We start from the raw sequence: 72,089 nt of genomic DNA, 5'->3' as shown, positions 1-72,089 counted from the left end.
GCCACGGAAGGTTTCAACATTTGGGAGTATTTGTGTCCCCCTGTCCACAGATTTCATGGGCACGCAACATAAATCCGCTCCTCGCCAACCTTCACATTGAGACAGTTATCTGGTATTTCCTACCTCTCTCATTATATATACGGTCTGTAATTTTTAAAATGGCCTCTCTCCCCAGGGTTCTTTACCATCTTCAGAATTTCCCTTACCATAAACCGCGAGCATGGTTTGCGCACATTAATGCCACACATAATATGTTTTTATGGGGGGAGGGGCAATTCGAGTGGCACTTCAGACCTGTGTACAATCCACCTATTGTGGAGGCATCGCTGCTGCAGACGTATACTCCTACTACGTGGCGGCTCATCTGTTAATCATTAACAACTGGTCGTATAATTCACCTAAGGACCCGGCATTCACATTAGAACATACAGCCATGGGGAGGACTCCCCTCCTGCAGTTACTCTACTCTGCACAGAGTCTCAACTTTTTACCACATGCCAGTCGAACAATGATCAGGTTGTAGTGGTATATGGTTTGGCGAATGGGATGGCACATACGGCTGACGCATGCTAAGCCCCTAGGGCACAGTAATTATTTACATCAGGTGGTAGCACTGCAAGGGTTCCGCCAATGGGACTTGATTGGTATTTCCACTTTGGGGGACATTATGCGGGGCACTGTCCTTAAATCATTTCAGCGACTGCAGGAGGAGTTCCATAAAACCCAGTCCTATAGGAACCTTCAACTATGTCATGCCTTGACCCCCTCTCCTGTAAACATAACCGACCTACCTGAATTCCTTCCGCTAGAAGGCCGCCTTCTTATGGGTGATCTAGGTGCACACAAATTAAGACAGATATACCAGACACTGACGACGCACTCCAACACAAACCTGCATAAAATGAAGAAGGCGTGGCAGAATGACATTCCAGACCTGAGGGTCGACGACTGAGCGGAGGCGATATCTATTCCCCGAGGTACAGCGTATATTACACTCAGCTTTGTCTTTGGAAGATGGGAGTTGTGGCACTCCCCCAGTGCTTACGATGTGACAGGGAGGAGGGGACATTTCTCCATACAGTATGGAGCTTGTTGTAATTTAGCAGCGATTAGGTTAAGCGTTAGCAGAAGACATCTTGTATTTAGAGACTATCTAGTCCGTTTCTTGGAATCCATTTTGCATTTCTGTCAGCCATTTTGTTTGCCATGTGCTCGCCATGTGCTCTGTCCTACCTTCCTGTCAACTGCTCTTGAAATCTGCCTAGAGACGAGATATATTCCTCCCCAACTTGTAACTGTCAGGATGTGTCCACCAGAATTAGCTAACTGTCAGCCCCTCCCACTTGTTGCCAGCACACTCTCTGTATGAAATTATATGTATTTAAAACCAGAATTCTGCACTTGTACCGCCTTCATTTGAGCCCCGGTGTGGGTATAAAAGGACCAAGCTCCTTCCATTCAGTGTGCTACTTCATACATTACCGAAGGGTGCTGTGTGATTGTAGTTCCACCTCATGAGGTTTAATAAACTCTGTCTTTTCTATTCCAGTTTCTGTGCCAACTTGTTCCTATTGGTCTGAGGACTCTGTGCAGAGAAGGACAAATACCTTGCACTGGTAGGCCTTGCTGAGGCTCACCACCATAAATTGGCGCTTCCAACGTGGGGCTCATCGGCGACTCGGATGCCCAAAGGACTCGTCGAGACAAAGGATTGGAATCTCGCTTTTGGACGCGGTCGCTGCCTGGGGAGACCCGAGTCTTGGCTCCCACGGCGATTTCCCTTTCTTTCTGATCTGACCATCCAGGTGGCGCCGGTCCTCGACTGAGTTCTCTCCTGTTGATTTGCCATACAGTGACCATTTGGTCGATTTAAGAATTTGGCAGTTGAAACCTGGACACCATTTGATTGGTAAGAGACGTTCTGCGGCACTTGCAGTTGGTTTTGATGCCTTTGATTGGTAATGTAGTATGGTAACACTTACTGCGGCTTTTTGTTTGTATGATTGGCCAATATTAGAATGTGTTTGACAATTATATATTTATTGCAATTCATATAGACAGTTAATGAGGAGATTTTTCTCTATTTGAATTTGTTTGAACGGTGCAACGTACGAAGAGTACTTTAAGCGCTACTTTGATCATAATACTGCATATTCTGCACTATTTTTGGCATGCCTGTTTCCAGCACACTTCGTAGGATGTTTTGCTTTTGTAGTGGTACCAATTGGAGACTTGACGAAGCACAACCGCCCCCCCCCCCCCCCGGAGGGGACGCGTAATAGGGACATGTATGTTAAGTATGGTATTTCTTCCATAATGTACAGCACGTTATGTAATAAATACACTTGTAAAGATCCTGAGTTTGTTGGCCTATGCATGGGTCATTTGATTTGCAAAAGATTCAGTACGTGGAGCAACGGATGTTTAAGCGAAAGGCTAGGCAAGATATGTTTGACTGTGTACGAATGTGGGAGAAAGGAGTGCGTGAGCGAATGAAGCGTGAGCAAGCCTTGATTGAAAAAGAACAACGTAAGAGCATTCATGTGAAAGCATTGGAAATGAAAAATAGGGAAATTAAAGAAATTAAAGAGAGGGAAGATAGGGAGCGTCATTTACAGGTAAATGGCCAATACGCTGTTTGTAGACCTCTTTATCCTATTCTTAATAAACCCCAAGATGATTCTCTCTTATTAGATCGTTGTCCACCTCCGTATACTCTTCCTACTGCTCCTTATGAGTCAGATGAGGACTCTCCTACAGACCAGGACAAAGCTCGAGAAACTCGTTCAATGTTATCTGCTGGGCGTGCATCTGACATTAGTTCTGCTGCGCATAAAGCTGTTCGTAGTACTGCCACTGCTTCTGAACTTTTAGATAGTATAAAAGGTTGGCAGGAAAGGGAGCAAATATATTTTACCAATACATTTGCCGCAGAGGTTATTGAACAATTTAGGAAACATTCAGTAGAAATGGAGCCCGATGATGTAGCAGCTGATTGTAAACAATTACGTGACGGTCTTTTTGTCTTCTCCCAGGTGCCTGACATGATCAGACGCTTGGTTAAAGTGCGTATTGACGCAGCCCGTTTGCGAGAGGAGAAAAAGGCAGCAGATGCAGCTGCACAAACATCCCACGTCAGTATGGAACGAACTTCTACTCTTGAAACAGATAAGAATGTTGTAATTAATGTGAAACCCATGCAGGAAGCCACGCCTTTATATGTTCCTCCTAAGGGAACGGGTACAAATGATGATAAGACTTTTGTAGATGCTAAAGGGTATTTTATTGATAATTGGGTTTACACTCCTTGGAATAGAACAGATGTTATGGCCCTTAAAAATGCATTGCCTTATCCGCGAAAGAATCCAGCAGCCTTTTATGAGGAAGTTGAGGGTGCAATTAATTCTTGTACTATGACTTTGCCTGATATTGATTTGTTTTTTGGATTAATATTACCGCCTGATATGTGGAGAATTGTGCGTAAAGTTGATGACCGCGCGACATTTGGAGCATTATGGAAAGATTTAGAGCAGTTAGATGAAGACAGAGAACCTGCACAGAAACCGTGTCAGTTAATTTTAGACCTTCCGGCAGCTATATTAGTTAAATTAAAGACGATTATTCCCCCTAAAAAGATAGATTGGACTGTATTAGTGTCGTGTAAGCAAAAGGCAGATGAATCGGTTTCAGATTTCTTCACACGCTTTGCAGAGGCATTCCACGATTTTAGTGGCCAGTCATTGACAGATGACACGGGTAGGCATCTGTTTGTCGATAAATATGTTGCAAACCTTTTGCCAGGAATAGCTAGTCGCCTAAAGGCCAGTGAGGGTTCATGGACTACCTCTTCTCCGGTTTCTCTCTTAACCATGGCTCAGTATTATGAGCAACAAGAATTAGAGGCTAAAGGTAATGAGGATAAAAAGTCTAAAGAGTTGAAAACAAATATTATGTTAGCTCAAGCTTATGGCCCACCTTCTAGAGGTAATGATAGAGGCTGATGTGGATCTTATGGTTCGTCTTTTCCTTCTTATACTCGTTCGAATTTATCTCTTGACCAGTGTGTGTACTGAAAGAAATTTGGACATTGGCTTTCTGATTGTCCAGTACTGCATGCTCAGCAGTGTCCACGTGGTCGGGGACAAACGAGAAATCGCTAAGGATATTCAGGGCCTAGAGGAAGCAAGAATGATCGCGCTAGGTTTGATGCAAATACACGTGGGCAGGATGGGTTTAACACTTTTGATAGAATGAATCAATATCAAATGTCCGACTATGTGCCGTCTGATTTTCAAGATTCTGCTTATGCATAGGATTGCCTAGGATGGGGTAAGGAATCAGTTGTAATGTAAATGTAATGTAAATTGATACTTGTATAGCGCACTACTCAACCGCAAGGGTCTCAAGGCGCTTGTACGAATACCGCTGTGGAACCCATCCTGGCTTTCCCTGTGAGGTGTCCACTCCTGAGCACCCCCAAGGTGGAGGCCAGGCATCCTTAGCAATGTGGGGGCCGTTGTGGAGATTAAGCAAGCTATTGCCCAGAGTTGCAGAGTGGGACTCCACGATTGGAATAGGCACTGAGACGAGAATTATCAGGTCCATGGAATTTTGAGCCCAAGACCCGCCGAAGCGGGGAATTGAACCCTGGTCCCGGGCTAGACCTCTGCATCAGGGTCTGAACAATGGCCATGTCTGAACTGGGGTGGTGTGGAGTGCAAAAAAATGATGGATTTAGGCCCAGATCTCTGTACTGGGGTGAATGTGTGACATTGTTCTGCATTCTGTCCATCAACTGTTGTTTTCCATTTGTCACCCCGAGTGGGATGGGTATGCTCAGACGTGAGTCCCATGTTCTCCACACCACTTGAGTCAAGCTATCCTGGCTGAAGACGGTTGATAGCCAGAAACTGGTCCTAGGATGCTTGATTCCGGTCCAGGAAAGACATGGCTTGGCAGTTCGGGCTGGACTGTTCCCATGAGACACAGGGTCAAGGCTGATTTGCATATGGCCATGTCTGAACTGGGGTGGTGTGGAGTGCAAAAAAACGATGCATTTAGGCCCAGATGTCTGTACTGGGGTGAATGTATGACATTGTTCTGCTTTCTGTCCATCAACTGTTGTTTTGCATTTGTCACCCCAAGTGGGATGTGTATGCTCAGACGTGAGTTCCATGCTCTCCAAACCACTGGGGTTAAGCTATCCTGGCTGAAGACGGCTGATAGCCAGAAACCAGTCCTAGGATGCTTGATTCCGGTCCAGGAAAGACATGGCTTGGCAGTTCAGGCTGGACTGTTCCCATGAGGCACAGGGTCAAGGCTGATTTGCATATGGCCATGGCTGAACTGGGGTGGTGTGGAGTGCAAAAAACCAATGGATTTAGGCCCGGATCTCTGTACTGGGGTCAATGTATGACATTGTTCTGCATTCTGTCCATCAACTGTTGTTTTGCATTTGTCAACCTGAGTGGGATGGGTATGCTCAGACGTGAGTCCCATGTTCTCCACACCACTTGAGTCAAGCTATTCTGGCTGAAGACGGTTGATAGACAGAAACCGGTCCTAGGATGCTTGATTCTGGTCCAGGAAAGACATGGCTTGGCAGTTCGGGCTGGACTGTTCCCGTGAGGCACAGGGTCAAGGCTGATTTGATATGGCCATTTCTGAACTGGGGTGGTGTGGAGTGCAAAAAAATGATGGATTTAGGCCCTGATCTCTGTACTGGGGTGAAGGTATGACATTGTTCTGCATTCTGTCCATCAACTGTTGTTCTGCATTTGTCACCCCGAGTGGGATGTGTATGCTCAGACGTGAGTCCCATGCTCTCCACACCACTGGGGTTAAGCTATCCTGGCTGAAGACGGCTGATAGCCAGAAACCGGTCCTAGGATGCTTGATTCCGGTCCAGGAAAGACATGGCTTGGCAGTTCAGGCTGGACTGTTCCCATGAGGCACAGGGTCAAGGCTGATTTGCATATGGCCATGGCTGAACTGGGGTGGTGTGGAGTGCAAAAAACCAATGGATTTAGGCCCGGATCTCTGTGCTGGGGTCAATGTATGACATTGTTCTGCATTCTGTCCATCAATTGTTGTTTTGCATTTGTCACCCCGAGTGGGATGGGTATGCTCAGACGTGAGTCCCATGTTCTCCACACCACTTGAGTCAAGCTATCCTGGCTGAAGACGGTTGATAGACAGAAACCGGTCCTAGGATGCTTGATTCCGGTCCAGGAAAGACATGGCTTGGCAGTTCGGGCTGGACTGTTCCCATGAGGCACAGGGTCAAGGCTGATTTGATATGGCCATTTCTGAACTGGGGTGGTGTGGAGTGCAACAAATATTATGGATTTAGGCCCTGATCTCTGTACTGGGGTGAAGGTACGACATTGTTCTGCATTCTGTCCATCAACTGTTGTTCTACATTTGTCACCCCGAGTGGGATGTGTATGCTCAGACGTGAGTCCCATGCTCTCCACACCACTGGGGTTACGCTATCCTGGCTGAAGACGGCTGATAGCCAGAAACCGGTCCTAGGATGCTTGATTCCAGTCCAGGAAAGACATGGCTTGGCAGTTCGGGCTGGACTGTTCCCATGAGTCACAGGGTCAAGGCTGATTTGCATATGGCCATGTCTGAACTGGGGTGGTGTGGAGTGCAAAAAACCGATGGATTTAGGCCCAGATCTCTGTACCTGGGGTGAATGTATGACATTGTTCAGCATTCTGTACATCAACTGTTGTTTTGCATTTGTCACCCCAAGTGGGATGGGTATGCTCAGACGTGAGTCCCATGCTCTCTACACCACTGGACTCAAGCTATCCTGGCTGAAGAGGGCTGATAGCCAAAAACCGGTCCTAGGATGCTTTATTCCGGTCCAGGAAAGACATGGCTTGGCAGTTCGGGCTGGACTGTTCCCATGAGGCACAATGTCAAGGCTGATTTGCATATTGCCATGTCTGAACTGGGGTGGTGTGGAGTGCAAAAAACGATGGATTTAGGCCCAGATCTCTGTACTGGGGTGTATGTGTGACATTGTTCTGCATTCTGTCCATCAACTGTTGTTTTGCATTTGTCACCCCGAGTGGTATGGGTATGCTCAGACGTGAGTCCCATGCTCTCCACACCACTGGAGTCAAGCTATCCTGGCTGAAGACGGCTGATAGCCAGAAACCGGTCCTAGGGTGCTTGATTCCGGTCCAGGAAAGACATGGCTTATCAGTTCGGGCTGGACTGTTCCCATGAGGCACAGGGTCAAGGCTGATTTGCATATGGCCATGTCTGAACTTGGGTGGTGTGGAGTGTAAAAAAACGATGGATTTAGGCCCAGATCTCTGTACTGGGGTGAATGTATGACATTGTTCTGCATTCTGTCCATCATCTGTTGTTTTGCATTTGTCATCCCTAGTGGGATGGGTATGCTCATACGTGAGCCCCATGCTCTCCACACCACTGGAGTCAAGCTATTCTGGCTGAAGATGGCTGATAGCCAGAAACCGGTCCTAGGATTCTTGATTACGGTCCAGGAAAGACATGGCTTGGCAGTTCAGGCTGGACTGTTCCCATGAGGCACAGGGTCAAGGCTGATTTGCATATGGCCATGGCTGAACTGGGGTGGTGTGGAGTGCAAAAAACCGATGGATTTAGGCCCAGATCTCTGTACTGGGGTGAATGTATGACATTGTTCTGCATTCTGTCCATTAACTGTTGTTTTTCAATTGTCACCCCGAGTGGGATGGGTATGCTCAGACGTAAGTCCCATGCTCTCCACACCACTTGAGTCAAGCTATCCTGGCTGAAGATGGCTGATAGCCAGAAACCGGTCCTAGGATGCTTGATTCTGGTCCAGGAAAGACATGGCTTGGCAGTTCGGGCTGGACTGTTCCCATGAGGCACAGGGTCAAGGCTGTTTTGCATATGGCCATGTCTGAACTGGGGCGGTGTGGAGTGCAAAAACATGATGGATTAAGGCCCAGAGATCTGTACTGGGGTGAATGTATGACATTGTTCTGCATTCTGTCCATCAACTGTTGTTTTGCATTTGTCACCCCGAGTGGCATGGGTATGCTCAGACGTGAGTCCCATGTTTTCCACACCACTTGAGGTAAGCTATCCTGGCTGAAGACGATTGATAGCCAGAAACCGGTCCTAGGATGCTTGATTCCAGTCCAGGAAAGACATGGCTTTGCAGTTCGGGCTGGACTGTTCCCATGAGGCACAGGGTCAAGGCTGATTTTCATATGGCCATGTCTGAACTGGGGTGGTGTGGAGTGCAAAAAAACGATGGATTTAGGCCCAGATCTCTGTACTGGGGAGAATGTATGACATTGTTCTGCATTCTGTCCATCAACTGTTGGTTTGCATTTGTCATCCCGAGTGGGATGGGTATGCTCAGACGTGAGTCCCATGCTCTCCACACCACTGGAGTCAAGCTATCCTAGCTGAAGACGGCTGATAGCCGGAAACCGGTCCTAGGATGCATGATTCCCGTCCAGGAAAGACATGGCTTGGCAGTTCGGGCAGGACTGTTCCCATGAGGCATAGGGTCAAGGCTGATTTGCATATGGCCATGGCTGAACTGGGGTGGTGTGGAGTGCAAAAAAACAAATGGACTTAGGCCCGGATCTCTGTGCTGGGGTCAATGTATGACATTGTTCTGCATTCTGTCCATCAATTGTTGTTTTGCATTTGTCACCCCGAGTGGGATGGGTATGCTCAGACGTGAGTCCCATGTTCTCCACGCCACTTGAGTCAAGCTATCCTGGCTGAAGACGGTTCATAGACAGAAACCGGTCCTAGGATGCTTGATTCCGGTCCAGGAAAGACATGGCTTGGCAGTTCGGGCTGGACTGTTCCCATGAGGCACAGGGTCAAGGCTGATTTGATATGGCCATTTCTGAACTGGGGTGGTGTGGAGTGCAACAAATATTATGGATTTAGGCCCTGATCTCTGTACTGGGGTGAAGGTATGACATTGTTCTGCATTCTGTCCATCAACTGTTGTTCTACATTTGTCACCCCGAGTGGGATGTGTATGCTCAGACGTGAGTCCCATGCTCTCCACACCACTGGGGTTACGCTATCCTGGCTGAAGACGGCTGATAGCCAGAAACCGGTCCTAGGATGCTTGATTCCAGTCCAGGAAAGACATGGCTTGGCAGTTCGGGCTGGACTGTTCCCATGAGTCACAGGGTCAAGGCTGATTTGCATATGGCCATGTCTGAACTGGGGTGGTGTGGAGTGCAAAAAACCGATGGATTTAGGCCCAGATCTCTGTACCTGGGGTGAATGTATGACATTGTTCAGCATTCTGTACATCAACTGTTGTTTTGCATTTGTCACCCCAAGTGGGATGGGTATGCTCAGACGTGAGTCCCATGCTCTCTACACCACTGGACTCAAGCTATCCTGGCTGAAGAGGGCTGATAGCCAAAAACCGGTCCTAGGATGCTTTATTCCGGTCCAGGAAAGACATGGCTTGACAGTTCGGGCTGGACTGTTCCCATGAGGCACAATGTCAAGGCTGATTTGCATATTGCCATGTCTGAACTGGGGTGGTGTGGAGTGCAAAAAACGATGGATTTAGGCCCAGATCTCTGTACTGGGGTGTATGTGTGACATTGTTCTGCATTCTGTCCATCAACTGTTGTTTTGCATTTGTCACCCCGAGTGGTATGGGTATGCTCAGACGTGAGTCCCATGCTCTCCACACCACTGGAGTCAAGCTATTCTGGCTGAAGACGGCTGATAGCCAGAAACCAGTCCTAGGGTGCTTGATTCCGGTCCAGGAAAGACATGGCTTGGCAGTTCGGGCTGGACTGTTCCCATGAGGCACAGGGTCAAGGCTGATTTGCATATGGCCATGTCTGAACTTGGGTGGTGTGGAGTGTAAAAAAACGATGGATTTAGGCCCAGATCTCTGTACTGGGGTGAATGTATGACATTGTTTTGCATTCTGTCCATCATCTGTTGTTTTGCATTTGTCATCCCTAGTGGGATGGGTATGCTCAGACGTGAGCCCCATGCTCTCCACACCACTGGAGTCAAGCTATTCTGGCTGAAGATGGCTGATAGCCAGAAACCGGTCCTAGGATTCTTGATTACGGTCCAGGAAAGACATGGCTTGGCAGTTCAGGCTGGACTGTTCCCATGAGGCACAGGGTCAAGGCTGATTTGCATATGGCCATGGCTGAACTGGGGTGGTGTGGAGTGCAAAAAACCGATGGATTTAGGCCCAGATCTCTGTACTGGGGTGAATGTATGACATTGTTCTGCATTCTGTCCATTAACTGTTGTTTTTCAATTGTCACCCCGAGTGGGATGGGTATGCTCAGACGTAAGTCCCATGCTCTCCACACCACTTGAGTCAAGCTATCCTGGCTGAAGATGGCTGATAGCCAGAAACCGGTCCTAGGATGCTTGATTCTGGTCCAGGAATGACATGGCTTGGCAGTTCGGGCTGGACTGTTCCCATGAGGCACAGGGTCAAGGCTGTTTTGCATATGGCCATGTCTGAACTGGGGCGGTGTGGAGTGCAAAAACATGATGGATTAAGGCCCAGAGATCTGTACTGGGGTGAATGTATGACATTGTTCTGCATTCTGTCCATCAACTGTTGTTTTGCATTTGTCACCCCGAGTGGCATGGGTATGCTCAGACGTGAGTCCCATGTTTTCCACACTACTTGAGTTAAGCTATCCTGGCTGAAGACGATTGATAGCCAGAAACCGGTCCTAGGATGCTTGATTCCAGTCCAGGAAAGACATGGCTTTGCAGTTCGGGCTGGACTGTTCCCATGAGGCACAGGGTCAAGGCTGATTTTCATATGGCCATGTCTGAACTGGGGTGGTGTGGAGTGCAAAAAAACGATGGATTTAGGCCCAGATCTCTGTACTGGGGAGAATGTATGACATTGTTCTGCATTCTGTCCATCAACTGTTGGTTTGCATTTGTCATCCCGAGTGGGATGGGTATGCTCAGACGTGAGTCCCATGCTCTCCACACCACTGGAGTCAAGCTATCCTAGCTGAAGACGGCTGATAGCCGGAAACCGGTCCTAGGATGCATGATTCCCGTCCAGGAAAGACATGGCTTGGCAGTTCGGGCAGGACTGTTCCCATGAGGCACAGGGTCAAGGCTGATTTGCATATGGCCATGTCTGAACTGGGGTGGTGTGGAGTGCAAAAAAACGATGGATTGAGGCCCAGATCTCTGTATTGGGGTGAATGTATGACATTGTTCTGCATTATGTCCATCAAATGTTGTTTTGCATTTGTCACCCCGAGTGGGATGGGTATGCTCAGACGTGAGTCCCATGCTTTCCACACCACTGGAGTCAAGCTATCCTGGCTGAAGACGGCTGATAGCCAGAAACCGGTCCTAGGATGCTTGATTCCGGTCCAGGAAAGACATGGCTTGGCAGTTCGGACTGGACTGTTCCCATGAGGCACAGGGTCAAGGCTGATTTGCATATGGCCATGTCTGAACTGGGGTGGTGTGGAGTGCAAAAAAAACGATGGATTTAGGCCCAGATCTCTGTACTGGGGTGAATGTATGACATTGTTCTGCATTCTGTCCATCAACTGTTTTTTTGCATTTGTCACCCCGAGTGGGATGGGTATGCTCAGAGATGAGTCCCATGCTCTCCACACCACTGGAGTCAAGCTATCCTGGCTAAAGACGGCTGATAGCCAGAAGCCGGTCCTAGGATGCTTGATTCCGGTCCAGGAAAGACATGGCTTGGCAGTTCGGGCAGGACTGTTCCCATGAGGCACAGGGTCAAGGCTGATTTGCATATGGCCATGTCTAAACTGGGGTGGTGTGGAGTGCAAAAAAAGATGCATGTAGGCCCAGATCTCTGTACTGGGGTGAATGTATGACATTGTTCTGCTTTCTGTCCATCAACTGTTGTTTTGCATTTGTCACCCCGAGTGGGATGTGTATGCTCAGACGTGAGTCCCATGCTCTCCACACCACTGGGGTTAAGCTATCCTGGCTGAAGACGGCTGATAGCCAGAAACCGGTCCTAGGATGCTTGATGCCGGTCCAGGAAAGACATGGCTTGGCAGTTTGGGCTGGACTATTCCCATGAGGCACAGGGTCAAGGCTGATTTGCATATGGCCATGTCTGAACTGGGGTGGTGTGGAGTGCAAAAAAACGATGGATTTAGGCCCAGATCTCTGTACCTGGGGTGTATGTGTGACATTGTTCTGCATTCTGTCCATCAACTGTTGTTTTGCATTTGTCACCCCGAGTGGTATGGGTATGCTCAGACGTGAGTCCCATGCTCTCCACACCACTGGAGTCAAGCTATCCTGGCTGAAGACGGCTGATAGCCAGAAACCGGTCCTAGGGTGCTTGATTCCGGTCCAGGAAAGACATGGCTTGGCAGTTCGGGCTGGACTGTTCCCATGAGGCACAATGTCAAGGCTGATTTGCATATTGCCATGTCTGAACTGGGGTGGTGTGGAGTGCAAAAAACGATGGATTTAGGCCCAGATCTCTGTACTGGGGTGTATGTGTGACATTGTTCTGCATTCTGTCCATCAACTGTTGTTTTGCATTTGTCACCCCGAGTGGTATGGGTATGCTCAGACGTGAGTCCCATGCTCTCCACACCACTGGAGTCAAGCTATCCTGGCTGAAGACGGCTGATAGCCAGAAACCGGTCCTAGGGTGCTTGATTCCGGTCCAGGAAAGACATGGCTTGGCAGTTCGGGCTGGACTGTTCCCATGAGGCACAGGGTCAAGGCTGATTTGCATATGGCCATGTCTGAACTTGGGTGGTGTGGAGTGTAAAAAAACGATGGATTTAGGACCAGATCTCTGTACTGGGGTGAATGTATGACATTGTTCTGCATTCTGTCCATCATCTGTTGTTTTGCATTTGTCATCCCTAGTGGGATGGGTATGCTCAGACGTGAGCCCCATGCTCTCCACACCACTGGAGTCAAGCTATTCTGGCTGAAGATGGCTGATAGCCAGAAACCGGTCCTAGGATTCTTGATTACGGTCCAGGAAAGACATGGCTTGGCAGTTCAGGCTGGACTGTTCCCATGAGGCACAGGGTCAAGGCTGATTTGCATATGGCCATGGCTGAACTGGGGTGGTGTGGAGTGCAAAAAACCGATGGATTTAGGCCCAGATCTCTGTACTGGGGTGAATGTATGACATTGTTCTGCATTCTGTCCATTAACTGTTGTTTTTCAATTGTCACCCCGAGTGGGATGGGTATGCTCAGACGTAAGTCCTATGCTCTCCACACCACTTGAGTCAAGCTATCCTGGCTGAAGATGGCTGATAGCCAGAAACCGGTCCTAGGATGCTTGATTCTGGTCCAGGAAAGACATGGCTTGGCAGTTCGGGCTGGACTGTTCCCATGAGGCACAGGGTCAAGGCTGTTTTGCATATGGCCATGTCTGAACTGGGGTGGTGTGGAGTGCAAAAACATGATGGATTAAGGCCCAGAGATCTGTACTGGGGTGAATGTATGACATTGTTCTGCATTCTGTCCATCAACTGTTGTTTTGCATTTGTCACCCCGAGTGGCATGGGTATGCTCAGACGTGAGTCCCATGTTTTCCACACCACTTGAGTTAAGCTATCCTGGCTGAAGACGATTGATAGCCAGAAACCGGTCCTAGGATGCTTGATTCCAGTCCAGGAAAGACATGGCTTTGCAGTTCGGGCTGGACTGTTCCCATGAGGCACAGGGACAAGGCTGATTTTCATATGGCCATGTCTGAACTGGGGTGGTGTGGAGTGCAAAAAAACGATGGATTTAGGCCCAGATCTCTGTACTGGGGAGAATGTATGACATTGTTCTGCATTCTGTCCATCAACTGTTGGTTTGCATTTGTCATCCCGAGTGGGATGGGTATGCTCAGACGTGAGTCCCATGCTCTCCACACCACTGGAGTCAAGCTATCCTAGCTGAAGACGGCTGATAGCCGGAAACGAGTCCTAGGATGCATGATTCCCGTCCAGGAAAGACATGGCTTGGCAGTTCGGGCAGGACTGTTCCCATGAGGCACAGGGTCAAGGCTGATTTGCATATGGCCATGTCTGAACTGGGGTGGTGTGGAGTGCAAAAAAACGATGGATTGAGGGCCAGATCTCTGTATTGGGGTGAATGTATGACATTGTTCTGCATTCTGTCCATCAAATGTTGTTTTGCATTTGTCACCCCGAGTGGGATGTGTATGCTCAGACGTGAGTCCCATGCTCTCCACACCACTGGGGTTAAGCTATCCTGGCTGAAGACGGCTGATAGCCAGAAACCGGTCCTAGGATGCTTGATTCCGGTCCAGGAAAGACATGGCTTGGCAGTTTGGGCTGGACTGTTCCCATGAGGCACAGGGTCAAGGCTGATTTGCATATGGCCATGTCTGAACTGGGGTGGTGTGGAGTGCAAAAAAACGATGGATTTAGGCCCAGATCTCTGTACCTGGGGTGAATGTATGACATTGTTCTGCATTCTGTCCATCAACTGTTGTTTTGCATTTGTCACCCCGAGTGGGATGGGTATGCTCAGAAGTGAGTCCCATGCTCTCTACACCACTGGACTCAAGCTATCCTGGCTGAAGAGGGCTGATAGCCAAAAACCGGTCCTAGGATGCTTTATTCCGGTCCAGGAAAGACATGGCTTGGCAGTTCGGGCTGGACTGTTCCCATGAGGCACAGGGTCAAGGCTGATTTGCATATTGCCATGTCTGAACTGGGGTGGTATGGAGTGCAAAAAACAATGGATTTAGGCCCAGATCTCTGTACTGGGGTGTATGTGTGACATTGTTCTGCATTCTGTCCATCAACTGTTGTTTTGCATTTGTCACCCCGAGTGGTATGGGTATGCTCAGACGTGAGTCACATGCTCTCCACACCACTGGAGTCAAGCTATCCTGGCTGAAGACGGCTGATAGCCAGAAACCGGTCCTAGGGTGCTTGATTCCGGTCCAGGAAAGACATGGCTTGGCAGTTCGGGCTGGACTGTTCCCATGAGGCTCAGGGTCAAGGCTGATTTGCATATGGCCATGTCTGAACTTGGGTGGTGTGGAGTGTAAAAAACGATGGATTTAGGCCCATATCTCTGTACTGGGGTGAATGTATGACATTGTTCTGCATTCTGTCCATCATCTGTTGTTTTGAATTTGTCATCCCTAGTGGGATGGGTATGCTCAGACGTGAGCCCCATGCTCTCCACACCACTGGAGTCAAGCTATTCTGGCTGAAGACGGCTGATAGCCTGAAACCGGTTTTAGGATTCTTGATTCCGGTCCAGGAAAGACATGGCTTGGCAGTTCAGGCTGGACTGTTCCCATGAGGCACAGGGTCAAGGCTGATTTGCATATGGCCATGGCTGAACTGGGGTGGTGTGGAGTACAAAAAAACCGATGGATTTAGGCCCAGATCTCTGTACTGGGGTGAATGTATGACATTGTTCTGCATTCTGTCCATTAACTGTTGTTTTTCAATTGTCACCCCGAGTGGGATGGGAAATACTCAGACGTGAGTCCCATGCTCTCCACACCACTGGAGTCAAGCTATCCTGGCTGAAGACGGCTGACAGCCAGAAACCGGTCCTAGGATGCTTGATTCCAGTCCAGGAAAGACATGGCTTTGCAGTTCGGGCTGGACTGTTCCCATGAGGCACAGGGTCAAGGCTGATTTTCATACGGCCATGTCTGAACTGGGGTGGTGTGGAGTGCAAAAAAACGATGGATTGAGGCCCAGATCTCTGTATTGGGGTGAATGTATGACATTGTTCTGCATTCTGTCCATCAAATGTTGTTTTGCATTTGTCACCCCGAGTGGGATGTGTATGCTCAGACGTGAGTCCCATGCTCTCCACACCACTGGGGTTAAGCTATCCTGGCTGAAGACGGCTGATAGCCAGAAACCGGTCCTAGGATGCTTGATTCCGGTCCAGGAAAGACATGGCTTGGCAGTTTGGGCTGGACTGTTCCCATGAGGCACAGGGTCAAGGCTGATTTGCATATGGCCATGTCTGAACTGGGGTGGTGTGGAGTGCAAAAAAACGATGGATTTAGGCCCAGATCTCTGTACCTGGGGTGAATGTATGACATTGTTCTGCATTCTGTCCATCAACTGTTGTTTTGCATTTGTCACCCCGAGTGGGATGGGTATGCTCAGAAGTGAGTCCCATGCTCTCTACACCACTGGACTCAAGCTATCCTGGCTGAAGAGGGCTGATAGCCAAAAACCGGTCCTAGGATGCTTTATTCCGGTCCAGGAAAGACATGGCTTGGCAGTTCGGGCTGGACTGTTCCCATGAGGCACAGGGTCAAGGCTGATTTGCATATTGCCATGTCTGAACTGGGGTGGTATGGAGTGCAAAAAACAATGGATTTAGGCCCAGATCTCTGTACTGGGGTGTATGTGTGACATTGTTCTGCATTCTGTCCATCAACTGTTGTTTTGCATTTGTCACCCCGAGTGGTATGGGTATGCTCAGACGTGAGTCACATGCTCTCCACACCACTGGAGTCAAGCTATCCTGGCTGAAGACGGCTGATAGCCAGAAACCGGTCCTAGGGTGCTTGATTCCGGTCCAGGAAAGACATGGCTTGGCAGTTCGGGCTGGACTGTTCCCATGAGGCTCAGGGTCAAGGCTGATTTGCATATGGCCATGTCTGAACTTGGGTGGTGTGGAGTGTAAAAAACGATGGATTTAGGCCCATATCTCTGTACTGGGGTGAATGTATGACATTGTTCTGCATTCTGTCCATCATCTGTTGTTTTGAATTTGTCATCCCTAGTGGGATGGGTATGCTCAGACGTGAGCCCCATGCTCTCCACACCACTGGAGTCAAGCTATTCTGGCTGAAGACGGCTGATAGCCTGAAACCGGTTTTAGGATTCTTGATTCCGGTCCAGGAAAGACATGGCTTGGCAGTTCAGGCTGGACTGTTCCCATGAGGCACAGGGTCAAGGCTGATTTGCATATGGCCATGGCTGAACTGGGGTGGTGTGGAGTACAAAAAAACCGATGGATTTAGGCCCAGATCTCTGTACTGGGGTGAATGTATGACATTGTTCTGCATTCTGTCCATTAACTGTTGTTTTTCAATTGTCACCCCGAGTGGGATGGGAAATACTCAGACGTGAGTCCCATGCTCTCCACACCACTGGAGTCAAGCTATCCTGGCTGAAGACGGCTGACAGCCAGAAACCGGTCCTAGGATGCTTGATTCCAGTCCAGGAAAGACATGGCTTTGCAGTTCGGGCTGGACTGTTCCCATGAGGCACAGGGTCAAGGCTGATTTTCATACGGCCATGTCTGAACTGGGGTGGTGTGGAGTGCAAAAAAACGATGGAATTAGGCCCAGATCTCTGTACTGGGGTGAATGTATGACATTGTTCTGCATTCTGTCCATCAACTGTTGGTTTGCATTTGTCACCCCGAGTGGGATGAGTATGCTCAGACGTGAGTCCCATGGTCTCCACACCACTGGAGTACAGCTATCCTGGCTGAAGACGGCTGATATCCAGAAACCGGTCCTAGGATGCTTGATTCCGGTCCAGGAAAGACATGGCTTGGCAGTTCGGGCTTGACTGTACCCATGAGGTACAGGGTCAAGGCTGATTTGCATATCGCCATGTCTGTACTGGGGTGGTGTGGAGTGCAAAGAAACGATGGATTCATGCCCAGATATCTGTACTGGGGTGAATGTATGACATTGTTCTGCATTCTGTCCATCAACTGTTGTTTTGCATTTGTCACCCCGAGTGGGATGGATATGCTCAGACGTGAGTCCCATGCTCTCCACACCACTGGAGTCAAGCTATCCTGGCTGAAGACGGCTGATAGCCGGAAACCGGTCCTAGGATGCATGATTCCCGTCCAGGAAAGACATGGCTTGGCAGTTGGGCAGGACTGTTCCCATGAGGCACGGGGTCAAGGCTGATTTGCATATGGCCATGTCTGAACTGGGGTGGTGTGGAGTGCAAAAAAACGATGGATTGAGGCCCAGATCTCTGTACTGGGGTGAATGTATGACATTGTTCTGCATTCTGTCCATCAAATGTTGTTTTGCATTTGTCACCCCGAGTGAGATGTGTATGCTCAGACGTGAGTCCCATGCTTTCCACACCACTGGAGTCAAGCTATCCTGGCTGAAGACGGCTGATAGCCAGAAGCCAGTCCTAGGATGCTTGATTCCGGTCCAGGAAAGACATGGCTTGGCAGTTCGGGCTGGACTGTTCCCATGAGGCACAGGGTCAAGGCAGATTTTTATATGGCCATGTCTGAACTGGGGTGGTGTGGAGTGCAAAAAAACAATGGATTTAGGCCCAGATCACTGTACTGGGGTGAAGGTATGACATTGTTCTGCATTCTGTCCATCAAAGGTTGTTTTGCATTTGTCACCCCGAGTGGGATGGGTATGCTCAGACGTGAGTCTCATGCTTTCCACACCACTGGAGTCAAGCTAATCTGGCTGAAGACAGCTGATAGCCAGAAACCGGTCCTAGGATGCTTGATTCCGGTCCAGGAAAGACATGGCTTGGCAGTTCGGGCTGGACTGTTCCCATGAGGCACAGGGTCAAGGCTGATTTGCATATGGCCATGTCTGAACTGGGGTGGTGTGGAGTGCAAAAAACCGATGGATTTAGGCCCAGATCTCTGTACTGGGGTGAATGTATGATATTGTTCTGCATTCTGTCCATCAACTGTTGTTTTGCATTTGGCACCCCGAGTGGGATGGGTATGCTCAGACGTGAGTCCCATGCTCTACACACCACTGGAGTCAAGCTATCCTGGCTGAAGATGGATGATAGCCAGAAACCGGTCCTAGGATGCTTGATTCCGGTCCAGGAAAGATATGGCTTGGCAGTTCGGGCTAGATTGTTACCATGAGGCACAGGGTCAAGGCGGATTTGCACATGGCCATGTCTGAACTTGGGTGGTGTGGATTGCAAAAAAACAATAGATTTAGGCCCAGATCTCTGTACTGGGGTGAAGGTATGACATTGTTCTGCATTCTGTCAATCAACTTTTGTTTTTTGCATTTGTCACCCCGAGTGGGATGGGTATGCTCAGAGATGAGTCCCATGCTCTCCACACCACTGGAGTCAAGCTATCCTGGCTAAAGACGACTGATAGCCAGAAGCCGGTCCTAGGATGCTTGATTCCGGTCCAGGAAAGACATGACTTGGCAGTTCGGGCTGGACTGTTCCCATGAGGCACAGGGTCAAGGTTGATTTGCATATGGCCATGTCTAAACTGGGGTGGTGTGGAGTGCAAAAAAACGATGGATTTAGGCCCAGATCTCTGTACTGGGGTGAATGTATGACATTGTTCTGCATTCTGTCCATCAACTGTTGGTTTGCATTTGTCACCCCGAGTGGGATGGGTATGCTCAGACGTGAGTCCCATGCTCTCCACACCACTGGAGTCAAGCTATCCTGGCTGAAGACGGCTGATAGCCAGAAACCGGTCCTAATATGCTTGTTTCCGGTCCAGGAAAGACATGGCTTGGCAGTTCGGGCTTGACTGTACCCATGAGGCACAGGGTAAAGGCTGATTTGCATATGGCCATGTCTGAACTGGGGTGGTGTGGAGTGCAAAAAAACGATGGATTCATGCCCAGATCTCTGTACTGGGGTGAATGTATGACATTGTTCTGCATTCTGTCCATCAACTGTTGTTTTGCATTTGTCACCTCGAGTGGGATGGATATGCTCAGACGTGAGTCCCATGCTCTCCACACCACTGGAGTCAAGCTATCCTGGCTGAAGACGGCTGATAGCCGGAAACCGGTCCTAGGATGCATGATTCCCGTCCAGGAAAGACATGGCTTGGCAGTTGGGCAGGACTGTTCCCATGAGGCACGGGGTCAAGGCTGATTTGCATATGGCCATGTCTGAACTGGGGTGGTGTGGAGTGCAAAAAAACGATGGATTGAGGCCCAGATCTCTGTACTGGGGTGAATGTATGACATTGTTCTGCATTCTGTCCATCAAATGTTGTTTTGCATTTGTCACCCCGAGTGAGATGGGTATGCTCAGACGTGAGTCCCATGCTTTCCACACCACTGGAGTCAAGCTATCCTGGCTGAAGACGGCTGATAGCCAGAAGCCAGTCCTAGGATGCTTGATTCCGGTCCAGGAAAGACATGGCTTGGCAGTTCGGGCTGGACTGTTCCCATGAGGCACAGGGTCAAGGCAGATTTTTATATGGCCATGTCTGAACTGGGGTGGTGTGGAGTGCAAAAAAACAATGGATTTAGGCCCAGATCACTGTACTGGGGTGAAGGTATGACATTGTTCTGCATTCTGTCCATCAAAGGTTGTTTTGCATTTGTCACCCCGAGTGGGATGGGTATGCTCAGACGTGAGTCCCATGCTTTCCACACAACTGGAGTCAAGCTATCCTGGCTGAAGACGGCTGATAGCCAGAAACCGGTCCTAGGATGCTTGATTCCGGTCCAGGAAAGACATGGCTTGGCAGTTCGGGCTGGACTGTTCCCATGAGGCACAGGGTCAAGACTGATTTGCATATGGCCATGTCTGAACTGGGGTGGTGTGAAGTGCAAAAAACCGATGGATTTAGGCCCAGATCTCTGTACTGGGGTGAATGTATGATATTGTTCTGCATTCTGTCCATCAACTGTTGTTTTGCATTTGGCACCCCGAGTGGGATGGGTATGCTCAGACGTGAGTCCCATGCTCTACACACCACTGGAGTCAAGCTATCCTGGCTGAAGATGGATGATAGCCAGAAACCGGTCCTAGGATGCTTGATTCCGGTCCAGGAAAGATATGGCTTGGCAGTTCGGGCTAGATTGTTACCATGAGGCACAGGGTCAAGGCTGATTTGCACATGGCCATGTCTGAACTTGGGTGGTGTGGATTGCAAAAAAACAATAGATTTAGGCCCAGATCTCTGTACTGGGGTGAAGGTATGACATTGTTCTGCATTGTGTCAATCAACTTTTGTTTTTTGCATTTGTCACCCCGAGTGGGATGGGTATGCTCAGAGATGAGTCCCATGCTCTCCACACCACTGGAGTCAAGCTATCCTGGCTAAAGACGACTGATAGCCAGAAGCCGGTCCTAGGATGCTTGATTCCGGTCCAGGAAAGACATGACTTGGCAGTTCGGGCTGGACTGTTCCCATGAGGCACAGGGTCAAGGTTGATTTGCATATGGCCATGTCTAAACTGGGGTGGTGTGGAGTGCAAAAAAACGATGGATTTAGGCCCAGATCTCTGTACTGGGGTGAATGTATGACATTGTTCTGCATTCTGTCCATCAACTGTTGGTTTGCATTTGTCACCCCGAGTGGGATGGGTATGCTCAGACGTGAGTCCCATGCTCTCCACACCACTGGAGTCAAGCTATCCTGGCTGAAGACGGCTGATAGCCAGAAACCGGTCCTAATATGCTTGTTTCCGGTCCAGGAAAGACATGGCTTGGCAGTTCGGGCTTGACTGTACCCATGAGGCACAGGGTAAAGGCTGATTTGCATATGGCCATGTCTGAACTGGGGTGGTGTGGAGTGCAAAAAAACGATGGATTCATGCCCAGATCTCTGTACTGGGGTGAATGTATGACATTGTTCTGCATTCTGTCCATTAACTGTTGTTTTGCATTTGTCACCCCGAGTGGGATGGGCATGCTCAGACGTGAGTCCCATGCTCTCCACACCACTGGAGTCAAGCTATCCTGGCTGAAGACGGCTGATAGCCGGAAACCGGTCCTAGGATGCATGATTCCCATCCAGGAAAGACATGGCTTGGCAGTTCGGGCAGGACTGTTCCCATGAGGCACAGGGTCAAGGCTGATTTGCATATGGCCATGTCTGAACTGGGGTGGTGTGGAGTGCAAAAAAACTATGGATTTAGGCCCATATCTCTGTACTGGGGTGAATGTATGACATTGTTCTGCGTTCTGTCCATCAAATTTTGTTTTGCATTTGTCACCCCGAGTGGGATGGGTATGCTCAGACGTGAGTCCCATGCTCTCCACACCACTGGAGTCAAGCTATCCTGGCTGAAGACGGCTGATAGTCAGAAACCGGTCCTAGGATGCTTGATTCCGGTCCAGGAAAGACATGGCTTGGCAGTTCGGGCTGGACTGTTCCCATGAGGCACAGGGTAAAGGCTGATTTGCATATGGCCATGTCTGAACTAGGGTGGTGTGGAGTGCAAAAAAACGATGGATTTAGGCCCAGATCTCTGTACTGGGGTGAATGTATGACATTTTTCTGCATTCTGTCCATCAACTGTAGTTTTGCATTTGTCACCCCGACTGGGATGGGTATGCTCAGACGTGAGTCCCATGCTCTCCACACCACTGGAGTCAAGCTATCCTGGCTGAAGACGGCTGATAGCCAAAAACCGGTCCTAGGATGCTTGATTCCAGTCCAGGAAAGACATGACTTGGCAGTTGGGCTGGATTGTTCCCATGAGGCACAGGGTCAAGGCTGATTTGAATATGGCCATGTCTGAACTGCTGTGGTGTGGAGTGCAAAAAAACGATGGATTTAGGCCCAGATCTCTGTACTGGGGTGAATGTATGACATTGTTCTGCATTCTGTCCATTAAGTGTTGTTTTTCAATTGTCACCCAAAGTGGGATGGGTATGCTCAGACGTGAGTCCTATGCTCTCCACACCACTTGAGTCAAGCTATCCTGGCTGAAGATGGCTGATAGCCAGAAACCGGTCCTAGGATGCTTGATTCTGGTCCAGGAAAGACATGGCTTGGCAGTTCGGGCTGGACTGTTCCCATGAGGCACAGGGTCAAGGCTGTTTTGCATATGGCCATGTCTGAACTGGGGTGTTGTGGAGTGCAAAAACATGATGGATTAAGGCCCAGAGATCTGTACTGGGGTGAATGTATGACATTGTTCTGCATTCTGTCCATCAACTGTTGTTTTGCATTTGTCACCCCGAGTGGGATGGGTATGCTCAGACGTGAGTCCCATGTTTTCCACACCACTTGAGTTAAGCTATCCTGGCTGAAGACGATTGATAGCCAGAAACCGGTCCTAGGATGCTTGATTCCAGTCCAGGAAAGACATGGCTTTGCAGTTCGGGCTGGACTGTTCCCATGAGGCACAGGGTCAAGGCTGATTTTCATATGGCCATGTCTGAACTGGGGTGGTGTGGAGTGCAAAAAAACGATGGATTTAGGCCCAGATCTCTGTACTGGGGAGAATGTATGACATTGTTCTGCATTCTGTCCATCAACTGTTGGTTTGCATTTGTCATCCCGAGTGGGATGGGTATGCTCAGACGTGAGTCCCATGCTCTCCACACCACTGGAGTCAAGCTATCCTAGCTGAAGACGGCTGATAGCCGGAAACCGGTCCTAGGATGCATGATTCCCGTCCAGGAAAGACATGGCTTGGCAGTTCGGGCAGGACTGTTCCCATGAGGCACAGGGTCAAGGCTGATTTGCATATGGCCATGTCTGAACTAGGGTGGTGTGGAGTGCAAAAAAACGATGGATTGAGGCCCAGATCTCTGTACTGGGGTGAATGTATGACATTGTTCTGCATTCTGTCCATCAAATGTTGTTTTGCATTTGTCACCCCGAGTGGGATGGGTACGCTCAGACGTGAGTCCCATGTTCTCCACACCACTTGAGTCAAGCTATCCTGGCTGAAGACGATTGATAGCCAGAAACCGGTCCTAGGATGCTTTATTCCGGTCCAGGAAAGACATGGCTTGGCAGTTCGGGCTGGACTGTTCCCATGAGGCACAGGGTCAAGGCAGATTTTCATATGGCCATGTCTGAACTGGGGTGGTGTGGAGTGCAAAAAAACAATGGATTTAGGCCCAGATCACTGTACTGGGGTGAAGGTATGACATTGTTCTGCATTCTGTCCATCAAATGTTGTTTTGCATTTGTCACCCCGAGTGGGATGGGTATGCTCAGACGTGAGTCCCATGCTTTCCACACCACTGGAGTCAAGCTATCCTGGCTGAAGACGGCTGATAGCCAGAAACCGGTCCTAGGATGCTTGATTCCGGTCCAGGAAAGACATGGCTTGGCAGTTCGGGCTGGACTGTTCCCATGAGGCACAGGGTCAAGGCTGATTTGCATATGGCCATGTCTGAACTGGTGTGGTGTGGAGTGCAAAAAAACGATGGATTTAGGCCCAGATCTCTGTACTGGGGTGAATGTATGACATTGTTCTGCATTCTGTCCATCAACTGTTTTTTTGCATTTGTCACCCGAGTGGGATGGGTATGCTCAGAGATGAGTCCCATGCTCTCCACACCACTGGAGTTAAGCTATCCTGGCTAAAGACGGCTGATAGCCAGAAGCCGGTCCTAGGATGCTTGAGTCCGGTCCAGGAAAGACATTGCTTGGCAGTTCGGGCTGGACTGTTCCCATGAGGCACAGGGTCAAGGCTGATTTGCATATGGCCATGTCTAAACTGGGGTGGTGTGGAGTGCAAAAAAAGATGCATGTAGGCCCAGATCTATATACTGGGGTTAATGTATGACATTGTTCTGCTTTCTGTCCATCAACTGTTGTTTTGCATTTGTCACCCCGAGTGGGATGTGTATGCTCAGACGTGAGTCCCATGCTCTCCACACCACTGGGGTTAAGCTATCCTGGCTGAAGACGGCTGATAGCCAGAAACCGGTCCTAGGATGCTTGATTCCGGTCCAGGAAAGACATGGCTTGGCAGTTTGGGCTGGACTGTTCCCATGAGGCACAGGGTCAAGGCTGATTTGCATATGGCCATGTCTGAACTGGGGTGGTGTGGAGTGCAAAAAAACGATGGATTTAGGCCCAGATCTCTGTACCTGGGGTGAATGTATGACATTGTTCTGCATTCTGTCCATCAACTGTTGTTTTGCATTTGTCACCCCGAGTGGGATGGGTATGCTCAGAAGTGAGTCCCATGCTCTCTACACCACTGGACTCAAGCTATCCTGGCTGAAGAGGGCTGATAGCCAAAAACCGGTCCTAGGATGCTTTATTCCGGTCCAGGAAAGACATGGCTTGGTAGTTCGGGCTGGACTGTTCCCATGAGGCACAGGGTCAAGGCTGATTTGCATATTGCCATGTCTGAACTGGGGTGGTATGGAGTGCAAAAAACAATGGATTTAGGCCCAGATCTCTGTACTGGGGTGTATGTGTGACATTGTTCTGCATTCTGTCCATCAACTGTTGTTTTGCATTTGTCACCCCGAGTGGTATGGGTATGCTCAGACGTGAGTCACATGCTCTCCACACCACTGGAGTCAAGCTATCCTGGCTGAAGACGGCTGATAGCCAGAAACCGGTCCTAGGGTGCTTGATTCCGGTCCAGGAAAGACATGGCTTGGCAGTTCGGGCTGGACTGTTCCCATGAGGCACAGGGTCAAGGCTGATTTGCATATGGCCATGTCTGAACTTTGATGGTGTGGAGTGTAAAAAACGATGGATTTAGGCCCAGATCTCTGTACTGGGGTGAATGTATGACATTGTTCTGCATTCTGTCCATCATCTGTTGTTTTGAATTTGTCACCCCGAGTGGGATGGGCATACTCAGACGTGAGTCCCATGCTCTCCACACCACTGGAGTCAAGCTATCCTGGCTGAAGACGGCTGATAGCCAGAAACCGGTCCTAGGATGCTTGATTCCAGTCCAGGAAAGACATGGCTTTGCAGTTCGGGCTGGACTGTTCCCATGAGGCACAGGATCAAGGCTGATTTTCATACGGCCATGTCTGAACTGGGGTGGTGTGGAGTGCAAAAAAACGATGGATTTAGGCCCAGATCTCTGTACTGGGGTGAATGTATGACATTGTTCTGCATTCTGTCCATCAACTGTTGGTTTGCATTTGTCACCCCGAGTGGGATGGGTATGCTCAGACGTGAGTCCCATGGTCTCCACACCACTGGAGTACAGCTATCCTGGCTGAAGACGGCTGATAGCCAGAAACCGGTCCTAGGATGCTTGATTCCGGTCCAGGAAAGACATGGCTTGGCAGTTCGGGCTTGACTGTACCCATGAGGTACAGGGTCAAGGCTGATTTGCATATGGCCATGTCTGTACTGGGGTGGTGTGGAGTGCAAAGAAACGATGGATTCATGCCCAGATATCTGTTCTGGGGTGAATGTATGACATTGTTCTGCATTCTGTCCATCAACTGTTGTTTTGCATTTGTCACCCCGAGTGGGATGGATATGCTCAGACGTGAGTCCCATGCTCTCCACACCACTGGAGTCAAGCTATCCTGGCTGAAGACGGCTGATAGCCGGAAACCGATCCTAGGAGGCATGATTCCCGTCCAGGAAAGACATGGCTTGGCAGTTGGGCAGGACTGTTCCCATGAGGCACGGGGTCAAGGCTGATTTGCATATGGCCATGTCTGAACTGGGGTGGTGCGGAGTGCAAAAAAACGATGGATTGAGGCCCAGGTCTCTGTACAGGGGTGAATGTATGACATTGTTCTGCATTCTGTCCATCAAATGTTGTTTTGCATTTGTCACCCCGAGTGGGATGGGTATGCTCAGACGTGAGTCCCATGCTTTCCACACCACTGGAGTCAAGCTATCCTGGCTGAAGACGGCTGATAGCCAGAAACCAGTCCTAGGATGCTTGATTCCGGTCCAGGAAAGACATGGCTTGGCAGTTCGTCCTGGACTGTTCCCATGAGGCACAGGGTCAAGGCAGATTTTCATATGGCCATGTCTGAACTGGGGTGGTATGGAGTGCAAAAAAACAATGGATGTAGGCCCAGAACACTGTACTGGGGTGAAGGTATGACATTGTTCTGCATTCTGTCCAACAAAGGTTGTTTTGCATTTGTCACCCCGAGTGGGATGGGTATGCTCAGACTTGAGTCCCATGCTTTCCACACCACTGGAGTCAAGCTATCCTGGCTGAAGACGGCTGATAGCCAGAAACCGGTCCTAGGATGCTTGATTCCGGTCCAGGAAAGACATGGCTTGGCAGTTCGGGCTGGACTGTTCCCATGAGGCACAGGGTCAAGTCTGATTTGCATATGGCCATGTCTGAACTGGGGTGGTGTGGAGTGCAAAAAACCGATGGATTTAGGCCCAGATCTCTGTACTGGGGTGAAGGTATGACATTGTTCTGCATTCTGTCCATCAACGGTTGTTTTGCATTTGGCACCCCGAGTGGGATGGGTATGCTCAGACGTGAGTCCCATGCTCTCCACACCACTGGAGTCAAGCTATCCTGGCTGAAGATGGATGATAGCCAGAAACCGGTCCTAGGATGCTTGATTCCGGTCCAGGAAAGATATGGCTTGGCAGTTCGGGCTAGATTGTTACCATGAGGCACAGGGTCAAGGCTGATTTGCACATGGCCATGTCTGAACTTGGGTGGTGTGGATTGCAAAAAAACAATAGATTTAGGCCCAGATCTCTGTACTGGGGTGAAGGTATGACATTGTTCTGCATTCTGTCAATCAACTTTTGTTTTACATTTGTCACCCCGAGTGGGATGGGTATGCTCAGAGATGAGTCCCATGCTCTCCACACCACTGGAGTCAAGCTATCCTGGCTAAAGACGACTGATAGCCAGAAGCCGGTCCTAGGATGCTTGATTCCGGTCCAGGAAAGACATGACTTGGCAGTTGGGGCTGGACTGTTCCCATGAGGCACAGGGTCAAGGTTGATTTGCATATGGCCATGTCTAAACTGGGGTGGTGTGGAGTGCAAAAAAACGATGGATTTAGGCCCAGATCTCTGTACTGGGGTGAATGTATGACATTGTTCTGCATTCTGTCCATCAACTGTTGGTTTGCATTTGTCACCCCGAGTGGGATGGGTATGCTCAGACGTGAGTCCCATGCTCTCCACACCACTGGAGTCAAGCTATCCTGGCTGAAGACGGCTGATAGCCAGAAACCGGTCCTTATATGCTTGATTCCGGTCCAGGAAAGACATGGCTTGGCAGTTCGGGCTTGACTGTACCCATGAGGCACAGGGTCAAGGCTGATTTGCATATGGCCATGTCTGAACTGGGGTGGTGTGGAGTGCAAAAAAACGATGGATTCATGGACAGATCTCTGTACTGGGGTGAATGTATGACATTGTTCTGCATTCTGTCCATCAACTGTTGTTTTGCATTTGTCACCCCGAGTGGGATGGGCATGCTCAGACGTGAGTCCCATGCTCTCCACACCACTGGAGCCAAGCTATCCTGGCTGAAGACGGCTGATAGCCGGAAACCGGTCCTAGGATGCATGATTCCCATCCAGGAAAGACATGGCTTGGCAGTTCGGGCAGGACTGTTCCCATGAGGCACAGGGTCAAGACTGATTTGCATATGGCCATGTCTGAACTGGGGTGGTGTGGAGTGCAAAAAAATGATGGATTTAGGCCCATATCTCTGTACTGGGGTGAATGTATGACATTGTTCTGCGTTCTGTCCATCAAATTTTGTTTTGCATTTGTCACCCCGAGTGGGATGGGTATGCTCAGACATGTGTCCCATGCTCTCCACACCACTGGAGTCAAGCTATCCTGGCTGAAGACAGCTGACAGCCAGAAACCGGTCCTAGGATGCTTGATTCCGGTCCAGGAAAGACATGGCTTGGCAGTTCGGGCTGGACTGTTCCCATGAGGCACAGGGTCAAGGCTGATTTGCATATGGCCATGTCTGAACTAGGGTGGTGTGGAGTGCAAAAAAACGATGGATTTAGGCCCAGATCTCTGTACTGGGGTGAATGTATGACATTGTTCTGCATTCTGTCCATCAACTGTAGTTTTGCATTTGTCACCCCGAGTGGGATGGGTATGCTCAGACGTGAGTTCCATGCTCTCCACACCACTGGAGTAAAAAAATTCTGGCTGAAAACGGCTGAAAGCCAGAAACCGGTCCTAGGATGCTTGATTCCGGTCCATGAAATACATGGCTTGGCAGTTCAGGCTGGACTGTTCCCATGAGACAGGGTCAAGGCTGATTTGCATTGGCCATGTCTGAACTGGGGTGGTGTGGAGTGCAAAAAAACGATGTATTTAGGCCCAGATCTCTGTACTGGGGTGAATGTATGACATTGTTCTGCATTCTGTCCATCAACTGTTGTTTTGCATTTGTCACCCCGAGTGGGATGGGTATGCTCAGACGTGAGTCCCATGCTCTCCACTCCACTGGAGTCAAGCTATCCTGGCAGAAGACGGCTGATAGCCAAAAACCGGTCCTAGGATGCTTGATTCCAGTCCAGGAAAGACATGACTTGGCAGTTGGGCTGGATTGTTCCCATGAGGCACAGGGTCAAGGCTGATTTGAATATGGCCATGTCTGAACTGGGGTGGTGTGGAGTGCAAAAAAATGATGGATTTAGGCCCATATCTCTGTACTGGGGTGAATGTATGACATTGTTCTGCGTTCTGTCCATCAAATTTTGTTTTGCATTTGTCACCCCGAGTGGGATGGGTATGCTCAGACGTGAGTCCCATGCTCTCCACACCACTGGAGTCAAGCTATCCTGGCTGAAGACGGCTGATAGCCAGAAACCGGTCCTAGGATGCTTGATTCCGGTCCAGGAAAGACATGGCTTGGCAGTTCGGGCTGGACTGTTCCCATGAGGCACAGGGTCAAGGCTGATTTGCATACGGCTATGTCTGAACTAGGGTGGTGTGGAGTGCAAAAAAACGATGGATTTAGGCCCAGATCTCTGTACTGGGGTGAATGTATGACATTGTTCTGCATTCTGTCCATCAACTGTAGTTTTGCATTTGTCACCCCGAGTGGGATGGGTATGCTCAGACGTGAGTTCCATGCTCTCCACACCACTGGAGTAAAAAAATTCTGGCTGAAGACGGCTGAAAGCTAGAAAACGGTCCTAGGATGCTTGATTCCGGTCCATGAAATACATGGCTTGGCAGTTCAGGCTGGACTGTTCCCATGAGGCACAGGGTCAAGGCTGATTTGCATATGGCCATGTCTGAACTGGGGTGGTGTGGAGTGCAAAAAAACGATGGATTTAGGCCCAGATCTCTGTACTGGGGTGAATGTATGACATTGTTCTGCATTCTGTCCATCAAAGTTGTTCTGCATTTGTCACCCGAGTGGGATGGGTATGCTCAGACGTGAGTCCCATGCTCTCCACACCACTGGAGTCAAGCTATCCTGGCTGAAGACGGCTGATAGCCAGAAACCGGTCCTAGGATGCTTGATTCCGGTCCAGGAAAGACATGGCTTGGCAGTTCGGGCTGGACTGTTCCCATGAGGCACAGGGTCAAGGCTGATTTGCATATGGCCATGTCTGAACTGGGGTGGTGTGGAGTGCAAAAAAACGATGGATTTAGGCCCAGATCTCTGTACTGGGGTGAATGTATGACATTGTTCTGCATTCTGTCCATCAACTGTTGTTTTGCATTTGTCACCCCGAGTGGGATGGGGATGCTCAGACGTGAGTCCCATGCTCTCCACACCACTGGAGCCAAGCTATCCTGGCTGAAGATGGATGATAGCCAGAAACTGGTCCTAGGATGCTTGATTCCGGTGCAGGAAAGACATGGCTTGGCAGTTCGGGCTAGACTGTTGCCATGAGGCACAGGGTCAAGGCTGATTTGCACATGGCCATGTCTGAACTTGGGTGGTGTGGAGTGTAAAAAAACAATGGATTTAGGCCCAGATCTCTGTACTGGGTTGAATGTATGACATTGTTCTGCATTCTGTCCATCATCTGTTGTTTTGCATTTGTCACCCCTAGTGAGATGGGTATGCTCAGACGTGAGTCCCATGCTCTCCACACCACTGGAGTCAAGCTATCCTGGCTGAAGACGGCTGATAGCAAGAAACCGGTCCTAGGATGCTTGATTCCGGTCCAGGAAAGACATGGCTTGGCAGTTCGGGCTGGACTGTTCCCATGAGGCACAGGGTCAAGGCTGATTTGCATATGGCCATGTCTGAACTGGGGTGGTGTGGAGTGAATAAAAAAGATGGATTTAGGCCCAGATCTCTGTACTGGGGAGAATGTATGACATTGTTCTGCATTCTGTCCATCATCTGTTGTTTTGCATTTGTCACCCCTAGTGAGATGGGTATGCTCAGACGTGAGTCTCATGCTCTCCACACCACTGGAGTCAAGCTATCCTGGCTGAAGACGGCTGATAACAAGAAACCGGTCCTAGGATGCTTGATTCCGGTCCAGGAAAGACATGGCTTGGCAGTTCGGGCTAGACTGTTGCCATGAGGCACAGGGTCAAGGCTGATTTGCACATGGCCATGTCTGAACTTGGGTGGTGTGGAGTGTAAAAAAACAATGGATTTAGGCCCAGATCTCTGTACTGGGTTGAATGTATGACATTGTTCTGCATTCTGTCCATCATCTGTTGTTTTGCATTTGTCACCCCTAGTGAGATGGGTATGCTCAGACGTGAGTCCCATGCTCTCCACACCACTGGAGTCAAGCTATCCTGGCTGAATATGGCTGATAGCCAGAAACTGGTCCTAGGATGCTTGATTCTGGTCCAGGAAAGACATGGCTTGGCAGTTCGGGCTGGACTGTTCCCCTGAGGCACAGGGTCAAGACTGATTTGCATATGGCCATGTCTGAACTGGGGTGGTGTGGAGTGCAAAAAAAATGCATTTAGGCCCAGATCTCTGTACTGGGGTGAATGTATGACATTGTTCTGCATTCTGTCCAGCAACTGTTGTTTTGCATTTGTCACCCCGAGTGGGATGGGTATGCTCAGACGTGAGTCCCATGCACTCCACACCACTGGAGTCAAGCTATCCTGGCTGAAGACGGCTGATAGCCAGAAACCGGTCCTAGGATGCTTGATTCCGGTCCAGGAAAGACATGGCTTGGCAGTTCGGGCTGGACTGTTCCCATGAGACACAGGGTCAAGGCTGATTTGCATATGGCCATGTCTGAACTGGGGTGGTGTGGAGTGCAAAAAAACGATGGATTAAGGCCCAGATATCTGTACTGGGGTGAATGTATGACATTGTTCTGCATTCTGTGCATCAACTGTTGTTTTGCATTTGTCACCCCGAGTGGGATGGGTATGCTCAGACGTGAGTCCCATGCTCTCCACACCACTGGAGTCAAGCTATCCTGGCTGAAGACGGCTGATAGCCAGAAACCGGTCCTAGGATGCTTGATTCCCGTCCAGGAAAGACATGGCTTGGCAGTTCGGACTGGACTGTTTCCATGAGGCACAGGGTCAAGGCTGATTTGCATATGGCCATGTCTGAACTGGGGTGGTGTGGAGTGCAAGAAAACGATGTATTTAGGCCCAGATCTCTGTACTGGGGTGAATGTTTGACATTGTTCTGCATTCTGTCCATCAACTGTTGTTTTGCATAAAACACATAGACTACATTTCTGTGATTCCCATGATGGGCAACCCAACCAGTATTCTGCCTCCTTTCTGAACTTTCTGTTATTGCATCCAGATGTGTTACACTCACCCATACCTAAACCAGTCAGGAATTTTGACTTTGTTAATGGTTGCTATGTTTCAGTCAAATGAATAAAGCAATGATTTTCTTGTAAATGATTTATATTGAAAATGTTCTAATTACGAAATTGTGAGACTGGGAGTTAGACATCACCTGTGCCTGTAGAAGGGGAACTGGGCTTCAGATTGTATCAATCACTATTCCATTTCTGCATATCTTACATCTCTGTCTCTCCATCACCCTCTTTTTACTCTCTCTGAAATGCACTTTCTCACATCTCCTTCACTTCACCACCACCCAAACATACAACACACCCACTCACCTGTACACCCATAATTTTATTTTACTTTCGTCTTGTCAATATTTTGATAATTGTGTACCTCCTTCACACAATTTGCACAGAATCACAATTGCAACTGGCAAAAGTGACCATTGATCTGTGCACTCTGAGAGTAGCCAAGGATTGAACGACCATGTAGTCCGAACACCTTTTTCATCCAATTAAAGGTACTGCTAGAAGCTTGCAATACCTTCAGCCTCAACTCTTGAGTGCCCAATCGTTATCCATTGTAATCATCTGGAGATGACTCAGTTCGAAGTATGCGCTACAGAAGAAATGCGATGGGCAAACCCTTTAAACTTTGAGGCTTGCTAGAGCCAGATGCCTAGCTCTGGCTCAGCTTGCAGTCTTCATGGACCATCAAGCCCAACATGATCCGAGACCAACCAACATTGTGAAACACAAACATGGTGGTATTATCTATTGGCATCTCTGACCTATAGGCAATTCTATACTGCTGATGTTTCTTAGAGTTTCAACAAAACGTTGGCTTTTACAGGCTGTTTAACCAACATTGTGTTAAAAATCTAAAGGCACCAACAGTGAGGGAGAGGGAGACGTTAAAGTAACTATGGTTGATGCCACAACACACTTCCATTTTTCCAAGGTGTTGGAAAGTGGATAATTAGTAGGGATAAGTTGGTACTTACCACTAGTAATAAGACCACAATCACAATAAAAGGTTCAGTTAGGTAAATTAATCCTTTTCTCAACACTTGGTAGCTGGCAATGAGCAGGCAGTCTCAACTTAGGAGACAGGTGTGTAAAGCAATTAAAAACACCAATACATTAAGTAAGTAGACACGAAATAGAATAAAAATCCAACACCAATTTGTAATAATAGTTTATGTTTTTATGAACAAATAGACACCAACATGATAAAAATCCAATGTAGAGAACCGGAGATATGAATTTTTTTGAAGAATAAACATTTTCTAGTGTTTAAAAACCTGTAGCACCAAAGTGGGACATCTGTTTGCATAAGACCAGGACAAAACTAAACTTTGAGGCAGACTGGGATGAAGCACTGGAAGAATACACTAAGTGCGAGGCCTTGGTCAAAATGTTATCTTCACTATTAGTCCTTTTTGTGAAGCTTTTTCTCTCGATGTCAAGAGCGGCTCAGACCCCCATGAAATCCTGGAAGTCTTGAGCTCAGGAACTTTCGGCGGGATAAACCTGAAATCCAGGCCAGGTCGCGGTTGAAGGTTGCCAGCTTGACTCTCGACATCAAGCCAGTCACCTTATGGAGCTTTTTACCAAAAAGTTCCCAAACTTTACCAAACTTCTGGATGTTCTTCCAGAAGGTCTCCTTCAGGGGTGAAAGTGTCCACAGCACCAGTCCATGGTTGCTAGAATCTCTGAGATGGTCCTTGGGATGTTGGGACTATGATTCCCTACAATGCACCTAGCCAAATCCTTAGAAGTTTCCTGGACGCACTCCAGAATGGGGACTTCTTGGTGGAGATGAAGCAGGTAGGCTCTGTTAGCCTGTGGCTTGCAGGGAGTCCGCTCCCTAAACCTCATTGAAGCAAGGCAAACTCCTTAGAGCTGTAGACCTAGAATGTGCAGCAGGTGCAGTTTATCGGAGTTAGACTGTTGAGGTGCAGATCAGTTTTCCAGCAGGGCCGTGCTTGTTCTCCTTGTAGTTTCAGGCAGAAGCTCTGAGTTGTTTGGCAACTCTTCCATATTTATGCTGTGTTCCTGGGTGTCAAGCAGGGGGAGCACCCTGACCAGTGAGATGCAGTGTGCCACCCATGTATATGACCACTTCCTCCAAAGTGTGACATATTCTTGTCTCAGAAAGCACTATTCTGTCAAAATCCAAAATAGAGAAATTTTCACATTCGAGGTTAGATTAGGCTAAGCCAACGCCCTGGGAGTGGTTAACATTCCCTAACATTCCCCTTCCAACCCTCTCTATAATCTAATTGCAGGGGCTCCTGTGGGGCTGGTGTTACAGGATGTGGGGGGGGGAGCCTGTGCTGTCCACACATATCATTCTGCATTGAAGACCAGTTTGGCCACCCCTCCCTCATCCAGTCTTTTGCTTCTTCAGCTGCAGTTTCCCAGCCTCAGGAAATCCATTGTCCCTCTAGCAGACCACTTCACACCTCACGAAGACACATTGGCTCGGTCTGGCAGAAGCTAGCCAATCAGGAGAGGGCATCTGGAAGGCTGGATTTGGGTTTACAGAAAAGAAAGTTTAATAACTTATTTTCTGTGATAGTAATTATAAATCTTACAATGCCAAGTTGTTTATTTATTAGAACTATCAGTTTAAGTTCTTGAATGATATTTGACCTCTCTCTTGTCAATATTTATGCTTAAATAACATATTCCAATGTTAGCCCATTGAGCTAGATATTATACAATAGGGAAAACAAAATGTGGCAGTTTTTCCCTCACCAAGACTTTTTTATAATGTCTCTGCTTATAGTTACATGCCACCATGTCCCTTGGGGACCTAGGAGAGAAGTTAGGGGTGACGTATGTAAAACAAAAAGGTAGATTACTACTTTGGAAGTACCGTTTATTCCAGAGTCAAATTTGAATATAATTTAATTTTAAAGACAGTCTGCAAAGCAGTGCTGCCTTTAAAAAGAGAGTTGGTCAACACAGCAGTGGACACACTAGTTCGGGAAATACACTGGGCCTCTAAATCTCCCTGCCCTATTAGATACTAGGGACTTATAGATAGTTATAGAAGTAGTCCCCTTGCCTTACTATATTCTAGGGGCTTACAGGGGTCTGTCATTGCCAAATTGAACTATACCTAACCACCATATATCTTTAAAGCAGAGCACTGGCCCTGGGTCTGGTAAGCAGAGCCAGGGTACAATCAGTCAGTTACTCCAGTGTCACACAAAAAAAACATGGGGATGATCAGGCCCACAAGGATGACTTTCTCACAAAATGTTGATAACATTGGCATCTGTTTTTTTCATAATTAACTTGTAATAACTGAGTGGTAACTGAATCAGTGATATGATATGAAATGATTTCTTTATTATATAGCAAAACATAAGGGCCCAGATTTATGAAGCCTTCGTGTTGCCCATGAGTAGCGCAATGTAACGCAAGGACAAGGCAAAGGCTTCAGCAATATTTTCGAAGAAACACAAGGGAAAACTTGCCCCACCTTGTGTCAGTTTGTAAAAAAGTGTAATGCATTGCAACTATGTACACTGTGTTACATTACATTTCAACTTGAGAGGTGTTACATGGGTGGAGCATGGCCACTCTCATGAATCAATCCCTCGTTTTTAGCGCATTTCCAGATTTACTACAGCTAGTAAACATGGGAATAAGCCAAAATGCTATGCCATCCCCACACATAGAAAGAGGAAAATGCCTCACAGGATTGTTTTTATGCAAGGAGTTGTCCCTTCTTGTACAAAACAATCCTGCCTGTAATGCAGACACCCTTGCACTGTGGTGCAAGGGTGCCTGTGTTGGAGCTAGGCAGGAAACAATGCACCAGCGAATAGAGAGAGCAGAAAGGCTCCATATCGTTGTAAATATGGAAAATATCTGCTCTCTGCATTTCACATAACACAGCACACTAACTTTGCTTCCTGCCTGTGTTGCATGAAAGATGACTAAATATGCCCCAAGGTATTTTCTGCATGAACTTTAACTTTTAGGATTGGGTGAATAAAAAACGGGCAACATTTGGTGGATAAAAAAGGCTGCATCTCTCTGCAACAGATATGTTAACATAATGAGCTTTTAATTCATCTGGTAATTACCTAGAAAGCAGAGAACAACAGTGTATGTGCCCCGCGGTTACCACAGAATGCAATTCATATTTTTTAGCTATAAAATTCTGAGAACTTTTTTGCGTTCACAAGATGCTACTTACAGGGCTGGTTGTGGTGTAGCTAGGGTGCTAAAATACATGGAGCTCGGGGTGCTGTGCTTTCATTGTTGGGAAGGGGGTATGGAAGAGGTATACAGACCACAGAGATCCCCCTGCTGTGTGCTTTTTAGGTTGGGCCTAGGAAGCAAGCATGCGATGTTTGGAAGTCCTGCTGTAATCACTGAATGGAGGGTAAGCATGCCTGCTGCTTGGGATTGGTTCACTCCTGCATTGCTCTTCTGTCCTGGCTCCTTAGTGGTTAGTGGTCCCATACATTATTTCCGGTTTAGGCCGAGGCATCACTGATTAACTACAATTTACTTAAGCTGTATGTGTTTATCAGTTCCTTTAAGGACTACTTATTTTATCTTCTGGTTATGATTAGCCACAGCTGACGCTTCATGGGCCGCTGCGCATAACTTTTACATACACAGGCACTGCACTTTATGTTTAGCATGGTGTCCATTTTCATAATTACAATAGGGGTGCAGCACGTTATGTTTAGCTTGGCGCTCGCTTTCATAATTACAACACGGGTGCCACGCTTCATTTTTAGCTCGGCACCCTATTTCATAATTACAACACCAGCGCCGTGCTTTATGTTTAGCTCAGTGCCCACCTTCATATTTACAACATGGGCACAGCGCTTATATTTAGCACAGCGCATTCTTTTATATCAACAATGTCATTAGCTCTTGTCTTTCACAATAACAGTTTCAAAAGTCCTTTGCTATCCCACCATGTGCTACTGACCATCTCTTGCGCCACAGTTGTCACTGTCTTGCTGGTTCCTGCCTTTGCCCTCTCCAAGGAAGCATTAGAAGACATAGGAAAAATATTAAGTAAATAACCAGCCTATATTGGCATAAGAAGTAAGCAATATTCATGTAGCCCAAAAATTGATCATATAAATCCATGGTATAGGGGTTATACCTTCCCTTGAATACATACTTCTACAAGTGGACATTTCTCTGCTCTTAGCTTAGCTCTGTGTGCTAACAACCTGTCTCCAATACAGGTCTGGGGTAGGTGACAGCTACATGTTGTGCATTCCCTCTTGACAGCCACAAACACCAGAAGGGTTAGTGTGATTGAGAACTCATCTGCATTCATCTGCATTCTGATAGCTCTTCCTGGGCAGGAAGATGAAGGGGGAGCTGACACTTATACCTGAATAGGCAGTGTCCTGTGTCCCACTCAAAGGGCTGATTACCCTCCACAGATACTGCAAGAGAACAGAATTGGGGTGTGAAGAGGTTATGCCCCTCACGGGCACTGGGGTGGATGCGTCCTCCTCAGCGAGATTAATTCAACACAAAAGGATCCACCTCAAAGAGGCTCAAAGGGAAGTGTACCCAAGCTTGGTAGGGCATACCCAGTGTTTGCTTAAATACCCCTCACACACCAAAAGGGCCCTTGGTGTCATGCTTCATCATAGTGGTCTTCTCGCCGAGATGAAGGAGGGCACCTGCACACTTCAAGGGCCTGCTTTTAAATCATACCCACTTCAAAGGCTCATTTAAGAACAAATACTGGAGATCTGACCCTACCAAGACAGTACACTACTGGACCTGTTAAGAACTCTGCCAGGATTAAAGACTACTGTGCTACTTTGCCTGACTGCTGCTCTGTGGGAACTGCTTTCTTCTTTGCTGAGCTGCCCTGCTGCCTGCTGACACTTGCCCTGTTGAGGACAAGGACTAGACCCATCTCACTTTAACCCAGAGTGACTCCAAGGGTTTGCTGGCTTGCCTTCTGTTTCTGAAGTCTCAGGGCATCAAAGATTTCCTACAACTCTGCCGCTGCTTTTGGACTCTGTCATCTGTGAGTCCTACCCTGCCTGAAGTGCCAATCGAGTTCTGGGCCTCAGAAGAGGGTTGTGCAGCTGTTTTGTTTAAAAATCGACACAGTGATGACTGTGCACCAATCGGAACCAGCACAGTGCCCTTTGATGCTTAACAAGTGACTATCCGATGACATCCATGCACGGTTCGACTATTATGCGGGACCCAGCTGCATGGTTTGATGTTGACTCAGTACCTGAATCGTAAGGGGTTCGACGCTAAGGCAGGACCAGCCTGGGAGGCTCAATGATAACGAATCGGCACGGCCTTGCGAATTGGAATTGACGCATCAATTCTTCGACACTGATGCTTGCTCCATCCAAGGGACTTTTTCAGCAGGCCCCATGTGTATCTTGTAGCCGGCCTGCCCTCCAACGTGGTCAGCCTGAACTTTGGATGCACCCTGGTCTAGGGCAACCTCAAGTAACCTTTAAGTGCTATTGACTTCTAAGTACTACTTTTAGATCTATTCTACCTCTGGTTCTACTATTCCCTATGTTTCTAAACCTGTGTGGGGTACTTTTGTGGTATTTTCATTGTGTTGCTGGCTGTGCTTGTTGCACATATACTCACATATTGCCTCTTTAGATAAGCCTGTCTGCTTGTGCCAAGCTACCAGCAGGTGAGCACAGGATATCTTTTAGTCTGTATCTAGCTTACCATGGCTAGGACTGTGGTCCCGACTTGGACAAGGTGCACATCCTCTTCATACTAGAGATCCAGGGCCTAATTTGCAAGGCCACTGTGCCACCAGTGCATCACTTTCCTGATGCACCGGCAGCGCAGTGTGCCAGCCTATATTTACAAGGCCCTGTAAATTACCCTGCGTGACATTTCATGGCCTTGTAAATATGGGCTCTTTTCAAGTATTACTCTGCGTGAAAGGGGCGTCCCATAGGTGTTGCTCTGGGTGTTCCAACATCGAAGGAACTTGACACATTTCCAGATTTACAAACTTTTGTAAAGCTGGGAATGTGTCAGAATCCTACGCCTCCCGAGGGGAGGCATAGGAGTGACACAACAAGGACAAATGCTTGTATTTCTCCTCATTTTCTCCTCTTTCTAGGCATGCTGCATTCTGCAGCCCACATAGAAAGAGGAAATTGCCACCAGTGATTATTTTGTGTAGGAAGGCGCCCCTTCCATTCCAGCACAAAAAAATCAGCCCTGCCACCAGATACCCTTGCAACGTGACTCAAGGGGGCCAGCCCTGGCGAATGGAAGCCAATTGTGCACCAACGCACGGTAAAGCACATGGATGTCTAATGCTACTGTCATTTTGACTAGCAAGACCGGGGCAGTGCTCGTGCACTAGAGGCTAGGTTTTTGTGACTTCAAGCTGCAGGAATCACCAAGTGCGCCGTCCAGTGGCACCTTCAGGGGGCACTGGCTGAAGAAGTTTCACTATCAACTCGAATGGGAATTCTTCGTAAAGAGACACTAAATACCTTGAGGTGTGGCAGGCATTTCTATAGCTATCCAACAAGATGACATTGGGGTTTGGAGTCTAGTGAGTGATGCATGGCTTCTAGTGCCACATCCAGGAATACGTTCTGATTTGCTTCAACCAAAGAATGCCAGTAGAGTTTTGTTTCTGAGAGCTCTCATATCAACAGTTAACATTTCACAATGCAAAAGACGGCATCAAATATTCTTTACTTACTTTCAAAATTGTTAGAAACACATTATTCTGTTTCTATTTAAATTAATAAATATACATTTGTGAAGGCCAGTGAGAGAAACAACATTCACTCCAGAACAGCTTTCCCTAATTCAGAACACCCATACTGGTGCCAATCATGCCCTAGTTGCAACTATGGGCCACATTTATCAAAGACTTGCGTTGCAATTGCATCACGCAACCAACGTAAGTCCTTAAGTCAGATTTACTATGCCGCCCAGAGCTGCCGTACGTGGCTCTGCATGGCATAGTGTGAGGAAATGCCTATTTTCTATGTTCACCCCCACAATGTTGGACTGATCCTGCTAGTTTTTCAACTCTGAGAGTTTACTGAGGCCTGTTAACCAGGCCTCAGTGCTAGTGTTTTAATCCTATGCCAAGTTATGTTGAATTGGATACACCCAATTGTCAATTACTGACTGTAGCATTCTCCCCAGCCTGGGTACCCGCTAATGACTACGCCGCACATGGAACTTAGTATAACACATCTTTATTCTTCTGCCTATAACTGCAAACTCAAAATTCTAAACCAGCAGTCACTTCACTACACTATAACACTTATATCACAGTTCTATTGGAGTCTGTCAGAAGCCAAAAAAGTTCTGTCACACAACACTACATCTCTCTCTCTGTTAAATAGATTTTTTACAAATGTACACAAGCATAACTCCTCCATTAGCCTTTGTGGTGTTCTGATCACACGTCCCGATAATATCTTAAAAAATAGGGGACAGGCAGTCTAAGTGCCCATGATCTACATTGGCAATGTAGGAACAACAGCAATCAGGGGGTTTTTACTTGTCCTTTCAGAACCTGTCTCTACATTGACATCAGGGTCTAACAGGTGATGAGTCACATGTCGGAAATGCGAGGAATCTCACGTAATCCACTGCCCAGTATGTTAGACAATGACTATCAGCCAGATTCATGAAAGAAAAATTGGCTCGCAAAGGGCCAGTTTCTCGGAAGCTGGCCCTTTGCGAGCGCAATTTTTGCATTTGGGATTCATCATCCCAAATGCAAAAATCGCTATTTGCGAAATCGCATATTTGCGAGGAATTGCATTTAAGGAATCTCTATTTGAGATTACTTAAATGCAATTAATTAACCAATTTTAAATTGCGAATTCGCAATTTTTGGCAGCTATTTACCACGAAGTCTGACTTCGTGGTAAATAGCGAAAAATAGAAAAAAGCACTTTAGTGCATTTTCCTCAATTGCATGTTACACACACACATGTCCTTTGGACATGTGTGTGCGCAACACCTGTGTAAATTTGCATTTCAGGGGTGCTACAGGGTGTCCTTTGGACACCCCTGGCACCCTTAAATTCGCATCCTTACTTGTGATTAGCAAATTGCTAATCGCAAATAAGGAATAACTCCCCATTCATTCCTATGGGCCTTTAGGGCCTTTAGGCCCATAGGAATGAATGGGGAGTTATTCCTTATTTGCGATTAGCAATTTGCTAATCGCAAATAAGGAAGATGTAGGAATCGCAATATTTTTTGCAATTCCTACATGAATCTCGTTTTGCAAGTCCTTAATAGCGATTCCTTATGAATCGCTATTAGAGACTCGCAAAACGGGTCTTTGATGAATCTAGCTGATAGTGTTCTTTACTGGTCACAACATGTAAGGGCTCAGCATCTAAGGGAGCATCAGAGTTCCTTTTTCCTGGTTGATGGACACGCACTCGATCCCCTCCAGTGAAAATAATGTATTTTGCATGTCACAACTTATCTGCATAGGCCTTCATTTTTATTTTACAACACGACCCACCATCTTACACGGTTTTCTTCCTCAGTACTTGATCTTCTATTGGTCCATTGAGGTAACTTGGTCATCATGGCTCTCCCAAACATCAAGGTTGCAAGGCTTTCACCTGTGGTCGAATGAGTGGTCGAACGGTAACCTCAAAGAGTAGAATTCAAGACAGTTTTAATGTCGAGCTTTTCCAATACAGCACACTGAAAAGCTTTCTTAGGAGCACTCATGAAACATTCGACATGGCCATTGTCCTGGGGCCAAAGAAGTGTGCTCTGAATTCTCAACTGTTGAAAAGTTGTCCATTGTCAGATTTTAAGATCGTAGGAATACCCCATGTCGCAAAGATGCCATCTAATCTCTCGATAACTTTTTCTTGAGAGATTATCAATGGAAAATGGGAGTATTCACCAACAATCACCATCAAGTGTTGTCCATTGTCAAGAGGAGCTTAGAAGTCAAATGCAATTATTTTCCTTGCATACTTTGGTTACTCTGACATGTTTATGGTGTTTTGAGTGGTTTTCAATAAATGGCAATTTCCTAGATGGCAGGCCTTCAATTATCTTTCAACTCTCTCATTGAGATGGGGAAACCAGACATGGTCTCAGAGGACTCATTTTGTGGCAACAATTCCACAATGTCATTCATGAGGCACTTCAATTATCTGTTGTTGCAGACTCTCCAGATAATAATTCTCGAACCTCCTAGAATAATGCCTTCTTGAGTAACAGATAATTAATCTTTGACATTTTTTGAATTCTGGTATTCACTGTCACTGGTAAGAGGTCGAGTGTGCTGGTTCCAAGACTGATGTGCAATAATATCTTTCAATTTTAACATGTCACTATCTTGACTTGTGACAGTGACATGGCTGCTGGTGTATGAGATTTCACAATTACATTTATGTAGGCTTCAGCTGTCTTAGAGGGGGTAACATGGCACTGTAGAGGAACTCAAGAGAAGTTGTCAGCAGGATTTTGATCTTTCCCTGGACGGTGCACAATTGTGTAGTTGTATTCTCGTAATCGTAGACCCCAACGTTCAATGCGAGGAGGCATCTTGGCCTTTGGATTGCCATAGATGGTCAACAAGGCTTGATGACCATTCACAAGCATGAAAGGCTTTCCATATAAGAATACTTGGAAATGTCCACAAGCCCACACCACTGCTAGACTTTCTTTCTCAGGTTGTGAATAAGCAAATTCAGTTTGGAACAAACCCCTGCTTGTATATGCCACAATATTCCTCCAAGCATTTGGGTGTCTGCTGTGCTGTGGAAGGATTGTGCCTAACACGACTGGGTTAGCATCAACAACAACCCTTGTATAAAGCTTTGGATCAAAGTATGCCATTTCAATGGAATTCTCAATAGCTTGTTTGATCTTCTCGAAGCTTTGCTTTTATTCATATGACCAATTAAAGGAAACACTCTTTTTCACCGAGTCTCTCAACAAAGCACTAATTGCAGCAAATTCTCATATGTATCTAGTGCAGTAGTTAGCCATGCCAAGGAATGAATGTAACATGGAAACATCTTGTGGGGGATTGGCAGCTGGCATTGCTTGCAGTTTAGCTGGATCAGGTGTCATGTCCCCATCAGAAAAGTTATGGGTAAAGAATTTTAACTTTGTCTTGTGGAACTAACATTTGTTGCCATTCAGAGTCAAACCTGCATCTGTGAGTAAACGACACACTTGCATGAGAGCTTTATCATACTCCTTCTGTGCAGCACCAAAAACCAATATGTCCTCACTATAATTAAACGAATTCATGACAGGCTCTATGATTTTGAATGACATTTTGAAAGAGCTCTGCAGCTGATGACTCACCGAAACTTAGTCTTTTTTATTGGAACAGACCAATATGTGTAGAAAAGGTTGTAATGTACCTACAACTCTCCTCGAGTTCCAACTGATGATATCCTTTATTCAAACAAGGCAAAAGAATACCTCCTTACCATTCAATTGGGATGTCATGTTGGTTATGTGCTGACCTGGATGTTGTTCTCCTTTAATTGCCTTATTTGGTTGACGCATGTCAACGCATATGAGTACAGCTCCTTCATTGTCTTTGTTGGGCACAACCAAGGAGCTTGAAGGATATCCTCTTGTTGACGAGGAGCCAGTGCAGGTTTCTCAAGAAGGGGGTGATGTGGCCGTGTCGTGGTACGTCGAGGATCAGTCGTGCTGAGAAGTTTTGGATGCGTTGTAGTCGTTTGAGGAGCTTGGTCGTAGCTCCCGCATAGAGGGCGTTTTCGTAGTCTAGTCTGCTGCTGACGAGGGCCTGGGTGACTGTCTTTCTTGTATCTGTCGGGATCCATCGGTAGATCTTGCAGAGTATGCAGAGGGTGTTGAAGCAGGAGGGGGAGACTGTGTTGACTTGCTTGGTCATTGAGAGCGTTTAGTCGAGGATGATTCTCAGGTTGCGTGCCTGGTCAGTGGGTGTCGGGGCTGCCTCCAGTGCCGTCGGCTACCAGGAGTCGTCCCAGGCTGAAGGGTTGGAGCCGAGTGTTGGACTTGGCCCTTTTGGCAGGTTCACCCCTCAACTTTTTGCCTTTTAATATGACATGATGTTAGTTGATTTGTGTCCTCTGCGCACTTTAGCCTATGGCCCAGTGTAAAGTGTGTGTGCTCACTGACTGCGTGTGGTGAGATTGGCCTGCCCTCCTTGGGGGATATGTGTGACAATGGTAGTTCTTGATGTGAGAGGAGTGCAGGGGCGAGTTTGGTATGTGCAAACTCGTGAGATTAAATGCTGCGCGACGGTGTGCGCAGATTTAATGTGTCTAGTGTAGAAGTGCCACTTTTAGAAGTTGGCATTTCTGTGTGTAGTGAATGTGAATTGACTGTCTGACTTGTGAGTGACAGGGGCTGGCTGGTGTGCTAGGCTCCAGGAGCCAGGAGCCAGGATGGGTCTGCCCGGTGGTGAATAGGGAGATCTGCATGTAGATGGGAGGGAGGAGCTGCTCCTGGGACCAGAATAGGGCTGGGCCTTCTCTCCACAATGCTGGCTCCACCCCTGTGGTGCATCTGATATCCCTGGCCTGTCCTGTGAATAGAGGAGAGGAGCTGAGCAAAACAAAGTGCTCAAGTGCTCCTGAACCAGTTGTAACTGGTTCCCTCCTAGCCCTGTGCCACAAAGGGAGTTTTCTGTATAAATAGGGGGCTGTGACCCCATGAAAATGTTTTTGGTTTTAACTTGAAACTACCAGGGGCGTGCTTCTGCTGGGACCCAGGGGAAGGCTTTCCTCCCTGGGCCCTGCCCTGCCCCTGGATTCCTGGAGGACTTTTCTTTTCTGGGAGCTGTGATGCTCCATCTTGATGCCTCCAGGACCTTGTGGACCTTTTTGCTTGTCCTTTTACTTTGCCAGAACGTTATGCTACCTCCTGCGCCCTGGGAACGCTTTGATCTAAGCCCCCCGCAGAGGAGGAGAACCTGGAACCCCTCTCATAGGGATTCCCCCGTGATGCCTGCGTAGCGGGTGCCCACCCGCGTCATGGCCGCCTACTTTAGTTATTTAATTGCAGGTCCCCACCCTGCATTATGGCTGCCATACTTGTCCTTTATTTAAATTGCTCGGGTGCCTACCCCGCTCATTGCTCCTAATTACCGGTGCCCACATTTTGCAACATTTATCGTGGGTGCCTACCCCGCTTTCCATTTTGAGTTCAGAGGGAGCCTACCCCTCATTTGCCTTGAGACAAAACGGAATCAAGGCCGCGCCCCGAGCCGTACATCGAATTCCTTCCGGGCCGTTGCCCAGCGCGACCCGGAAGGCAGGCAAGTCTGTGACTTCGTGGATGGGGCTTCCAGGATGGAAGGGAAGCCCCACGAGAGAGGAGTCAGGCGCCAATAGTGATGCGGGGCTCCGAAGAGCAAGGGAGAGCCCCGCTGTGGCGGCTGCCGAACAGGAGAAGCCCGGGGTCCCATGAGGGCGCCCGGGTGAGAGTGGAGTCCCGAGAGAGAGCCCAGTGAGTAGGGCTGATCTCTAGCGGGAAACCGAGTGCGTGCACAAAGCCCCTGTGGGGGATTGGGGGGGCATTTCTCAGCCCTCAGCCTTGCAGGACAGAGTGCCTGAGCAGTCCCGCCGTTGCAGGCCGCTCCAATGATGGGCTATTGGTTTAAAGGGCCCCAGTGCTGGTCCCGAGGGCCAGAGGGGCCCTTGTTCTTTCCCCTGAGGGCCCCAGTGCTAGTGGGCCTGTGTATTTTAAGAGCCCCGTGGTCCGTGGTCTTTCCCTTATGATTGGCCTCATTAACCCAGAGCCTCCGTGGTTCCAACACAGGGTATATTTGTTTTCAGAGCCAGATGGCTCCCACATGTGCAGTATTCATTTACAGAAGCCCCGTGTGGCTCCAGCATTTGCCAAAGTTCTTTTTAGAGCCTAGATGGCTCCAACCTTTGGCAACATTTATTTTAAATGGCTACTGAGAGCCCAGTCTGCATTTGTAACTTTTACAGCTGCTCAGCAAGTAGTGGGCAGCTGCACCGTTTAGGGGCAATTCTTCAGAGAGTCCCTGAGAAGGACAGAAGTGGCACAGAGGTGCCAGGCCTTCCACAGCCAAGCAGCACTTAGTGCCAGCTGCATCATTTAGGCCCCCAGGTTATGGTTCACAGCTGCCCAACAAGTAGTGGGCAGCTAGAACGTTTAGGTTTGCGCAGATGGCGCACCCTTGACTTTCACTGCCTAGGCAGCAGCCCTGACTTTGGGACATAGGGCATTTGAGAACCCTATCTGAGATGGCCAGTTGGCCAGGGGGGATTGTTACATTTATAGGGCGCCATGCCCCACTGTGATTTATGTGCTAATGCTTTTGGGTCATAGGAAATGTATTGTGTATAGTATGTTTTGCGCACCCTGTTTGATACCTGTAGAATTGGTTTATGGCTATGAGGTTGTTTTACCTATTTTGGTTTGTGTTAAGGAGGTTATACTTCCCTGTGTGATTTACGCCCCTAATGTGAGTCATACTTAGGTGGTTAGGGTCTAATGTATTTAGACTTGTGGGATACAGTGCATGATGTAGTTTGTGTCCCAGACTGATGCAAAGTACAGTGATTACCAGTGTTTTCTGAGTGTACGTTCTATGACCTATTTTACTTGTACGTGTTATGATCTAGTCTACTTTTACCAAGTTCACTCTGTGATGGTGCTGACAGTAGTCCATGTGGCCCTGTCGGGTGTACATAATCCCTTGTAAATATTGCCCCGTGCCAGTTGGCACAGTGTATATAATGTGATTATTATTCTAATGTGTTTTGAGAATACAAAGGCTATTTTTGATATAACCTTGTGTGGAGTTCCTTTTGTAGTGTGCCTGGGATGTTGTTGATGGTGGGTGCATGTGCAAATGCTTTACACATTGCCTTCGGGATAAGCCTGACTGCTCGTGCCATGCTACCAAGGGGGTGAGCAGGGGCTATCTGTGGAGTGTAACTCCCTTGCCCTAACTAGAGTGGTGGTCTCTGTCTGGCTTTGGCACAAGCCTCAGCCAACCAGAAATCCCATTTCTAACACCAAGGATGAGGACCTCCATCTTGTCCGAGTTCAACTTTAGATGGCTGATCTTCATCCAGTCGGCGACGGCCTTCATTCCTTCGTGGAGGTTGGCTTTGGCGGTGATGAGGTCATTGGTGAGGGAGAGGATCAGTTGAGTGTCATCGGCGTAGGAGAATAATGTTGAGGTCGTGCTGTCGGGTGACGTGTGTGAGCGGGACCATGTAAATGTTGAAAAGTGTCAGGCTGAGAGAGGATCCCTGGAGTACGCGGCAGATGATCTCGGAAGCTTTGGAACGTAATGGGGGAGGCGGACGCTCTGGCTTCTGCCGGAGAGGAAGGCGGTGGTCCATTCCAGAGCCTTGTCTAGGATTCTTGCGGAGTGGAGGGTGCACGTAGAGTGCAGTGGCAGACTGTGTCAAAGGCGGCGGAGAGGTCTAGGAGGATGAGTGCTGCGGTCTCACCGTTGTCCAGCAGGGTTGTGATGTCGTCGGTGGCAGCAATGAGGGCAGTCTTGATGCTGTGGTTGCTGTGGAACCCTGACAGGGAATAGCCCAGGATTCTGTTTTCTTCAAGGTATTGGGTTAGCTGTCTGTTGAGGATTTTCTCAATGACCTTGGCCGGGAAGGAGAGCAGAGAGATGGGCCGGAAGTTCTTGAGGTCTCTTGGATCTGCCTTAGGTTTTTGAGTAGGGCATTGATCTCTGCGTGTTTCCTGCTCTCTGGGAAGGTTGCAGTCTCGAGAGAGAGATTGATGACTTTGTGCAGGTGGGGTGCGATGGAGCTGCTTTCTTTGTTGAAGACGTTGTGCAGGAATGGGTCTGACGGAGAGCCGGAGAGGATTGTGCTCATGGTCTTGATGGTATCATCGACGCTCACGCTGGCCCAGGCTAGCAGGGGGTCATGGTCGATGGTGTGCGGAGAGTCTGTTGTGTTGCTGTCTATTGGGGCTGTCTGGGTGTTGAAGCTGTCGTGGATGTCTTTTATCTTGGAGAAGTGTGGCTCAATGGTTAGAGCGGCAGACCCTGATGCAGAGGTCTAGCCCGGGACCAGGGTTCAATTGCTCTGCCTCGGCGGGTCTTGGGCTCAAAAATTCCACGGACCTGATAATTCTCGCCTCGGTGCCTATTCCAATCATGGAGTCCCACTCTGCAACTCTGGGCAATAGCTTGCTTAATCTCCACAAGGGCCCCCACAACGCTAAGGATGCCTGGCCTCCACCTTGGGGGTGCCCAGGAGTGGACACCTCACAGGGAAAGCCAGGATGGGTTCCACAGCGTTATTCGTACAAGCGCCTTGAGACCCTTGCGGGTGAGTAGTGCGCTATACAAGTATCAATTTACATATCTTGCGGTGGAAGAAGGTGACGAGGGAGTCCCACAGGGCTTGCGACGGCTGGATGTCGTTGGTGTTGGAGCTGGGGTTGGAGAGTTCCTTCACGATGTTGAAGAGCTCCTTGCTATTGTGTGCATTGTTGTTGAGGCGGTCTTTGAAGGAGGTCCTCTTGGCCGCCCTGATGAGGTGGTGTAGTTGCGGATGGCATCCTTGTGTGCTGCATGGCCGTCAGTTGTTTGTTTACTGTGCCACTCCTTCTCTAGTTTCCGGCAGGGTTCCTTAGAGGCAAGGAGTTCTGGGGTGAACCAGCTGGCCCTCTTGCTGGTGTCTCTGTGGGGTGGTTTCTTCAGCGGGGTGAGGGTGTTGGCGCAGTCCTTGATCCAGCATCTGAGGCTATGGGCAGCCTCGTCGGTGTTGGAGGGTTCGGTGGGTAGGCTGAGAGCGAGGTTTGCATGTAGTTGGTCTTGGGTGATTTTGCTCCAGCAGCGGCGGGGGATCTATTGGGTGCGATGGTGTGTGGTGGGTTTCTGGAAGGTGAAGTGGATGCAGCGGCGGTCGATCCAGAGGAGTTTGGTGGTGTGGCTGACGGAGACGTGCGGGCTTGAGGAGAAGACTGGGTCGAGTGTGTGGTCGGCAGAGTGGGTGGGTATTATAACGAGTTGCTTCAGTCCGAGGTTGGCGAGGTTATTGATCAGGGTTGTGGAGTTGTTGTCGTTGTTGTTCTCAAGGTGAAAGTTCAGGTCTCCAAGGAGGATGTAGTCAGTGAAAGTTAGGGCATGCGTGCTGATGAAGTCGGCGATGGAGTCGCTGAACTGGGGACAGGGTCCGGGGGGTCAGTAGACGAGGGTGCCTCTGAGGGTGGAGTTAGGGTCTGTGTGGATCTGGCAGTGCATGTGTTCAGCGGTGTTGAGCGCGTCGTTGGTGCTAGTCGAGACCCTGATGTTGTTCTTGTGGACGATGGCGATTCCTCCTCTGACTCCGTTGGTGCGGTCTCTGCGGGTGATCTTGTAGCCGTCTGGGATGGCTATGGCGATGTTGGGTGCAGAGGAGTCCTTCAACCAGGTCTGTGTCAGGAAGGCGACGTCTGGGGATGATGTGTTGAGCAGATCCCAGAGCTCGACGCCGTGTTTGCGTGCAGAGCAGGTGTTCAGTAGTATACATCGGAGGAGGTTGAGGTCTTTCTTGGCAGGTGGTTAGTCGGCTCTGAGGCTGGTGTAGCTGCAGTGTAGGCAGGTGAAGGGACCATGTGTGCATTTCAGGGCAGCCTTGAGGCAGGTGTGGGTCCGTCCGGAGTTAAGAGCGTGCAGAGCGCGGGCGTCGTAGTGGTGGCGGTCATCGTGGCGGGTGCGGGACCAGGGGTTCTGGTGCTGGGTGCAGTCCAGGTGCGGACCGGCGCAGACGGGCTTGCCTTAGGCATGCCCTTGGTGCGCCACCGGCACGGCCACGCAGTGGCCTGCATATATGGGGAGGTAGGAGGGAGGAGCAGCTGGCACACAGAAGCAGCAAGTGGGCAGTCAGGGGGGCAGGCGCGCAGGGGACACAGCGGCGGGAAAGCCTCATAGACGTGGTGCAGTGAAATCTACAAGATTTTACTGCACCATCTCTAGGACGCCACTGCATCAAAACCATACACCTCCTTGGAGCTGGCTTAAGAAGTGACGCACTGTATTAGAAATAGACCTCCCAATGCATTGCTGTAGTTGCATCGTGCTTGATACACAACTCCAGCAATGCATGACTTTTGCGCCGACAGTTGCGTCAGAATGTCTGACTCATGTCAACCCTTGCCCCATTGTGCACCATATTGTAAATACAGCACATCCATGGTGGTGCAAGGGTTTAGCACGCAGGTGTAGGGAAGCTGACGCATCTACAGATGTGGCAGTTTCTTGTGAATAAGCCCCTAAGAGTTTCTCTCAGCATTCGACATCTAAATGAATCTGACAGGCATCCGTCAATAACTTCGAGGCGTGTAGCTTTCTCATCATTGAATTCATTGAACTTAGTGTTTGATGAGCGTATCCAGTCTCTTAACAAATTTGTTGATGGTTTCACCTTCTTTCTGTCATTCATGACTGAAGATGTGCCTTTCATAATCTTCATCATTGGATTGAACTTGAGATTCAAGGTTTCTTTGATTGGACGACGTGTAATTTCATCAACTCGCTGCATTTTTTCTAGGACTTGTTTTACACCTTTACCAGCTTGATTCTAAAGGCATTTGATAATCTTTTTGCTATTTATTTCTTCTAACACATTGATGAAATCATCAAATGTCTCTATCCAAGCCATCCACCCTTCCCCAATATTCAGATTTTTGGCGGTATCAAATGGTGGTGGTGGTTTCAGAAAGGTGGCAGCATTGTAACCATTGGTGGAACTTACTGATGTGGAGAGTAATGTTCTTTCAAATGCCGCTTACTGATCTTGTTTATGCACATCATCTCTGAGGCCTTGCAACGTGCCAGCATCTGGGTCATCCTTGTTCATTACGGGAAACGTGACCTCTTTCTTGGTCTCCTTTGGAAAAGCAAACTTCACGATTCTGACTGCCGCTCTCAGCTTTTTGATCTTGCAAGACCTCTGGAGTTGTTCTGAGCCCCCCTCAGCTATTTTAGTGGTGTGGCACTTTGTTTATGGATGGCTTCAAAAACACAACCCCGGTGCTTCCTCTGGGGCTACTCCACCCAACTCTGTAGTATGATGACTCACTTTACTCAGTTCTGGTAGGTAAAGGACTGTTTCTTGTATTTGCATTGCTTTGCTTGTAAGCGTCTCTTTGTACTTCCTGACATCTGGTTGATCTCTGCCTCACCCCCCCTTCTGATTGCGGCATTATCTTACAATTGGCTATCGCTATTTGCTGGTCTTCGAAAACTTGGTTGTATCCACCTTTAGCGTTAAAACTCCGTATGATGTATGTCTTTAGGATACGTAGTAGATATCTTTGCAGGCTTCCCAGCAGATTCTCAGCCAATGATGTGTAGACTTCTCAATTAAGCTTTTGTTATCTTCAAATGCTTTACACAGGCTGGAGTTCCACTTTGACTCCACATATTTCAAGCATTGATTCACCTACCACACTTGCACATCACAAAGCCTGTACCTGAGCAAACTCAAAAAGGGGTTGACACTTGTCTTATGGGCCCGAGACAAGCTTGGGCTTCTCCTACTTCAAAGCTGGTACCAAGTATAAATATTGGTCCATCAGACGTAACTCTTCAGTATACCTATGGACTTGTGAATACTACAGAAAGGAGAGTGCTGTGCTGCTCTGCTGCCGGAAGGACTGCTACCCTTGTGCCCTGTTACTCTGTTGCCCTGCTTGCCGGGAAGGAAGACTGGATCTGCACCCTTCATCCGAGTTTGAAGTGACTCGAAGCTGACAGCTGACTCACGTCTTGTTCGTAGTTACAAGGACCCAAGAAAAACCTCTGATCCGCCGACCTTGCCCTCGCCAAACCCCCGCGCATCCGCAGAGAAAGAACGGGTGGAAGAATATTCTCCTATATCGGTGCCAAGACCTGGAACAAACTCCAGATTGAAATCAAACGCGCCCCCACCCTGCACATCTTCAGGAAGAACCTCAAGACCTGGCTCTTCGATTGACCGGAGCTGTCCCCCCCCAGCACCCTCATGGGTGAATAGCATGTTTAAAATCCCCTAATTGATTGAACAAGATACAGAGGCCTCAATGCATCTGCCCAGCTGACCTGCTCCCTGGATATGCAACACAACCTGCAACTGGAAGTGCCTGAGCCTTGATGGCCTCTGCTGGAATGAGGTCCTGATCCCCAAGAGGTGCCCTCATGTCCTGGACCCTTCGTGTGTCATCAGCTGAGCTATCTCTCCAAGAAAATGGGAAATCCTGAGGTTTTGGGATCTTCATGACCGCGAATGGGCCTGTTTGCTCCAAGATCTTGTTGTGTGCTGCCAGCTCATGTGCCACAGCAACCGCCAGCGAAGCCCAGCAATACGAGATCTTCACTTCATGTTACATCATTGACAGACCGTGGTGACCATGAAAGAGAATCTCCAGTAACAACTGTCCGCAACACCCGAGAGGATCTTCGTGATAACGCAACAACCATGCAAAACTCTGCCTACACTTCACGCTACAGCGACGAACATCCGCTACGCTCTCCTTGCTCCATGCGACCCCCTTTCACTCTGAATTGAACTCTTCGCACTGGACTTTAGATGCTAACACTTTCAGCCGGACTAACCTGGGCCCTGTATTCACTCATACTGCATCATGGTGGGCCTGAACTTGTGACTTTCACTCACTCTTGCACGACCAGATAACTGTGAGTGACTCTTCGTGCTTTTAGGTGCATTACATACCTTAAATCTTCAAAGTGCATGTCTCTGGTTCTACTGATTGGATTTTTGTTGTGTTGGTCTCAAATAATTTTTTTGATTTTACACTACTTTTTTAAAGTGGTGTGGGGTTTTTCTTGAGTTCTGTTTTCACTTTATTACGGCTTGAAGAACTCCATAAATACTTTACACATTGCCTTTAAGTTAAGCCTGACTGCTTTTGTGCCAAGCTAAGGGTTAAGCACAAGGTTAGTTTGGGCTTTGCTTGTGTTAAACCCTACCAAGAATTTTGGCTGGTGCCTGAGCAGGGTCTCACTTCCCTCAATCAGTTTCCAAATTTCCTACAGCTGTCCTATCTTTTTATATGCGGAGACTCAGCTGTCATAAAAATCCCACTAGTAAAATACCTTTGTGCATAGCAAACATTCGCTAACTTTCACAGAGGTGTAAGTTTACCTTTGTGAATCAGGCCCTCTGTATGTTACTACTCTGCTGATACCCTGCAGACTGTCAAACCAAAACCCATGCATTTTGCAGATCTCCCGTGTTTCATTTACAGTGCAGAAAATGGCAAATTATATATAGCAGGACGTCTGATTTGTAAACCCCACTAAAATATACCATAAATGCTAACACGCCGGCGGACAAACACGCGCACAGGCACATGTACCAATCTGAGCCGCTCTGGAGAAATTGCATATAAACCCCTTTACTCCTAGCCCACATCATTGCCTATGCCTTCGCAATCGTAGTAATATCACTACGGATGGGACAGTGCTTTACAGCTATTCTTTGTCACCTCCTGGCAGACAACATACAAGCTATTATTTCTTAATTTTCAGCCTCGTTCATGATGATGCCTTCATCATGGCTACAGATGTGATCACTGCTGTAAAGACAGCGTCCCTTGCAGCCCATTAAATGAGCCATGGGCCGATGTGTGAGGTGTACCCGATGCTTTTTCGGTAGCCTTTTACAGCTGCATCTCATTGATGGGGCTAATGGGATCTTGCAGTGCAGTCCTGCTCACAGGTGGCGGCATCAGGTCCATCATGATGTTATGAAATATTCAGCTTCGGTACCTCAAGGAAGAGATAAAACAGAATCCACAAACACTCTTGTATTAGAAAGACAATTTGCTCGACACTGATGAGGCCCAGATTGAATCACAACGGGGTCGAGGAACCCATAATAGATGCCATACTAACTCCCAGCTGCATCCTGGGCTGCTCACTTGAAACGACTTGAATCTAAACCAGCAGCAGCAGGACTTTAAAAAAAACAGTGTATTTCAGGTGAAATTCTACCAGCTTCGTAAAATAAAACCAAATGTACATCTATAAATACAATGGAAATTATACACTGAATTTGAGGGGGTATTGTTCCATCAGGGACATCGCAATTTGACCAATTATTTAACAAAGAGAGTGTGGCCCAGTAATGTTGAAGTCTAATGCATAAAGCTCTTGACAAAAGTATTTTTGAAATAAGGGCCATTCATTATTGAAACATGACGCCTGGCAGATGAGGGTGTTCTCTGTACACTATTTTTGGTAATAATACAGTAACCGAGGATTGCCAGGTGCTTGGAGTGTCATACGGTATCTTGGTTTCATCGTCTATTCAATATATTGCTGGAGACCCTTTATGCAGCAGTCATCGTTGTTATCGCACCTGTATACCGCACACTCTGGAATACCTATGGCGTCGTAATACCTGTCTGTATCTGGGCTATGACTTTCCAAATGTATCCGTTGCAGTCCCAAGTCTCAGTCAGTTTTTTGGCTGCACGGCCAAAGCATTAACCTTCAAGAACATTTTGCTCACGAAGTTTGTAATGTATTGATAATATAATCTTTAGTAATCATTGGTAATGCAAGTAGGCTTACCCTTAAATCAGTGACTTTCTTATAACGATCTATGGGGCATATTATCAACAACTAGCGATATTTATCGCTATATAAGCTTAGCGAAATTTTTTCGCCACGCATCGCCGGATTTTATTGCAGAGATAACGTGCTATTAGCAACGTTTATATCAAATGCGATAAAATATCCGGCGATAGCGGCTTAATGCGTGAATATTGCTGGAAATCCAGCGATATTCAGGCATTAACGCCAATAGGGTCTTAACCTGAATATCCACGTCCCATTGGATATATAGGTTAAGAAGTGGTCTGAGCAGGCGTTAGTTTTCAGCGATATTCGCGCTTAACGCACATTTTTTTATCGCAACGCCTGCGTTGATAATAGGCGATAGCGATGTTAGCGACTGCTTTCAGTCGCTAACAGGTTGGGTACGCCCACTTTGCAAGTCATTAGCGATAAATATCGCTGACATGCAAAGCAGGCCCCAAACTGCTCGCTATCGCCTACAAACTGCCGCTAACGGCTGTTAGCGACAGCTTGCTAATAGGGCGATGAAATTATCGCCGCTTCTCGGCCGAAAACGGCCGCAAAAGCGGCGATAATTTCATATCGCCCGCCTTGCTAATATGCACCTTTATTTTTTGTAGCAGTGAGAACCAAAGAAAAAGTTATTTCCCTTCGGTAACTATTTCTGATGAATAATATTGAGGCAGTGTGCTGAATCTACTGGGTGAACTTTGCTGATGTCCTAATGCACCATTCAGGAGAGGTTTTCTTCGACCTGCAGTGACATCACATGAGAGCAGGAGCAGGTAAGCACAGAGGGGCAGGCAGGGGAGTCGACAGACAACGATGTGGAAAAATAACATTAAAAAAAGCATTTGCAATGCAATCGGTCTCGCCTTTGAGACCTTATATGTATTTAGTTATGCAGCACATTAGCCCGGGTGCTGAAACATCTACTGTTCTTTAACATGGAGGGAAAGTAAGTACCAAACTGCGTGACACGCCAGGTATGGGAACACATGGAGAGAAATATTGCCTTTCAGCAGGAAATGGTATAGTCCAAAGCTCTGTTTTTAACATAAAAGCCGGGCCTTCGGTGGTCATATCATTGAAAATACAAGATTTGAAAAACATTATTACTAACTACAGTTGCTTGTGGGAGACAATTTCTATAGACTGGAATCTAGAGAATACTAAAGTGATTCTGGTATTTTACTGACCTCTGCTGGTCGTTTTTTATCAAGAAAGTTAAATAGAGGCAGTTGCAAGACAAATTTTAAAAAAAGAAACTCCCTCAGCAGAGAGCAATTCTGGTATTATACTGACCTCTGCTGGTCGTTTTTTATCAAGACAGTTAAAAAGAGGCAGTTGAACAGAAAAAAAAAGTCCCTAGATGGAAGCAGACAAGTCCTATGGCTGATCCCCAGAGCCCACAAAGTACATACACATATAAGTATCTACTAAAGTATATACTAAAGTATATACAAGAGGTCTCGAATTCTCGACCTAGAACAAAAAACCTTGCTGCATCGATGACTCAGTGATGACAAGGTAAGTGGTTTATTTTTTTTTAAATGTTATTTTTGCTTGTCATCGTTGTCTTCTATTGGCTCCCCCAACCAGCCACCCCCGTCGCGCTTCACTTACCTGTGCAGACCGCTCCTGCATGAGAAGGAGTTCTGCAGTGACATCACAGGAGAGGGTGTGCTCTTTTAGAAAGTCATGGATGTGGTTGCTTTTTGGGTGCATGAACAGTGGCCCTTGGAGGAGTTACAAAACTCCATGCACCGCAATGGCTTGGTGGAGCCAATGAGGACAATGAGGGAGTGGGTGGCAACAATTTGTTGATTATCACAGAGGGGCATGCAGTAGGAGGATGCAGGGAACTTCACTCCTGACAGTAACACTTGTTTAGTACTAAATTTGGCTTCACTTTGGAAAAAACATTATGGAGCTTAGCACACAGAGTGCTCCTTATCTCAACCGTTCAGGACCAAGAGAAGGAAGGAACCAGCTGTGACAACAATTGCACAAGTGGACTAAGAGGTAAGTGTGCAGTTATGCCTCTGCATCCCGGGCATTGTCACCCCTCACCCCCCCAACCCCCTCCCTGCCTTAGCAGCTACAGAGGGAGTGGGGCTCTTGATGGGCCTCTTCTGTCTGCAAGTTGGCAGACAAATGCTCACAGTGAACTTTGGAGGGTGAGTGAGTGAAAGGAAGGATGGGTGGGTGGATGGATGGACGAAATGGCAAATGGATCGATGCATGGATGAATGAGTGCAGGGATGGATGTAAGAACGGAAGAGTGAGAGGGAAAGAGGGTGCATGAGTGAAAGAGAGGGTGGATGGATGGATGGATGGTTTGGTGGATAGGTGAAAGGTTGAATGAATGAATGAATGAATGAATCTACATTCGGCATTGAACTGAACTTGAGATTCAAGGCTTCTTTGATTTGACTGTATGTAATTTCATCAACTCGCTGCATTTTCATTAGGACTTATTTTACATTTTCACCAGCTAGATTCTAAAAGTATTTGATAATCTTTTTGTTATTTGTTTCTTCTAATGCATCGATGAAATCATCAAATGTCTCTATCCAAGCCGTTCACCCGTCCCCAATATTCAGTTTTTTCGCGGTATCAAATGGTGGTGGTGGTTTCAGGAAGGGGGCGGCATTGTAACCATTGGTGAAACTTACTGATGCGGAGAGTAATATTCTTTCAAATGCCGCTTACTGATCTTGTTTATGCACATCATCTCTGAGGCCTTGCAACGTGCCAGCATCAGGGTCATCCTTGTTCATTACGGGAAACGTGACCTCTTTCTTAGTCTCCGTTGGAAAAGCAAACTTCACGATTCTGACTGCCGCTCTCAGCTTTTTGATCTTGAGAGACCTCTGGAGTTGTTCTAAGCCCCCCTCAGCCATTTTAGCGGTGTGCCACTTCATTTATGGATGGCTTTGAAAACACAACCCCGGGTGCTTCCACTGGGGCCACTCCACCCAGCTCTGTGTTATGATGACTCTCTTTACTCAGTTCTGGTAGGTAAATGACAGTGTCTTGTATTTGAATTGTTTTGCTTGTAAGCGTCTCTTTGTACTGCCTGACACCTGGTTGATCTCTGCCTCACTGCCCTTCTGATTACAGCATTATCTTACAATTAGCTATCGCTATTTGCTGGTCTTTCAAAACCTGACTGTACCTGCCTTTAGCGTTAACACTCCATATGATTTATGTCTTTAGGTTGCATAGTAGATCTCTTTGCAGCCTTCCCAGCAGGTTCTCACCCAATGATGTGTAGACTTCTCAATGAAGCTTTTGTTATTTTCAAATGCTTTACACAGGCTGGAGTTGCACTTTGACTCCACATATTCCAATCATTGATTCACCTACCACACTTGCACATCACAAAGCCTGTTCCTGAGAAAATTAAAAAAGGGTTTGACACTTGCCTTATGGGCCCGAGACAAGCTTGGGTTTCTCCTACTTCAAAGCTGGTACCAAGTATAAATATTGGTCCATCAGACCTAACTCTTCAGTATGTCTATGGACTTACGGATACTACAGGAGGGAGAATGCTGTGCTGCTCTGCTGCCAGAAGGACTGCTTCCCTGCTCCTCTGTTACTCTGTTGCCCTGTTGCCTGCTGCTCTGCTTGCTGAGAAGGAAGACTGGATCTGCACCCTTCATCCACATTTAAAGTGACTCAAAGAGTCAGCTGACTGACTTCCTGTTTGTAGTTACAAGGACCCAAGAAAACCTCCAATCTGCCGCCCTCGCCAAACACCCGCGCATCCGCAGAGAAAGAACGGGTAGAAGAACCTTCTCCTACCTCGCAGCCAAGACCTGGAACAAACTCCCGATCAACATTAAAGGTGCCCCCACCCTGCACATCTTCAGGAAGAACCTCAAGACCTCGCTCTTGGACTGACCAGAGCTGCTCCCCCCATCCCCAGCTCCTTGAGACCCCCAGGGTGAGTAGCACGCTTAAAATCTCCTTATTGATTGTTTGATTGAACAAGCTACAGAGGCCTCCATGCATCTGCCCAGCTGGCCTGCTTCCAGGATATGCAACACAACCTGTAACTGGAAGTGCCTGAGCCTTGATGGGCTCTGCTGAAATGAGTTCCTGATCCCCAAGAGGTATCCTCATGTCCTGGACCCTTGGTGTATCATCAGTTGAACTATCTCTCCAAGAAAAGAGGAAATCCTGACGTTTTGGGATCTTCATGACCGCAAATGGGCCTGTTTGCTCCAAGATCTCACTGTGGGCTCCCAGCTCATGCACCACAGCAACCGCCAGCGAAGCCCAGCAATACGAGATATGCACTTCATGTTACATCATTGACAGATCGTTGTGACCATCAACGAGAATCTCCAGTAACAACAGGATCTTTGTGATAACGCAACAACCATGCGAGACGCTCTGCCTACACTTCACGCTACAGCGAAGAACATCCTCTACGCTCTCCTTGCTCCATGCGACCCCCTCCACTCTGAATGGAACTCTTCGCACTGGACTTTAGAAGCTAACACTTTCAGCTGGACTAACCTGGGCCCTGTATTCACTCATACTGAATCATGGTCGGCCTGAACTTGTGACTTTCACTCACTCTTGCACGACCAGATAACTGTGAGTGCTTTTAGGTGCATTACATACCTTAAATCTTCAAAGTGCATGTCTCTGGTTCTACTGATTGGATTTTTGTTGTGTTGGTCTCAAATAATTTTTTTAATTTTACACTACTTTTTTAAAGTGGTGTGGGGTTTTTCTTGAGTTCTGTTTTCACTTTATTACGGCTTGAAGAACTCCATAAATACTTTACACATTGCCTTTAAGTTAAGCCTGACTGCTTTTGTGCCAAGCTAAGGGTTAAGCACAAGGTTAGTTTGGGATTTGCTTGTGTTAAACCCTACCAAGAATTTTGGCTGGTGCCTGAGCAGGGTCTCACTTCCCTCAATCAGTTTCCAAATTTCCTACAGCTGTCCTATCTTTTTATATGCGGAGACTCAGCTGTCATAAAAATCCCACTAGTAAAATACCTTTGTGCCTAGCAAACATTCGCTAACTTTCACAGAGGTGTAAGTTTACCTTTGTGAATCAGGCCCTCTGTATGTTACTACTCTGCTGATACCCTGTAGACTGTCAAACCAAAACCCATGCATGTTGCAGATCTCTCGTGTTTCATTTACAGTGCAGAAAATGGCAAATTATATATAGCAGGACGTCTGATTTGTAAACCCCACTAAAATATACCATAAATGCTGACACGCCGGCGGACAAACACGCGCACAGGCACATGTACCAATCTGAGCCGCTCTGGAGAAATTGCATATAAACCCCTTTACTCCTAGCCCACATCATTGCCTATGCCTTCGCAATCGTAGTAATATCACTACGGATGGGACAGTGCTTTACAGCTATTCTTTGTCACCTCCTGGCAGACAACATACAATCTATTATTTCTTAATTTTCAGCCTCGTTCATGATGATGCCTTCATCATGGCTACAGATGTGATCACTGCTGTAAAGACAGCGTCCCTTGCAGCCCATTAAATGAGCCATGGGCCGATGTGTGAGGTGTACCCGATGCTTTTTCGGTAGCCTTTTACAGCTGCATCTCATTGATGGGGCTAATGGGATCTTGCAGTGCAGTCCTGCTCACAGGTGGCGGCATCAGGTCCATCATGATGTTATGAAATATTCAGCTTCGGTACCTCAAGGAAGAGATAAAACAGAATCCACAAACACTCTTGTATTAGAAAGACAATTTGCTCGACACTGATGAGGCCCAGATTGAATCACAACGGGGTCGAGGAACCCATAATAGATGCCAGAGGAGACCCTTACTAACTCCCAGCTGCATCCTGGGCTGCTCACTTGAAACGACTTGAATCTAAACCAGCAGCAGCAGGACTTTAAAAAAAACTGTGTATTTCAGGTAAAATTCTACCAGCTTCGTAAAATAAAACCAAATGTACATCTATAAATACAATGGAAATTATACACTGAATTTGAGGGGGTATTGTTCCATCAGGGACATCGCAATTTGACCAATTATTTAACAAAGAGAGTGTGGCCCAGTAATGTTGAAGTCTAATGCATAAAGCTCTTGACAAAAGTATTTTTGAAATAAGGGCCATTCATTATTGAAACATGACGCCTGGCAGATGAGGGTGTTCTCTGTACACTATTTTTGGTAATAATACAGTAACCGAGGATTGCCAGGTGCTTGGAGTGTCATACGGTATCTTGGTTTCATCGTCTATTCAATATATTGCTGGAGACCCTTTATGCAGCAGTCATCGTTGTTATCGCACCTGTATACCGCACACTCTGGAATACCTATGGCGTCGTAATACCTGTCTGTATCTGGGCTATGACTTTCCAAATGTATCCGTTGCAGTCCCAAGTCTCAGTCAGTTTTTTGGCTGCACGGCCAAAGCATTAACCTTCAAGAACATTTTGCTCACGAAGTTTGTAATGTATTGATAATATAGGGGCATATTATCAAGGGGGTTTATCTCCGCTTTTTTGGCTTTAAAAGCCACGAAAGCGGAGATAAAATTATCTCCCTATTACCTAGCTGTCGCTAACACCAGTTAGCGACAGCTAGTAGGAGATAGCGACCATCTTGGGCCCCACTTTGATTGTCAGTGATATTTATCACTAATGACATGCAAAGTGGGCGTGCCAAGATAACATCGCTATCTCCTATTACCAACTTATGGAGATATTCGTGCTAAGCGCGATTATCTCCAAAAGCTAACACCTGCCCTGAGCAGTTCTTAGCCATGTTATCCAATGGGAGGTGGATAACATGGCTAAGAGCATTAGCTCGGTAATGCATGAATGTTGCTGACTTTTCAGCGATATTCATGCATTGCGGCCGATTTTTATCGCATTTGCGATAAACCTTGGTAATACCAAGGTTTATTTGCGATAAAAATCGCCGCATCTCAGCGGTAAATTTTTGTCTCTAACCAAGCAATAGCGATAATTATCGCTATTGCTTGGTAATATGCCCCATAATCTTTAGTAATCATTGGTAATGCAAGTAGGCTTACCCTTAAATCAGTGACTTTCTTATAACGATCTATGGGGCATATTATCAACAACTAGCGATATTTATCGCTATATAAGCTTAGCGACATTTTTTCGCCGCGCATCGCCGGATTTTATTGCAGAGATAACGTGCTATTAGCAACGTTTATCTCAAATGCGATAAAATATCCGGCGATAGCGGCTTAATGTGTAAATATCGCTGGAAATCCAGCGATATTCAGGCATTAACGCCAATAGGATCTTAACCTGAATAACCACGTCCCATTGGATATATAGGTTAAGAAGTGGTCTGAGCAGGCGTTAGTTTTCAGCGATATTCGCGCTTAACGCAAATGTTTTAATCGCAACGCCTGCGTTGATAATAGGCGATAGCGATGTTAGCGACTGCTTTCAGTCGCTAACAGGTTGGGTACGCCCACTTTGCAAGTCATTAGCGATAAATATCGCTGACATGCAAAGCAGGCCCCAAACCGCTCGCTATCGCCTACAAACTGCCGCTAACGGCTGTTAGCGACAGCTTGCTAATAGGGCGATGAAATTATCGCCGCTTCTCGGCCGAAAACGGCCGCAAAAGCGGCGATAATTTCATATCGCCCGCCTTGCTAATATGCACCTTTATTTTTTGTAGCAGTGAGAACCAAAGAAAAAGTTATTTCCCTGCGGTAACTATTTCTGATGAATAATATTGAGGCGGTGTGCTGAATCTACTGGGTGAACTTTGCTGATGTCCTAATGCACCATTCAGGAGAGGTTTTCTTCGACCTGCAGTGACATCACATGAGAGCAGGAGCAGGTAAGCACAGAGGGGCAGGCGGGGGAGTCGACAGACAACGATGTGGAAAAATAACATTAAAAAAAGCATTTGCAATGCAATCGGTCTCGCCTTTGAGACCTTATATGTATTTAGTTATGCAGCACATTAGCCCGGGTGCTGAAACATCTACTGTTCTTTAACATGGAGGGAAAGTAAGTACCAAACTGCGTGACACGCCAGGTATGGGCTACAATATAGAAATGGATGGATGGACGCACAGCTGGTTAAATGTAATATAAGTTCCTTTTGGATTGAAGAGTTATTAGTTGATTTTTGTAGGTGCTCCACAAGGTGGCGCCAGGGGTCCAATGGCGTCGGGTAAGTAACTGCTAGAGTGTGAACCTAGAGATACTCTAGGGTCATCCCTTGTTGGGCACACTATGCCATTATCTTTCTAAACAGAAAAGATTTCCATTCTTTTGTTTATTGTTGTTCGGCAAAAATATTTTTTATTGATTGTTCACATATTTTGTTAATTTTCCATGCTCATTTTACTATTTGACGCTTTTAAAGTACAGGCAATGTCATTCGATTTTATCGTATCCAATGCATTTCGGGCATTATGGGGTCATGCCCTTCATCAGGGAAATAGACACTGTAAGAACGGAAATATGGTAACATTTACTAATTTCAAAAAAGCAAACAAACATAAACAAAATTATATCACAGTTACAATGGTGCATCACGTGAAAGATAGTGCATACAAGTCAACCGTGTAATGTGGTCGTGTGGGGTTGGTGTACGGGCAAGGGATTGATATGCGTGCAGGGGTAAACGGAACGTGGTTACTTACATGCCTTTCTCCATGTAAGTTTCAAATCTAAAAGGAATGGGGAGGATACTATTAGGTTGTATCACAGAGGTTAGACACAAGTAAAAAACAACGGAGCGTTTTTGCGCGAGTCAAAAAGACCGCGTGTGTTGTTTATCAAAACCAACCTGGTCAAAGTGTAAGTCCAGTTCGATGTTTGTATCGGTTCAACGTAGCGACGGCTGCCAAACGGTCATTCCGCGCTTTCCTTGTTTTGAGACATAGCGGTCATGTGAGGTATCACGTGATACTAGTTATTGAAAAAAGACTACGGCGTTGTGAGGCTCTAGTCAGGCGATAATATTGGAGTGTATACCAGTCATGGTTTGCATTATTAAAAGAAAAGAAAATATTATCGTGGTAATTGTGATATATTACGGGACGATAAAATGAAAGAATTAAAATAAATTGCAACGAAAAAATGTCGAGGGTATGATCATAGGAACCACAAACTTGTGAGGTCCTAGTTCGAGAGTTAACACAGTGAAGACATGTGCTAAAGGGGATAGCTGGGGGCAATGGTAGAAAGTGGGGTATGTGTGTACATGTGTCAGATATTATGGAACTTACAACAGTATGCACAAGCTGCAATCTGCAGAGCAAATATTTTAAAGATAACACGAAAATTCAATTCGTTCATTGAGGCCCATTGGTTTTTGGGTAAACAATTTATAAATCCAGTAATTCTCTCGTCTGAGTAAAAATTTAGTATTGTCTCTTCCTTCTATTTTCTGGATAGTCTCAAGAATGATATACTTGATTTGGGAAGCATTGTGTTGCGCTTCTACAAAATGTGCTGATAGCGCTGATTTGGTATTCTTCAGACGAATGTTAGATTTGTGTTCGATTAAGCGTGTCTTAATGCGACGCTCTGTTTTGCCCACGTACAAATGCAAACAAATAACCAAAAAATTCACCTCGAGAGGTTATCCACCAACCTTAGTGGAAGAAAGCAGAATCAGAATTGACAATACTGACAGATCCAAACTTTTAACTCCTAAGGAAAAAACTGAGCAAACATCGTCTGAAGAATACCAAATCAGCGCTATCAGCACATTTTGTAGAAGCGCAACACAATGCTTCCCAAATCAAGTATATCATTCTTGAGACTATCCAGAAAATAGAAGGAAGAGACAATACTAAATTTTTACTCAGACGAGAGAATTACTGGATTTATAAATTGTTTACCCAAAAACCAATGGGCCTCAATGAACGAATTGAATTTTCGTGTTATCTTTAAAATATTTGCTCTGCAGATTGAAGCTTGTGCATACTGTTGTAAGTTCCATAATATCTGACACATGTACACACATACCCCACTTTCTACCATTGCCCCCAGCTATCCCCTTTAGCACATGTCTTCACTGTGTTAACTCTCGAACTAGGACCTCACAAGTTTGTGGTTCCTATGATCATACCCTCGACATTTTTTCGTTGCAATTTATTTTAATTCTTTCATTTTATCGTCCCGTAATATATCACAATTACCACGATAATATTTTCTTTTCTTTTAATAATGCAAACCATGACTGGTATACACTCCAATATTATCGCCTGACTAGAGCCTCACAACGCCGTAGTCTTTTTTCAATAACTAGTATCACGTGATACCTCACATGACCGCTATGTCTCAAAACAAGGAAAGCGCGGAATGACCGTTTGGCAGCCGTCGCTACGTTGAACCGATACAAACATCGAACTGGACTTACACTTTGACCAGGTTGGTTTTGATAAACAACACACGCGGTCTTTTTGACTCGCGCAAAAACGCTCCGTTGTTTTTTACTTGTGTCTAACCTCTGTGATACAACCTAATAGTATCCTCCCCATTCCTTTTAGATTTGAAACTTACATGGAGAAAGGCATGTAAGTAACCACGTTCCGTTTACCCCTGCACGCATATCAATCCCTTGCCCGTACACCAACCCCACACGACCACATTACACGGTTGACTTGTATGCACTATCTTTCACGTGATGCACCATTGTAACTGTGATATAATTTTGTTTATGTTTGTTTGCTTTTTTGAAATTAGTAAATGTTACCATATTTCCGTTCTTACAGTGTCTATTTCCCTGATGAAGGGCATGACCCCATAATGCCCGAAATGCATTGGATACGATAAAATCGAATGACATTGCCTGTACTTTAAAAGCGTCAAATAGTAAAATGAGCATGGAAAATTAACAAAATATGTGAACAGTCAATAAAAAATATTTTTGCCGAACAACAATAAACAAAAGAATGGAAATCTTTTCTGTTTAGAAAGATAATGGCATAGTGTGCCCAACAAGGGATGACCCTAGAGTATCTCTAGGTTCACACGCCAGGTATGGGAACACATGGAGAGAAATATTGCCTTTCAGCAGGAAATGGTATAGTCCAAAGCTCTGTTTTTAACATAAAAGCCGGGCCTTCGGTGGTCATTTCACTGAAAATACAAGATTTGAAAAACATTATTACTAACTACAGTTGCTTGTGGGAGACAATTTCTATGGACTGGAATCTAGAGAATACTAAAGTGATTCTGGTATTTTACTGACCTCTGCTGGTCGTATTTTATCAAGAAAGTTAAATAGAGGCAGTTGCAAGACAAATTTAAAAAAAAAGAAACTCCCTCAGCAGAGAGCAATTCTGGCATTATACTGACCTCTGCTGGTCGTTTTTTATCAAGACAGTTAAAAAGAGGCAGTTGAACAGAAAAAAAAGTCCCTAGACGGAAGCAGACAAGTCCTAGGGCTGATCCCCAGAGCCCACAAAGTACATACACATATAAGTATCTACTAAAGTATATACTAAAGTATATACAAGAGGTCTCGAATTCTCGACCTAGAACAAAAAACCTTGCTGCATCAATGACTCAGTGATGACAAGGTAAGTGGTTTATTTTTTTTTAAATGTTATTTTTGCTTGTCATCGTTGTCTTCTATTGGCTCCCCCAACCAGCCACCCCCGCCGCGCCTCACTTACCTGTGCAGACCGCTCCTGCATGAGAAGGAGTTCTGCAGTGACATCACAGGAGAGGGTGTGCTCTTTTAGAAAGTCATGGATGTGGTTGCTTTTTGGGTGCATGAACAGTGGCCCTGGGAGGAGTTACAAAACTCCATGCACCGCAATGGCTTGGTGGAGCCAATGAGGACAATGAGGGAGTGGGTGGCAACAATTTGTTGATTATCACAGAGGGGCATGCAGTAGGAGGATGCAGGGAACTTCACTCCTGACAGTAACACTTGTTTAGTACTAAATTTGGCTTCACTTTGGAAAAAACATTATGGAGCTTAGCACACAGAGTGCTCCTTATCTCAACCGTTCAGGACCAAGAGAAGGAAGGAACCAGCTGTGACAACAATTGCACAAGTGGACTAAGAGGTAAGCGTGCAGTTATGCCTCTGCATCCGGGGCATTGTCACCCCTCACCCCCCAACCCCCTCCCTGCCTTAGCAGATACAGAGGGAGTGGGGTTCTTGATGGGCCTCTTCTGTCTGCAAGTTGGCAGACAAATGCTCACAGTGAACTTTGGAGGGTGAGTGAGTGAAAGGAAGGATGGGTGGGTGGATGGATGGACGAAATGGCAAATGGATTGATGCATGGATGAATGAGTGCAGGGATGGATGTAAGAACGGAAGAGTGAGAGGGAGAGAGGGTGCATGAGTGAAAGAGAGGGTGGATGGATGGATGGATGGATGGATGGTTTTGTGGATAGGTGAAAGGTTGAATTGAAGGAGTGAAAGGGTGGATCAATGATGATGAGAGAAAGGATGGATGAGTGGATGGAAGAATGAGTGAACGGATGGATTGGATGAGTTGAAGTGTAAAAGGATGGATCAGTTAATGAATCGATGGAGTGAAAATATGGATGGATAAGCAAAAGGATGGATTAGTGAAAGGGTTTAGGTAAAGATCGATCAGTAAAACAATGGATGGATGAATGAAAGTCTGGGTAGATAGATGTCTGAATGAAAGGGTGGATGGAGGAATGAGTGAAAGGATGGATGGATGGATGGATGGATGGGCCAAAGAGTGGATGGATGGGTGTAAAGATGGATGGCTGAATGAAAGGGTGGATAGATGGATGGGCTAAAGGGAGGATGATTCATGGATGGAGTGAAATGATGGATGGATGGAGTGAAAGGATGGATAGATGAGCAAAATGATGGATGGATGATTGAAAGGATGGATGAAAAGGGGGTAGATAAGAGAAAGGAAGGATGATTGAGTGGATGGATTGGTTTGATTGATGAGTATCCCTGAACCAGTGGCGGTTCTCCTTTATGGGATTCATAGTTACACTACACCCTCCTTGTTTTATGGTCCAATTTTATTGTATGACTAGCAGCCCGACCCGACGTTGTCCAGGAGCAATCAGGCTTCAGGGCCCCCGCCCGCCCCGATGTTGTCCGTGGGTCCCCCGGAGCGTTCCTCCATATATTGCAGTATTATACCTCTATGTTTACTTTGTACGCTTTTGTAATCTGCACAGTCACTTTTTCCTCCTTGTTGGCTCACGATTGTCACTTTTGTAATGCACCGTTTGCTACCTCTTGTATTTTGTTGGCTCACGATGGCTCACGATTGTCATTTTTGCTTCATTTAATGTAACGTTTGCTTTTGTATTTTGCTCACTTGTAATGTTCTCATGTTCTCATCCGCCGCTCACCGCTCCTAAATAAATAAATAAATAACCTACCTCATCCGCCGCTCACCACTCCTCCCCGCCTGCCCGCCGCTCCTCACCTCCTGTCCGCCGCTCCTCACCGCCTGTCCGCCGCTCCTCACCGCTCCTCCCTGCCTGTCCGCCGCTCCTCCCCGCGCTCATGTCTGCCGCTCCTCCTCGCGCTCCTGTACGCCGCTCCTCCCCGCTCTCCTGATGTCAGCACGCACGTCGCGGCCGGCGCTACTTCCAAGGGACTACTTTTTTTTTATCGTCAATTTTTTAAATAACGTATCTTTTTTTTATTTATATAGCCTATGTCCTTCTGCAGACCCTGACGATTACAATGATGTATCGGGTGTGTGGATTGGCGCTGTGGTTCCCGAGTTTACCCGCCTCAAAGGTTCAAAGTTCTTACTTTATAATAGTAGTATAGATGAGTGAATAATTATTCACTCTTCATACAATCAAAATAAAATGCAGACCTGCTTCAGGACCAGCAACAAAATGAAGCAGCTAGTGACATTGTTTGATTGCTGACAGAAGTGCATAAAGGTGCCTGTGCCATTTCAGCACTGTGAGCATGTCTGTGTGATTATGTGTGTGAGTTAAAGTGAGAGAAATTCAGTGAATATATGTGAGAATGAAGGTGAGTGAGTTAGGGAGAATGACAGTGAGTGTAACTGAGTGTTACTGTGTGTGAGGCACAGTAGGAGTGAGAAATTCAGAATGAGTGAGACTGATTGAGACAGAGTGGGTCAGAGTAGAATGAGTGAGTCTGCGTGTATTAGTGAGACCAGCCGCGGTCAGTAGTGGGAGTACCTGCCGGGCGGTGACAGATTACGGAGGTTTACAGGTAAGTAAACATATAAATAAAACGAATTTCGTTGCATCGCATTTGGGGATGCAGTGCACGCAACGAAATTCGTTCTAGTTATTTATATGTTTACTTACCTGTAAACCTCCGTAATCCAGAGTTTACTACCCCCCACCCTGCCCATCTCCCTCCCCATATCACCGCCCGGCAGGTACTCCCATTACCGACCGCGGCTGAGTGAGTCAAAGTGAGACAGTAAACTTAGGGGGTTATTTACAAGAGGCCAGTTTTGCCAGAGAATCATTTTATTAGGCTCTCTGGTGGTGCAGGCCTCTCAATCATATCTATGAGGTGACGCAAAGTCACCCTGTATGGTTTTGCAAGGCTTACCTATGCCAAGCATCTGCCGCAAGGGAAACGGCTTACCTGGCTGTCACTATGCCGTGAGGGAAACGGCTTGACGGATATTCAGGCCACTGCGAGGGGTACGGCCCCTTCTCCATTCCTGGCGCCTACGTTTCCCAGGAGCCTATAACTGGCGCGAGGGAGCAGCTTCATCACAGCACCAGCTGCTCCCTCAAAAGGGCTGGTGTCTACACGCAGCGTGGGATGCGCTTACCTACACCAAGCATTGGCCGTGCGGGAAACGGCACACCTGGCTGTCACACTGTCGTGAGGGGAACGGCTTGATGGATCTTCAGGCCACCGCGAGGGGGACGGCCCCTTCTCCATTCCTGGTGCCTACATTTCCAAGCAGCCTACGACCGGTGCGAGGGAGCAGCATCATCACAGCACCAGCTGCTCCCTCAAAAGTGCTGCTGTCTACACGCAGCGTGGGACGCGCTTACCTCCGCCAAGCATCTGCCGTGAGGGAAACGGCTTACCTGGCTGTCACTCTGCCGTGAGGGGAATGGCTTGACGGATCTTCGGGCCACGGCGAGTTGATCGGCCCCTTCTCCATTCCTGGCACCTACATTTCCAGGCAGCCTACGACCGGCGCGAGGGAGCTGCGTCATCACAGCGCCAGCTGCGCCCTCAACAGTTCTGCTGTCTACACACAGCGTGGGACGCGCTTACCTCCGCCAAGCATCTGCCATGAGGGAACCGGCTTACCTGGCTGTCACTCTGCCGTGAGGGGAACGGCTTGACCGATCTTCAGGCCACCGCGAGGGGAACGGCCTCTTCTCCATTCCTGGTGCCTACATTTCTCAGCAGCATAGGACCGGCGTGAGGGAGCAGCATCATCACAGCACCAGCTGCTCCCTCAAAAGTGCTGCTGTCTACACGCAGCGCGGGACGCGCTTACCTACGCCAAGCATCTGCTGTGAGGGAAAAGGCTTACCTGGCTGTCACTCTGTCGTGAGGGGAATGGCATGATGGATCTTCGGGCCACGGCGAGTTGAACGGCCCCTTCTCCATTCCTGGCAACTACATTTCCAGGCAGCCTACGACCGGCGCAAGGGAGCTGTGTCATCACAGCGCCAGCTGCTTCCTCAAAAGTGCTGCTGTCTACACGCAGCGCGGGATGCGCTTACCTACGCCAAGCATCGGCCGTGCGGGAAATGGCTTACCTGGCTGTCACTCTGCCGTGAGGGGAACGGCTTGATGGATCTTCGGGCCACCACAAGGGGAACGGCCTCTTCTCCATTCGTGGTGCCTACATTTCCCAGCAGCCTACGACCGGCACGAGGGATCAGCATCATCACAGCACCAGCTGCTCCCTCAAAAGTGCTGCTGTCTACACGCAGCACGGACACGCGTGGGCGAAGCCTGGGCCAAGGGTGGGTCCGTCCTTGCCCGTCATTGGCAGGAAGAGGCATGGCAGGGCCATCCCTCTAACGCCCAGGATTCTTCTTCCCAACAGGCGTTGACTGAGAGGTATTGTGACCGTTCAAGCTTGATTGCTCCATTACCCGTGTTCAGCTGTTACATAAGTATTTACAGCCTATATTTTCAAATGAGGCAAGGCCCACCGACACTTACTTGATATTTATCCATGACTTTTAAACAATTTGCACTTTATAGTTCTTGTTCTTGAACTGGTTTTTGAATTTTATATTTTGCATATTGTACTTTGTCTGAATTTTTAATAGTCTTTTTAACAGTATTCACCTGTATTTGTACACCCATTTGAAATTTCTTTTTTGCTTCATCTCTTAATCTGAGGATAACTGAATTCTTGTGGCAACAAACTATACTTGCACCTTCCTTTCTGGGGTCTGACATTGTTATAGAAAAAGCATTTTGCACTTTATATTCTGTGTGGGAGAGTTAAGGGGACGGGTTGAGCTCATTGAGGATATTGAGACCTAACCTTTCAGTCGCAGAAGTAAACTAGTTGACTAGCACTATGGGAAAAAGAAAGCAGAAAGCGAGCCATACATTGAAAACACCCAGTAAGCATTGGAAAGTAAATATGACCCTGCTTAACTATTTAACTGGGGCATTCAGAGATATCAAAAGACAGATAATATTCGTGGAAGAAACACTAAATATTGACACGGGGGACTCATTACCACCACCCCTAAAGCCAAAGGGCAAAAATATTACTCCAAAGAGTGTAGAGGCCATTGAGCATGTCATCCCGGGTGACACTCTCCTTGAGCATTGAAAAAATGGTTGTATCACAGGTAATCTATGAGGATATTTATTTTTGGGAATTATATAATGATCACCTACCTCCCCCAAAAAAATCCTGTAAATCGCCTAATTTGAGGATACTGGATATTACAAGCAAAGGACCTTATACAACACAACTTACAGCTAGACCAATTAGAACTTATCCGAAAAAGTTACAGAGAAAATTTTAGGGCCCCAAAAACAAAATGCATAGGGAAAAAGACACTACTGATGTATTACAGACTGTTAGAACTGGGGGTCTTGCTTCTAGTCAGGGTAAGGAGGAAACACTCTTTAGATAACCCCTGCTCACCCCCTTGGTAGCTTGGCACGAGCAGTCAGGCTTATCGAAGGCAATGTGTAAAGTATTTGTACCAATACTCACAGTAACACAGTGAAAACACAACAAACTGACTACACAACAGTTTAGAAAAATTAAG

The sequence above is a fragment of the Lissotriton helveticus genome, chromosome 4_1, assembly GCF_964261635.1.
Source record: "Lissotriton helveticus chromosome 4_1, aLisHel1.1, whole genome shotgun sequence".
Classification (NCBI taxonomy): Eukaryota; Metazoa; Chordata; class Amphibia; order Caudata; family Salamandridae; genus Lissotriton; species Lissotriton helveticus.
Note: the sequence above shows the minus strand (reverse complement) of the source record.